We start from the raw sequence: 72,089 nt of genomic DNA on the forward strand, positions 1-72,089 counted from the left end.
TCTTCCCATGCATATCTAGAGATGAGAGGTTCGAAAAGCCCAAAAGGAGAGAAACAGGGTCCACCCTAATTTCCGTTCCTAAAATTTCTGTCAGGGTATTTGCCACTTTAGTCCAGTATCTGCGGATTTTCTGACAAGTCCACAGACAATGTACAAGAGTACCCACCTCTATTTTGCATTTAGGACACATTGGAGATGCTCCTGCCTTAAATTTTGCCAGTCGAGCCAGAGCTATATGGGCCCTATGAAGTATCTTTAGTTGGGTAGCCTGAGTTCTATTACAGATAGCAATTCTTCTAGCATTTTCCCAAATGTCATTCCACATATCCTCAGAGATTTCTAGCCCCAAGTCCTGTTCCCATGTTTTAAGCAGGTTATCCATGTCTCCTGAGACTCCATCATGTAGCAAATGGTATATAGTACTAACGGAGGATGCCCCCGCTGGTCGTAAGACATTACGTTCTCTGTCTGATTTATAAAGACTATCTATTAATGTAGTCTTCCTCTGTATATAATCTCGAACTTGGAAGTATCGAAAGAGATCCCCATTAGGTATTCCGAATTTCAGACGCAGCTGCTCAAAGGACATCAGGATCCCATCTTTAAATAGGTCCCCTAAGCATGAGATGCCCCTGGATCTCCAGAGTTTAAAGGTGGCATCTGTAATCCCCGGTTGGAATCCCCATGCGCCTACTATTGGTGCATGGGGGGATGTTTTATGCGAGTTACCCTCATTTTGCCGCATTATATTCCAGGCCTTAATTGTGTTTAATATTATGGGATTTTTACAGTGGTCTGTAATGATTTTCCTCTTATCTGAAAATAAAAGGTTAATAAGTGGGTATTTTACTTGGGAGGCTTCGATATCCAGCCAAATTGATTGTGGATCAGATGAAACCCAATCAGCTATGTAACTTAGTAGGGAGCTTAACTGATATTTCCTAAAGTCTGGGAAGTCCAGTCCTCCCCTTGCCTGTGGAAGCTGTAGCTTCTTCAGCTTAATAAGGGGCCGTCTATGGTTCCAAATAAAGGAGCCCAACCAGCCATATAATTTACGTAGGGCTAGCCTTGGCAGCATCAGCGGGAGCATTCTCATAGGATATAAGAGACGGGGCAGAACATTCATTTTAATTAATGCTATTCTCGCTAGCCAGGAAATCGGAAGGTCTCTCCATCGCTGGAGGTCCTGCCTTATCCTTTCCACTAATTGTACAAAATTAGCCCTATACAGCTGATCAAATACTGGCGTGATAAAAATACCTAAATATAAGAAGCCCTCCAGGGACCAACGGAAGGGGAAAGGGGATCCGTCCATTAAGTGGGGTATCATAGCCAGACCACCCATTGGCATGGCTTCTGATTTTGAAAAATTAATTTTATAGCCTGAGAATGCACTAAATGTATTAATAACTTGAATTAGACGAGGCACTGACATTAAAGGATTACTGAGGAATAAGAGAACGTCATCTGCATAGAGGGTAATTTTGTGTTTACCCGTACCAATCCTCGGGGCCGTTATATTAGGATCAGTCCGGATGGCTTCTGCTAATGGTTCGATTATCAGTGTAAACAACAATGGTGAGAGAGGACATCCTTGACGGCAGCCCCTACCCACACTGAAGCCATCCGATCTTAACCCATTAGTAATAACAGCTGCTTTGGGGTCATTATACAATGTTGAAACCCATTTGGTAAACACCTGTCCAACGCCAAACCTTTCCAATGTGTAAAATAAATATGACCATTCAACCCTATCAAATGCCTTTTCCGCATCCAATGAAATTACTACTCCTGGTATCTTTCCCTGATGACAGGCTTGGATCATATTCAAGACCCTGCTGATATTATTGGATGATCTGCGGCCCTTAATAAATCCCGTCTGGTCCTCCTTTATAATATATGGCAGTACTCTTTCTAGTCTTAGTGCTAACATTTTTGAGAGAATTTTAAAGTCTACATTTAGTAAGGATATTGGTCTGTAAGATGCACAATCTTCTGGGTCTTTTCCTTTTTTGAGGATAAGAGAAATATTTGCTTCTTTCAGCGTGGGCGGGAGACAGACCTGACTATGCACAAAATTATACATATCCATAAGTGGGTCAACCAATATTCCTGTAAATTCTTTATAGAATTCAGCTTGAAAACCATCCGGGCCCGGTGCTTTTCCGCTCTGAAGTTGCCTAATTGCCTCAAGTATTTCTTGGACTGTTAAAGGGGTATTTAGGGCCGACACCTGTTCCGGAGTCAGGCCCGGGAAGGTCAAATTTTTAAAAAATGACTGCATCCTCCTAATCCTATCTTCACAATCCTGCGATCTATATAGTTCAGAATAAAATTCTTTAAAGGTCGCATTGATCTTTTTATGATCATGAGTCAGAGTACCTGTACTTTCCTTGATGGTCGGAATAGTTTGAGGGGCTTTCTTTTTCTTTGCAAGAAATGCTAAGTATCTACCCGGTTTGTCGCCATATTCATATAATCTTTGTTTCGCAAATAATATTTCCCTTTTAGCCGTTTGAGTAAGCGCGGTGTTTAAAGCTGTCCTAAGAGCTGTACTCCTCTGCAATTTTGTGATAGAAGGTCTATCAGCGTATGCTGTTTCGGCTGCTTTTAGGCGAGCTTCGAGCAGACGCTGTTGCTCTCCCTTCATTTTCCTCTGGGTCGCTGAATAGGAGATGATCAAACCTCGTGCATAAGCTTTGATGGTCTCCCACATCATTGACGGATTGCTAGCCGTACCAGTATTAATTTCTAAAAAAGTTTTAAGTTCTTGGGAGAAGTAAAAATTTGCTATCTTTTATCAGGAAGGGGTCCATACGCCAATGCCGAGCAGATGTCCCATTGTTCTTTACCTTAGTTTCCATGTATACAGCGGCATGGTCAGAGATTGCTATAGTACCTATTTTACAGGTTGCTATAGAGTTTAGAAAAATCGATGGGGCAAAAAACATATCAATTCTTGTGTGACATTTATGTGGATTAGAGTAGAAAGAAAAATCTCTACCCTGTGGATGGAGACATCTCCATACATCTACCAATCCTAATTCTTTATTCAGGTCCGCCAGTTGTCTAGATCTGGGAGATACTCCAGCGGCACTCTTGGGAATCCTGTCTATTTCCGGATCCATAATACAATTAAAGTCTCCCCCTATAATTGTATGACGGGCACCAAAGGCCATCAGTTTTGAAAAAGCTTCCGTTATGAATTTAAAGGGGTGTGCCGGGGGGCAGTATACATTTAAGATCCCATATTCCTCTCCACTTATGAGGGCTTTAATCAAAATATATCGTCCAGATTCGTCTTTTATCTGATTTAGAATTTTCAAAGGGAAGTTCTTCCGGACAAGGATAACGACTCCCCTGCTTTTTGAATTAAAAGAGGAAAAAAAGGCCTGATCAAATCCGCCCTGTCGTAATTTTAAGTGTTCTTTATCCGACAGGTGTGTCTCCTGTAGGAGAGCTATATCAACTCTCTCCTTCTTAAGATTTGATAATATTTTCTTCCTTTTAACTGGCGAATTACTCCCCCTGACATTCCAGGTGCACCACTTAACCGACTGTTCAGCCATAATCATCTGGACAGATCCGAGACCCCTCGGGAGGGGAAACCCTATCTAGAACATCCCGAGCATGGAGCATACAAGATTTACAAAAGTAAAGATTCTCTGATACACTCAAAACAATATAACAAAAAACTCTTTCTAAGTATAAAAAATATAAAACATTCCGAATTGGAGATTTTCTCCCTTGTTCCCAGGGAGCGTCACTTCCTCTCCCACAGTCCATCTTACCCTCTTCCAACCAGTGCCCCACCCTTGACCCAGGTGTTCCTCAATAAAATGAGGAGAATTCAAATATAATATAAAGCTAGAGTTAACAGTGAACACCCCACCCCCACCCACACCCACATCTAAATATATTTGGGAATATTAATACCATATATAACTATAAGATTACAATCTCAACATGTAATACTTAAATATAATACCACAAAATAACAGGGGAAAGAAAAACAACCCCGCTCCTAAAAACAGAAGTAAAATAGAATAAGGTAACCACCTCTCCCCATCAACATTAACCAAACGCCCCAACATATATATATATATACATACACACATAGGGGGAAAGATAAGAAAAGATGAAGGGATGTAAACCAAAATAATGGGAAAGGCAGACCAGCGTCCACAATCTCTTACAGTTTATTTAAGAGAGTCCAAGAATTCCTTAGCCTTCTCCGGTGATCCGAAGTTATATATAGATCCTTCGTGGCTAAGGCGTAGCGTCGCTGGATATCGTAAGGAGTACTGGATATTTAAGTCCCTTAAACGCTTCTTCGCCTCATCGAATGCCTTCCTCTTTCGGACCAAAGCTGGGGAGAAGTCCTGGAACAGCATGATCCTGGATCCTTTGTGGGTCATAGCTTGGGGATCTTTTCCCAGATTTCTTGAGGCTTCCAGGAGCATCTGCCTCTCCCTATAGCTCTGCAGCTGGAACAGGACCGGGCGTGGGCGCTGGGTTGAGCCGGGCCCATGTACTGTGACCCGGTAGGCCCATTCTACCTTTACCTGGCCTGATCCATTATGCAGATTTAAAAGTTGTGGCAGCCAATGCTCTAAGAATGCTGTCAGCTGACCTCCCTCTTCCTGCTCGGGCAGGCCCAACAACCGAATATTTTTTCTACGACATCGATTTTCGAGGTCATCAATGTGGTTTTCTAGGTTCTGGACTCGATTCTCGAGAAAACGGATGTGGTCGGCTGTTGATTTTATCCCAGTCTCTGAGGCTGCGGCCTTCGACTCCACCTCTCTGACTCGGCACTCCAATTCCTGAATGTCTCTGCCCTGCTTCTGCAGCTCGGCTGATAGTGATTCTCTGCTCTGCCGAGACTCATCGATAAAAGCATCAATCTTCGCCTCCCACCTGGCAAACATCTCCTCAAAGCTCATCTTCATTGGTAAATCTCCTGAAGTAGCTGAAGACACCTTTGTTGCAGCTGAAGAGGGAGAGGGTGGGGGAGGGGTCCCTGCTTTCTTAGAGCCGCCTGTTCCCTTCCCTTTACTCATTTTCCAGCTAGTATTAGACTATTTAAATGTACTAATAGGTAACTGTTTAAGGTTAACAACTATTACAAATGGTTTAGTGAGTGTGGTGGGGGTGGATAGCCCACTTTTCCCAAGTTTTGGGTAGAGCACTGTGGACCCAGTCTTGCTGGGTCGCCGCCATCTTGGATCCCCCCAGAAGAGCCCCTTTAATGTTTGTGTAAATCTTTCTATTGATGTTTCTGCCCAGTTTCAGGCTGGGGATCCTGCACATGTGAGGTGAATGTGTTCACAACTTGCACCTCAAGATCCCTCTGCCATGAGGGATAAATAGACAAATACCAATGTTTCTGTAATAGTTACAAGAATTACTACCAGCTGATCCCCATTTGCATTACTCAGGTAAAACATGGTGTTTAGGTTTGTGCCTGTGTGTCATTGGGAGGGAGCACATGGTGTCCACTAATGCTCCTGATGCCTTTAGAGAGAGCTGGACACCACATAGGACACAGTGCTTTATTTCCCTGTCCAACTCCATTTTGATTTCGCCCCTTCCCTCTCTCCCTACCCCTCCCTCATTCTGAGGGTTTGCATTACCCAAAGTGAGCTTTGCATTTAAATGTCTAATTGGCTACACTACTGCTGCTGACGGTGAATACTGTAGTTAAAAATAAAAATGAAGGGATGATGATTTGTTGGTGGGAAAGCCATTCAGTCGTGTGTAAGAACAGTTCTGGATATAAAAAGTGAACTATTATGTTGGAAGGGTGGTATAGTGCTAATGTTATTAGACCAGTAATCTCGACCCACAAAGTGACTGTGCTGGGGAACGTGGGTTCAAATCCTACCATGGCAGATGCTTCCCTTCCTTTAGGATACTCCCTTAAAACCTTTCTCTTTGGTCAAGCTTTTGACTGCCTGACTTAATGTGTCATATTTTGAATTATAATTCTCCATTGAACCGCCTGAGCACATTTTACATTATGGCTGCTACACAAATTTAATTTGTCGATGTCAAAAGGAAAATTAACATTGTCTGCTTCACAAAGGGTAATCAAACGTCCCACATTCGAGGCAGTTGTCCTGTGTCCAAGTTTGATTGCTATCAATTTGGATTCAAATCAGCGGATGAGACATGAAACCCAAAATAGTGGGTGGCACGGTGGCACAGTGGTTAGCACTGCTGCCTTGCCAGAGACCTGGGTTCAATACCCACCTGAGGCGACTGTGTGGAGTTTGCACGTTCTCCCCATGTCTGCGTGGGTTTCCTCCGGGTGCTCCGGTTTCCTCCCACAGTCCAAAGATGTGCGGGTCAAGTGAATTGGTCATGCTAAATTGCCCGTAGTGTTAGGTAGGAGGTAAATGTAAGGGTATGGGAGGGTTGCGCTTCGGCTGGTCAGTGTGGACTTGTTGGGCTGAAGGGCCTGTTTCCACACTGTAAGTAATCTAATCTAATCTATAACTTTTATTTTTGTTTCATCAGCCTGTTTAGATGGGTTATGGCACACTTCCTGAGGTAGAATGTGAGCCCAAACATTCTAACCAAAAGGTTACCACTGTGGTACAATACCACTATGCCATGAGAGGTATGTGGTCTTCTTATTGCTCCCCTTTTAAACAAAAACCGATAGTACTGGAAAAACTCAACAGGTCTGGCACCTGTGGACAGACAATTAGAGTTGGAGTTTCAATTCTAATATGGCTCTTCAGTAGAACTCTGCAGGCCTTCTTTTAAATGTTGGCAGGACCCAGCCTCTGCCCCGTCTTACAGGATTGCCTTGCCAGAATGCATACTCCATAAGTAATCACATGGGTGTTTGGAATCCATGACTCTTTACTTCCAGCTACTCTGTATGAGTAACATCAAGAGCCTGAAAGGAAGATTCATTTGGATAGTGAAAGAAGACAAGACTTTTGATTCATTTAGCATCAAAGATGTGCAGGTTAGGTGAATTGGCCATGCTAAATTTCCCATAGTGTTAGGTGGATTAGTCACGGGTAAGTGTAGGGGAATGGGTCTGGGTGGGTTGCTCTTTGTAGGGTCGGTGTGCACTCGATGGGCCAAAGGGCCTGTTTCCACATTGTAGGGAAAAATCTAATCAAAATAGAAAAAATTAGTAGTATGACATTCATGCAGGCTTTCTTTTATTTGAAAATAAAGTAGCGTAGTTCTGAAAATGCACCACTAAACCTGAAAACTTTACTTTCTCTCCAGATGCCACAAGACCTACTGAGTTTCTCTAGCAATATTTGCAAACAGATGGTAGATGGTGTGCAAATTTGATTTGCTGCATTTGGACTGCTATGAAAAAATAGTCACAATTAAACATTTATGGTAGCTCATTAATTGTATGGTTATTTTAATACACTTCACTCTGACAGAGCTTTTCAGCTTGTAGCTAAAAATTTCCTGCTCTCAGTAAGTGAACCAAAGATAATAACTATACTTTTCCACTGTAAAGTCACGCAAAACAAATAAAAAACATCAGTTTCTGAAACTGTCCATAGTTTTATCCTTCCTTCACTGCTTGTTCCTTTACCTTAAACCCCGCCCCCAACAGGCAGGGAGGGCTTTTCCCTCACTGCGAATACAGCGCCCCCAGCTGGTAGGAGGAATTCATTCCCCTCAATGGTGCAGAAACAGCGCCCCCGGCAGGCGGGGAGGAGCCCATTCCCCTCAATGGTGCAGAAACAGCGCCCCCGGCAGGAGGGGAGGAGCTCATTCCCCTCAATGGTGCAGAAACAGCGCCCCTGGCAGGCGGGGAGGAGCCCATTCCCCTAGATGCTGCAGAAACAGCGCCCCCAGCAGGCGGGGAGGAGCCCATTCCCCTCAATGGTGCAGAAACTGCGCCCCCGGCAGGCGGGGAGGAGCCCATTCCCCTCAATGGTGCAGAAACAGCGCCCCCGGCAGGCGGGGAGGAGCCCATTCCCCTGGATGCTGCAGAAACAGCGCCCCCGGCAGGCGGGGAGGAGCCCATTCCCCTGGATGCTGCAGAAACAGCGCCCCCGGCAGGCGGGGAGGAGCTCATTCCCCTCAATGGTGCAGAAACAGCGCCCCCGGCAGGCGGGGAGGAGCCCATTCCCCTCAATGGTGCAGAAACAGCGCCCCCGGCAGGCGGGGAGGAGCCCATTCCCCTGGATGCTGCAGAAACAGCGCCCCCGGCAGGCGGGGAGGAGCCCATTCCCCTGGATGCTGCAGAAACAGCGCCCCCGGCAGGCGGGGAGGAGCTCATTCCCCTCAATGGTGCAGAAACAGCGCCCCCGGCAGGCGGGGAGGAGTCCATTCCCCTCAATGGTGCAGAAACAGCGCCCCCGGCAAGCGGGGAGGAGCCCATTCCCCTCAATGGTGCAGAAACAGCGCCCCCGGCAGGCGGGGAGGAGCCCATTCCCCTCAATGGTGCAGAAACTGCGCCCCCGGCAGGCGGGGAGGAGCCCATTCCCCTCAATGGTGCAGAAACTGCGCCCCCGGCAGGCGGGGAGGAGCCCATTCCCCTGGATGCTGCAGAAACAGCGCCCCCGGCAGGCGGGGAGGAGCCCATTCCCCTGGATGCTGCAGAAACAGCGCCCCCGGCAGGCGGGGAGGAGCCCATTCCCCTCAATGGTGCAGAAACAGCGCCCCCGGCAGGCGGGGAGGAGCCCATTCCCCTGGATGCTGCAGAAACAGCGCTCCCGGCAGGCGGGGAGGAGCCCATTCCCCTGGATGCTGCAGAAACAGCGCCCCCGGCAGGCGGGGAGGAGCCCATTCCCCTGGATGCTGCAGAAACAGCGCCCCCGGCAGGCGGGGAGGAGCTCATTCCCCTCAATGGTGCAGAAACAGCGCCCCCGGCAGGCGGGGAGGAGCCCATTCCCCTGGATGCTGCAGAAACAGCGCCCCCGGCAGGCGGGGAGGAGCCCATTCCCCTGGATGCTGCAGAAACAGCGCCCCCGGCAGGCGGGGAGGAGCCCATTCCCCTGGATGCTGCAGAAACAGCGCCCCCGGCAGGCGGGGAGGAGCCCATTCCCCTGGATGCTGCAGAAACAGCGCCCCCGGCAGGCGGGGAGGTATCGTTTTTCCTTCCCTTCCGGCGCAGTGGGAAGAGTTTCCCGGTCACTGTCCGATTGCTGGAGCCGGGAAAGTTGCCATGTCCACCGATTCGGCGAAGAAGAGGAAAACCAAAGTGATTCGGAGTGACGGCGGAGCGGTGGAGAAGGAGAGCAGGAAGACTCGGGGTGATGGTGACCAGGTGGGGCTGAGGGTGAGGCTGGGGGCGCCGAGGCCTAGCCCGGCCCAGACCAGGCCCAGACCAACACGTTGAGCTGTTTGTTAACATTACAATGACCAGAGGGAGGGGGAGCCTAATTCCTCCTCACAGGCACCTTGTGGGAATGCCTGAGTGTGAAGGGGATTAGAGAGCGCCAACAATTTTTTTTATTTATTGGACCTTTATTCGACATTTCTGTTGAAACTGGTTATGTTTGGGATAAAGATCATCTTGGTATCCTGCTGCCCTTTGAAAGTTAAAGATAAATCTCCGCATCTGGTGTTTTATTTTTAATTTTCGGAGATATTACAATCTCGATAGTCAGGTAAATTGGTTTAAAGTAAAAAATGAGGTCTGCAGATGCTGGAGATCACAGCTGCAAATGTGTTGCTGGTCAAAGCACAGCAGGTTAGGCAGCATCTCAGGAATAGAGAATTCGACGTTTCGAGCATAAGCCCTTCATGCCCGAAACGTCGAATTCTCTATTCCTGAGATGCTGCCTGACCTGCTGTAAATTGGTTTAAAGTTGATTCAATGTTTGATCAGAAACCACAGGTTTAGGAATCCTTCCTGACCTGTGTCCAGCTTTTTCACATTTAGTGATTCCCATGTGGCAGTGTCAGTTTGCTTAACCACCTCTATGTACACCTCAGTAATCATCAATTACTGTTAGTTGTTTTTAATTTCTACCAAAGAGTAAAATACTTGTGTCTGTTTTCTTTAGGAGAGTAAAGTTTATAGTGAAGAAGCGGAAGTGGAGACACGAGATCCCGCTAAAGACTATGATATGTTCAAGAAAACCTGTGAGGATCTCCAAAGGCTGATGGCTGAGATTCATGAACTGAAGAGTAAAGGAGGAAAAGATGCTGTAAGTAATGCTGAATTTACTTAAATGGAAAAGTAAAATGCTGTCTGATTGTTTAAAATCTGAATTGAAAGCAGAAAATGCTGGAAGTACTCAAAGTCTGGAGTAATCATGGATAGAGGAAGAGAGTTAATGTTTCAGGCTGATAATTTTTCAATAGAGTTAATAGATCATTGAGTTAACTCTTACCCTAATTCAAGGATGCTGCCTGACTAGCTGTGCTTTTCCAGCACCACATTTTTTTGACTCTGCCAGACTGCTGAGTATAGAGACAAAAAACTGCATATACTGGATTCCAAAGTAGACAAGCAGGAAGCTGGAAGAACACAGCAAGCCAAGCAGCACCAGGAGGTGAAGAAGTCAACGTTTTGGGTGTAACCCTTCTTCCAGCATTTTCTGTGTTTTTAGGAGTCATAGAAAAGACCCTTCGGTCCAACTTGTCCATGCCAACCAGATATCCTAACCTAATCTAGTTCTATCTGCCAGCACTTGGCCCACATTCCTCCTTCCTATCCATTACCATCCAGATATCTTTTAAATGTTGCAATTTTGCCAATCTCCACAAGTTCCAGTGGCAGCTCATTCCATACATGCACCACCCTCTGCATGAAACATTTGTCCCTTGGGTCCTTTTAAAATTTTTCTCCTCTCACCCTAAACCTATGCCATCTACTTCTGGGCTCACCCACTCTGAGGAAAAGATCTTGTCAAATCACCCTATCCATGCCCCTCATGATTTTATAACATCTATAAGGTCATCTCTCAGACTCCGACGCTCCAGGGAAAACAGCCCCAACCTACTTAGCCTCTCCCTATAGCTCAAATCCTCCAACCCGGCAATATCCTTGTAAATCTTTACTGAACCCTTTCAAGTTTCACAACATCCTTCCAATAGGAAGGAGACCAGAATTGCATGCAATATTCCAAAAGAGGCCTAAGCAATGACCTGTACAGCCACAATATGACCTCCTAACTCATGTCTTTATTTGCACCTTATGCTGTCTTTTCCCCAGGTGAATAACAAGAGCAGTGAATCTCGCATCCAACTCCATATTGTTTTTAAAACTTAATATGAATTCAATTTGGTAGTCTAATATAGTTTCTAACTGGCCTTGAGTGTTAAAAGAAGACTTAGCTGTCAAGGTATGAGAAAACAGATAAGTAAACGGATTGGATGTTTAACACCTGGCACTTTTTCTGTCTGCTGAACCGCTGCTGGAAAGAAAATTAAGAGTTGTGGCTACAATACATAATCGTATTGTATATATCGTTTGATAGTATTTTGCTTTCATGTATTCATATGAATAATAGTCGGAACAGAGTAATGTGGTCTGCTGTTCAATGCTGTAGAAAATTGAAGGATATTTTGTAGTGGTGAGTTGTTAGACCTGAGTTACAGTGACTCAAACTCAGTAGAAACTAAGTTTGTTTGATGTAAGGGAGGAGTATTGGCCATAACACGAGGAAAATATACCACTCTCAAATAATACCTTTGGCTGTTGAACCTGAGATACTGGCATGGGGAAAATAGGCCTTGCTTTGATATTTCATCTAAATAATGGTATTGTCAACAATGCAGAATGGTTTCAGTACTGCTCTGAAGGGCAACCTTGAGTATGTGCTTCAATCTGAGCGTAGTGTTTATTTTTCTTTCGTGGAATATAGCAATCAGTGGCACAGCTAGCATTTGTTGTTAATCCCTAAGAACCCTTAAGAGCGTGGTGGTAAGCTGACTCCTTGAAACACTCTTCTTCTGTTACAGATATAGTTGCAGTGCTGTTAGAGAGGCAGTTCCAGGATTTTGACCCTGCAACAGTAAAGGAGCCATAAGGTGTTGGAACAAGTACATGCCATATGACCCATTGAATCTGTTCTGCATCCATTATATGAACAAGGAACAAGAGTAGGCCATAGAGCCTGCTCTGGCATTTAATAACATTGTGTTTAAGGATTGGGTTTAAGTGGTTAGTTTTCAGGTTCAGCTTTGTTCATGTCATTAAGCAGTGTTGGTTTTTGGGTTTATTAGAACCTGCTGATTTTTTTGTACTACTTGAGTGATGATAAACATTAAATCTCATGAGAAAATTAAAATAGACAAAGTAAGTTGAACTTAGCATTATATTCTTCATTAATCGTAATGCCTTTAGAAGGTCTGCAATAAATAGCCCAGAAATATTGCTAAAGATCTTTCTGAGCGAGTAATTATCTCTGTTAAGATTATTATGATTTAAGTTTAGATTCAATTTATGATCATCTATGTGCAGCATTTGTATGAATAGGATAATTCTTTCCATGTTCAGTGGAAAGATTACTGTACAGATATTTTATGCAGAGATAGTTCAGTTACATTAGTGCTTTTCCTCCTTTAAGATCCTTCAACTGAAAGAATAAAACTAAGAATATGTGTTGAGAATACATTTTTTACAATCACAGGTCCTCCCAAAATGTTTGACTGTCAAGCAAGTGCTCATGAAATATTAGTCAGTATTGTAACTCATGCAATGCAGCAGCCAATCTGACTAAAACAAGTTCCTACAAATAGTAGTGACTGATGAGAAGATGCTGTCTTTCAGTGATGTTGGAAAGTAGATCTTGGCCACTTCTCTTGGGAGAGTTCCTGTGCTCCTCTTTGGATAATGTCATGGGATCTTTTATATCCACATGATCACAGTGCATTGGTTTCACCTCTGATCCAAAGAGAGAACCTTTGAAGTGTCAGCTGGGATTGTGCTCAATGCTCTGAACACAGACTTCTAACAGCATGACAGAAATGCTTTCCAAGAGTCAAGGCTGACAACTGTTCAACAGGAAAGCCCTAGATATAGAAGTTCCCCATTTTCAGATGCTTAGTGCTTTATGTTTGCACTGTATCTAATTCTCTATTCTCTTCTTATAGTCAGCAGAGATTGACGAACGGCGGATCCAGAGCTGTATTCATTTCATGACTCTAAAGAAGTTAAACCGTTTGGCTCATATCAGGTTAAAAAAGGGTCGCGATCAAACTCACGAGGTAAGTACTACATGCATCAAAATGGGGAGCTTTTGAAGTCTGTTTTAATTTTGGGATTTATTGGCTAGCAGACAAAAATTAAAGTTCACCAGTCTTGCTTCAGTCCCCATTTCCATTACCAGTGATTCATAACGAAGTAAAAAATCTATTTCTTTAACTTTCTAAACATGTTTTCTTGTTTACTTTTGTAAATGTATTTAAATTTGCTTGGCTGCCTAATGGAGGCTTTGCCCAATGTTTTATGGGATAACTGTGTAATTGTACAGAATAAGGTTTTTTTTTCCCTAGTATTAATTAGTTATGGGATATTAATTCAATGGATTAGTAGGAAATCTGTGACAACTTTAAACATTGTTCAAACAGAATTGACTTTTTTTGAAATAGTAATATAAACAAATTGACTAAACGTGAAAACTTTGGATACTAGAAGTTCTAGCTGTTGTTTCTCAGGCCAAACAGAAAGTGGATGCTCTTCATCTTCAACTTCAGAATCTTCTCTATGAGGTGATGCATCTTCAAAAGGAAATCACCAAATGCTTAGAGTTCAAGTAAGTTTCCCTCATTAACAGGATATTTTTTTCTAATAGTTTCCTGTTCTCATTTTTGGTTTTATTGTATCCAAATGCTCTGTTTCAGTGATGCTTGTCAAATCTCTTCAGTGTTCTAGTAATCCATTTGTTCCACATTGTTCATTCTCCAGAAATTTCTCATTTGCATAGTTGAAACTTATGTTTTGGATGGACAGTTTGTTATACAACTTGTTGTTATCCATTAACAATCACTCAGAAAGGCAGATCGCCACAATTTAATTTATTCCCTGTTTCACTGGCAAAGTCAGCATTTATTGCCAATCTTTACTTGCTCTTGAGAAGATTGAGATGAGCATTCATCTTGAACTACTGTAGTATTTATGAAGAAAGTAATCCCACAGTGCTGTTGGTGAGAATATTTCGACACAGCAACAGTAAAGAAACAATGAGATATTTCCAAGTTAGGAAGATCGTTGATTCGGAAGGAAATTTTCAGGAGATGGTGTTCCTGTGCACTTGCTGCAATTGTGGCTCAAGGCAGTAGAGATCATTGGTTTGGCAGGTGTTGATAAACAGCACTTACCAGGCAGCAGCAGTATTATGCTAATGTTGAAGGGAATAGATATAAAGGCATCTGAATGTGTAAATGAACTGTACAGGGCACATTACCATCTAGTCTACTGCATTCGCTGCTCTGCTGTACATTGGGAAAACAAAGCTTAAACTGGATGACTACTTCGCAGGACATCTGCGATCTGCCTACAATAAAAAGACGATGAGCTTCCAGTTGCCTGCTACCTTAATAGAGTCGAAAAGTGTGACACTAGAAAAGCATGGCAGGACAGGCAGCATTCGAGGAGCAGGAGAGTCGACATTTCAGGCATATGCCCTACATGCCTGATGAAGGGCTTATGCCCGAAACATCTACTCAAATCATTTTCCATTTTGGGACCCTGCAGCCTTCCAGACTCAATATCAAGTTCAATAATTTTAGGGCCTGCACTCCCCCATGTCCTAGCCCCTGAGCACATGCACACACTTGGCCTTGTTATCACATAGTCTGCACACTATCTATTGTTAGCCACTAGCAGTCTCCTTTAACTGCTATTCACCCTCTCAGCCAGATCATTATTGATTCATTTGTCTGTCCAATTATTTTTCTCTGTCTTTGGGCTTTATCTCTAACTATAACTTAACTCCTTGCCCCCTTCTCCCATCCTCTCTTCTGCAAATAAACCGACATTTTCCAAGCTACCATCAGTTCTGAGGAAGGGTCACCAGACCCGAAACGTTAACTTTGATTTCACTTCACAGGTGCTGCCAGACCTGCTGAGCTTTTCTAGCAATGTATGTTTTTGTTACCATCACCCTTGTGTGTCATGCCAGATGGGCCCTCCGTTGAAATATTGGACTGAACTTCGCTTTTCATATAACTGAATTTATAAGAATTTTCTTGAACTTTGGTGAAACAACAAATCTAAAATCTACTGTCTTAATATAAGTTAAAGTAGATATTTCCAATTTCTCTCTTTCTGTACTGTCATTTAGATCAAAACATGAAGAGATTGACTTGGTGGATGTAGAGGAATTCTATAAAGAGGCCCCCTCAGACATTAGCAAGCCTATGCTCACCATGAATGATCCACATCAGCAGACTCTGTCACGCTTGGACTGGGAACTTGAACAGCGTAAAAGGTATGGAGATGTTGATAGAATGATGCAACACAGAAGAAAGCCATTCAGCTTATTTTGCTCGGTTCCTTTAAAGACTGATGCCATTAATTCTACTTCTCTACTCTTTACCTCCATATCTGGGCAATTATGTATCTCTTTCAAGGATTTATTCCATTCCCTTTTTAAAAATTGTTGTTCAACCTGTTTCATGTAGTGCATTCTTGCTCATAACTTGGTGAGTTAAAATGTTTTATCTCCTGCCACTTTAGTTCTTCCGCTTTAAATGTATTTCCTCTGATTATTGGCCGCTGCCATTGGAAGCAGTTTCTCATACGTAGCCTACAAAAAGCATTCAAGACTTCAGGAATGTCTCCTTAAAATCTGATCAACCTCTCAGCTGTATGGAGAACAATGTCAGTCTCTCCATGCAACTCCCTGGAATCATGCTAGCAAATGCTTCTGCTCTGTCTCCCAATTCTTGACATGTTCCTGAAGTTTGGTGTCCGGTTTTCATCACACTGCTCTGGCTGGGACCTAGCCAGTATTTTGTGAGGATTTATTGTTTTGATCTCAGAAGGAGAAGTGCACTTTCTTTAATTCTGCTATTGGAGTTATTTATTTTTATCATATCCTTTTTCTTTATTTCCTCCTTTACTATGATATTGACAGTATCGTTAGTAAAACACTGATTTAGTACCTCAGATATGATATTGGCTTCTTCCTAATCAACCTTACCCTTTTACGGTTTATATATTTGTAAAATAGACCTCTAGGTTCCCTTTAAGTTGCCAATGACTATGTTCTCATACACTGCCTTTGCTCTTCCTATTTATTCAATATTGTATTTTTGACAGATTACTTTCTGTCTCTGTACAAAAAGCTCTCTCAATCTATTAATTTTCATTTGTAGGTTGGCTGAAAAGTATAAAGAATCACTAGCAAACAAAGAGAAAATTCGAAAAGACATTGAAATCAAAAAAGAATATTTAAATAGTCTTCAGCCAAGGCTCAACACTATTATGCAGGTATTTGGGAAAATGCATTTCAACTTTACTTGGAAATCTCAATTTTTTTGATTGTGTAGTAATGATTTAAAAACCATGTTTTGGATCACAAAGCAGGGAAGCATAGTTAACTCCATATAGCATCTTTACTACTTAAGCAAAGTGCCTGTATCCAGTTTGTTTAAGTTTTGAAACGCAACATAATTAGGAAAGGTCACTTGGTATGAGTCAAGGTATCTCCAGTGTTGTTGGTATGATTACTGCAAGCACATCCAGCCTCAAAACTAAATACACAAATAATATTCTGCAAGTTTATACTTTTTGGAACTTCAAACATTTCTTGAGAATTCCTGTGCTGATTGAAGTCAAGAATGTTGGGAAGAGAACAGAACTCTTCTTCGATTTTTATTACTTTGCTGAACGTTATTCAGGGTTATGGTACAAGATTGTCCAACCGTTTCGCATGGCAGGAGGCATGTTTTAATTTTGTTCTCATTAGGGGTGGGTTGGAGTGGTCTAGTGAAAAGATTTCAGATGGAGAAAATCTGGCATAACAATAAACATGAATAAAAGGGAGAAAACTTCCAAAGCACTAAAATAGTAACTTAAACGAATAATTACTAAAAATGAACATTAGAAAGCACCAAGCAGCAGAGTGGCTATGTATAAACAATGTGTGGTTTATTGACTATTTATTTTACTACTCCATTAGGCATCTTTACCAGTCCAAGAGTATCTTTCCATGCCCTTTGACCAAACTCATAAACAATACGAAATAGCTAGACACCTGCCTCCTCCGTTATATGTGCTGTACGTTCAGGCAAATTCATATGGGCAAGCTTGTGGTAAGTCGAATGTGTAGCAACTGAATATTTTGGCATGCATATAGTTTGAAATCATGATGCATTTGTTTTCATTTCCACTTTGTTTCTATAAACTGTTGAAGTTAGTGCATACAAAATTTATCCAAACCATTTGAATATTTAAAACGTTCTTTTTGGCTTTTTAAGCTACACACTAAAAATATTTTTTCTTTTGAAATGTTATGCATATTAATCTTGTCAGTTTCTTCATATTAGTTTTTGCTAGTGTAACATTTTCTATCCTTTTTATTTCGGTATTGCACTTTGTTGCCAGATTTTGAAAAGCTATTTCAAATAAGAAATAGTCTGGCAAATGTACCTTAATTGTTATGCTTTCTTACCAAGATTTGTGTATAATTTAAGTGTGTCCACTCTGGGTGGCATTTGTGAGGCAGTAAAGGAACATACACCTGAATGTCTCAGCTCTGATTGTTTTACTTCTGGTTTTGTCATTTGCCATTTGTCTTCTAGTTTACTTCAGTTTAGTTTTAAATTAGCATGCAAGATAAATTACTGGATTAAGCTCAGCTTTGTTGCTGATCTGTTTTCTTTTACTGACACCGTGTCTCTCTTTCGCAATCCTATTTTGTAATCCTCTTCTGGCTGTGGTGGTGGATGCCCCATTAGCTCAGATGAACAAGGCCTCCCAGCCCTATGGGCGGGGTGAGTATTGGGACTTGAATATTGTTTATTAAGCTTTGCATTCTTTTTGCATTTAGTATTGTGCTTTGTATATATTCTAACGATCATCGAACAATATAGCTTATAAAATAACGATATTTTAAACCCAGATTTAACTTTTTGAGAAATATAATTACAATTGTGAACTTGGCCAATTATTGCTATAGGTTGAATATAGTATAAGAGATTAACAGGACGCCTTCAGGGATCAGCCTTAATTATTGGAAATTTAACCAAGAATAATATCTTCTGGAATAGATGCAGTTTGTCATCTTTGATCAGTAGTTCGTGACTTGTGATACATATTAATTTTTCCTACATAGGCTATTGTAGAACATATCTTTAGGTTCATATCTTGACATATTGCATGAGAATTATCTTGCTGATGTAGATCTATTTCAATAGAAAAGTGTTTGCGCTGTTTCACTTTAACTGTGGTGATGTCTGAGTGTGTACACATCAATATATATATATTTATGTATGCTTTTCTGCTGCCTGTATTTTGACTGATACTCTTATGTTTTAAATTTATTCTGAATTATCAGCAGAGTGAAACACTTCAGTACTTCACCCAAGCAGATTTTGACCTAGTATAATGATTGTATTAACTTTTTTTTAAGTGTACTGATTCTGATTTTGAATCTTTTGGTTTTTTTCCACTAATATTTCAATGCATTAAATTCTTTTAGTGGTAGGATGAGCAACTAGCTAGCTTTTCCTATTACTGCTCTACATTATACTATCCCTATCAATTACCAGTTATTACCAATAATGAGCATGGCATGTTCATAATATAGGTTTTGAAAAAAAAATGCCGCAGAGAAGAAAACGTCTTACCATGTCTAAAGACTGGTCAAATCTTGCTGTAAATTTTACAGCCAGCAGCTTGCTGCTGAACTCGGGGAGAGTTCCCAGAAAAATCTAACAGTGTCTGTGGTTTGGACTTCCCCTTTCCGAACAGCAGATTAAATCTGATGCAAAGTAATGGGGATCTCCAGGTGTCCAGCAGCCATGATATTAGCGAGCAGGATAAGCATTCACTCATATTGAAGTCTCCTCGCATGCATGATTGCAAAAGGCTAACTGCACAGAAACTCTTCAATTTTATTTGAAACTTTCATATCGCAAAATCATTATGAATATTAAAGTCAAAGCTAAAATATAATAAATTTTAAAATGTGAAATGCAGAATACCATAGAAACTAATAGGATAAACTGGATGTTTTCATCGACTTTCTGGTTGTTTGGGGAATGTTGTCAATGCCACATCTTCTAGATTACTGGCAGCAGCTTCTGGATATCAGCATTATCATGCATATGTGCAGGCTCCTGGAAATGCCATCTGTTTCAATAGAGTAATTCTAGAGGGGAGCTGGCAGTTTCACTACCAGTATTATCACCAAATCCCAATCATTTAAATGGATGTATTTATGATGTCACAAAATAATTTAATTAAAGTTGCCTGTTTTGAGTATTGAGGAGATGGGGTGGCTGCAGAAAAATTTGCACAGGTTAGGAGAGTGGGCAAAGAAGTGGCAGATGAAATGCAACATGGGGAAGTGTGAGGACATGCACTTTGGTAAGAACAATAGAGGTATGGACTGTTTCTTAAACGGTGAAAAAATTCAGAATTCTAAAATGCAAAGAGACTTGGGAGTTCTAGTCCAGGTTTCTTTCAAGGTAAACTTGCAGTAGTCAGGAAGGCAAAAGCAATGTTGGCATTTATTTTGAGAGGACTTGAATGTAAAAGCAGAGAAGTCCTTCTGAGGCTCTGTGAGGCTCTGGTCAGACCACATTTGGAGTTTTGTGTGCAATTTTGGCCCCCATATCTCAGGAAGAATGTACTGGCCGTGAAGCATATTCAGAGGAGGTTCTCAAGAATGATCCCAGGAATGAACAGTTTAACGTATGAGGAATGTTTGAGGACTTTGGGCCTATACTCAGTGGGGTTTAGAAGGATGGAGGGGTGGGGTTCTAATTGAAATTTAGAGAATACTGAATGGCCTGGACAGAGTGGATGTTGGGAAGATATTTCCATTGGTAGGAGAGACTAGGACCAGAGGGCATGGCCTTGGAGTAAAGGGAAGACATTTTAGAATGGAGATAAGGAGAAACCTCTTCAGCCAGAGAGTGGTGAATCTATGGCATTCACTGCCACAGAAGGCTGTGGAGACCAGGTCATTGAGTATATTTAAGATGGAAACAGATAGGTTCTTGATTGTCAAGGGGATCAAGGGTTACAGGAAGAAAACAGGAGAATGGGGTTGTTGAACTTATCAGCCATGATTGAATGGTGGAGCAGACTCAATGGGCTGAATGGCCTAATTTCTCCTTCCATGTCTTGTGGTCATATGATTTTTTTTTATATAAGTGCGACAATCATATCTGGCCTACAATTATACCCTAAGTCCAAGCAACAGGTCCAAATACATTTTGTACTTGTATCGTTTTTAACATAGTTATTTTTTGCAATATATTTTCCCCACACTCTTGCTTATAGTTGTAACTATCTATGCACACATTAATCAATCTCATCATCTTTAGGAGCATAAAAGACTCCTGAAGTAAGAAGTGTGGTGCTGCAAAAGCATAGCAGGTCAGGCAGCATCCAAAGGGCAGGAGTATCAACATTTCAGGCATAAGCCCTTCATCCAGATGAAGGACAACCATAGTTCTATTAGTTTTAAAATAGTGATGGGAGAGGATAGACCAGATCTAAAAGGTGAAGTTCTAAATTGGAGGAACGCCAATTTTGATGGTATTAGGCACGAACTTTTAAAAGCTGATTGGGCGCAGATGTTTGCAGATAAAGGGACGGCTGGAAAATGGGAAACCTTCAGAAACGAGATAACGAGAGTCCAGAGAATGTATGTTCCTGTTAGGGTGAAAGGAAGGCCTGGTAGGCATACGGAGTGCCCCTCAAAGATAAGCTAGGCGGTCTTTGTGTGGAGCCACAGGAGATGGGGGGAGATGCTAAACGAGTATTTTGCATCAGTATTTACTGTCAAAAAGGACACGGAAGATATAGAATGTGGGAAAATAAATGGTGACATCTTTAAAAGTGTTCATGTTACAGAGGAGGAAGTGCTGGATGTCTTGAAACGCATAAAAGTGGATAAATCCTCAGGACCTGATTGGGTGTACCCTAGAACTCTGTGGGAAGCTAGAGAAGTGATTGCTGGGCCTCTTGCTGAGATATTTGTATAATCGATACAGGTGAGGTGCCGGAAGACTGAGGGATGGCTAACGTGGTGCCACTGTTTAAGAAAGGTGGTGAGGACAAGCCAGGGAACTATAGACCAGTGAGCCTAATGTCAGTGGTGGGCAAGTTTTGGAGGGAATCCTGAGGGACAGGACGTACATATATTTGGAAAGGCATGGACTGATTAGGGATAGTCAACAAGGCTTTGTGGATGGGAAATCATGTCTCTCAAACTTGGTTGAGTTTTTTGAAGAAGTAACAGAAAGGATTGATGAGGGCAGAATGGTGGAAGTGATCTATATGGACTTCAGTAAGGCATTCAACAATGTTCCCCATGGGAGACTAGTTAGCAAGGTTAGATCTCATGGAATACAGGGAGAACATTTGGAAACAGAACTGGCTCAAAGGTACAAGACAGAGGGTGGTGGAGGGTTGTTTTTCAGACTAGAGGCCTGTGACCAGTGGAGTGTCACAAGGATATGTGCTGGGTCCACTATTTTTCATAATTTTTATAAATGATTTAGATGTGAGCATAAGAGATATAGTTAGTAAGTTTGCAGATGACACCAAAATTAGAGGTGTAGTGGACAGCAAAGAATGTTATCTCAGATTACAACGGGATCTTGATCAGATGGGCCAATGGGCTGAGAAATGGCAGATGGAGTTTGATTTAGATAAATGTGAGGTGCTACGTTTTGGGAAAGCAAATCTTAGCAGGACTGATACACTTAATAGTAATGTCAAGGGGAGTATTGCTGAACAAAGAGACCTTGGAGTGCATGTTCATAGTTCCTTGAAAGCAGAGTCGCAGGTAGATAGGATAGTGGTATGCTTTCCTTTATTGGTCAGAGCGTTGAGTACAGGAGTTGGGAAGTCATGTTGGGGCTGTACAGGACATTGGTTAGGCCACTATTGGAATATTACGTGCAATTCTGGTCTCCTTCCAATTATGAAACTTGAGAGGATTCAAAAAAGATTTACAAGGATGTTGCCAGGATTGGAGGATTTGAGCTATAGGGAGAGGTTGAATTGGCTGAAGCGTCGGAGACTGAGGGGTGACCTTATAGAGGTTTACAAAATCATGAGGGGCATGGATAGGTTAAATAGACAAAATCCCTGGGGTGGGGGAATCCAGAACTAGAGGGCATGGGTTTAGGGTGAGAGGGGAAAGATATAAAAGAGACCCAAAAGACAACATTTTCACGCAGAGGGTGGTATGTGTATGGAATAAGTTGCCAGAGGAAGTGGTGGAGCCTGGTGTAATTACAACATTTAAAAGGCATCTGGATGGGTATATGAATAGGAAGGGTTTGGAGGGATATGAACCAGGTGCTAGCAGGTAGGACTAGATTGGGTTGGGATTTCTGGTCAGCATGGACGAGTTGAACCAAAGGGTCTGTTTCCATGCTGTACGTCTCTATGACTTATGCCTGAAACCTTGATTCTCCTGCCCCTCCGATGCTGCCTGACCTCTGCTGTGCTTTTCCAGTGTCACACTTCTCAACTCTGATCTCCAGTATCTGCTGTCCTTGCATGCTTCTGAAGTAAGGAGTAATACTGCACTCACTGTAAAATTTGCTATGAATTCTTCTAATGTTAAGTTTAGATTAGATTAGATTAGATTACTTACAGTGTGGAAACAGCCCTTCGGCCCAACAAGTCCACACCGACCCGCCGAAGCGCAACCCACCAATTCCCCTACATTTACCCCTTTACCTAACACTACGGGCAATTTAGCATGGCCAATTCACCTAACCTGCACATCTTTAGACCGTGGGAGGAAACCAGAGCACCCGGAGGAAACCCACGCAGACACAGGGAAAATGTGCAAACACCACACAGTAATTTGACACAAGTTATTTGACCTTTGTTTTATAATTTCTAATTCCAGATATTTCATCAAGCTAATTACTCTTTATCATCCATGCAGATTCTTATTTCTGATTTTTATGGACTTCAAGAATTTTTGGTATCTTGAGGCATTTGTGCATATGCAGTAATTAGTCAGCAGCATCTAAAATTCACAACTGGTTGATCTCTCCTTAATTGCACTGTACCGATTTTAAGTAGTGGGGGAACCAATAAAGTAGTTATATCCTGTAATGTATCTGGAAATATGAAGTTTCATATGTGTTATTTCAATGAATTTAAGCTGTAAATGCTATAGTAATCTTCTAGGAAATGAAATTTAAAGAGAGCTGCGAGATACACTATCTGGAGATATTGTCAAATACATTACCTGATCTAAATAAAAACAAAGTGCTGGAAAAACATAGCAACTCTGGTCACATCTCTGAAAGAAAGAAATATGATTTCTTTGGCATTGGAAAGAAGTAGCTGAAAATGTGTTGCTGCTCAAAGCACAGCAGGCCAGGCAGCATCTCAGGAATAGGGAATTCGACGCTTCAAGCATAAGCCCTTCATCAGGAATGAGAGAGAGTAGCCAAGCAGGCTAAGATAAAAGGTAGGGAGGAGGGACTTGGGGGAGGGGCGGTGGAGGTGGGATAGGTGGAAGGAGGTCAAGGTGAGGGTGATAGGCCGGAGTGGGGTGGGGGCGGAGAGGTCAGGAAGGAGATTGCAGGTTAGGAGGGCGGTGCTGAGTTGAGGGAACCGACTGAGACAAGGCAAGCAGGCTAAGATAAAAGGTAGGGAGGAGGGACTTGGGGGAGGGGCGATGGAGGTGGGGCTCAGTCGGTTCCCTCAACTCAGCACCGCCCTCCTAACCTGCAATCTCCTTCCTGACCTCTCCGCCCCCACCCCACTCCGGCTTATCACCCTCACCTTGACCTCCTTCCACCTATCCCACCTCCATCGCCCCTCCCCCAAGTCCCTCCTCCCTACCTTTTATCTTAGCCTGCTTGGCTACTCTCTCTCATTCCTGATGAAGGGCTTATGCTCGAAACGTCGAATTCCCTATTCCTGAGATGCTGCCTGGCCTGCTGTGCTTTGAGCAGCAACACATTTTCAGCTGTGATCTCCAGCATCTGCAGACCTCATTTTTGACATTGGAAAGAAGTAGAAATGTTTTGGGACTTGAGTTGTTCCTTTTTCAACAGCATGTGAACATTGTCATTCAGTATGATTTAATTTTTCTAGTAGTTGCTAATCTATATCTTCAAATTGTTACTTTCAGACAGAGATGTGCTTAATTCTGCCTCTAACACTCACTATGGACCAATTTTTTTTTCTTTACTGCAACAATTACCATTCCCTTACTCTTTATGCCCATGGCATTTTTTTGTCATTTCATCTCACACGATTTAATTTGTACCTGAGTTTTCCTTTTCTCACAGCGCAACACTCATCACATATTATACCCCTCAAGCTCCAAAGAAAACTATATCGGCAAAAACGTTCCTCTTTCTGCAGATAATGCCAGGCCTGCTGAGCTTTTCAACATTTTTCTCATTTTGCTTCAGATAACCAATACGCTTAAAAACCTGACCTAAGTTTGTCTAAGACTGTGTTTTTTGCCTATTGTTTCATCAGATTAATGGCAAAAGCATGCGACAGTATTCCCATATCACCATGAGTAAATTGCTATAGTGATGCTGGTTTTTTACCCTGGATCTACAATGACAGTTCTGACCAATGCCAATCAGGAGGTTGCAAAAGAAATACGTAGTAATTTTTATCTCAATATTAATGAGCAATTTATATATCGTTTCAAATGTTATATAGTTTGTTGAAGATTGTTTGTTTCTTTCAGACCACAAGTCAGATATTTGTGGAAATATATTTTGCTATGTAATAGAGCAATGAGGGGAATGAAAATTTAATATCATTATGACTTGTGGAAAATGATGCAGTTTCCTGATGCTCTGCAAGACTTTCAATTAAGTTTTGCATGGAATTCTGATACAGTAACTCCTTGTTGCATAAACTGCTCCTTATAAGATAGTATAATAAGGAAAATGAGTCACATTGCTTTGCAACCAATTTGAACTATTGTGCTACAAAATAACATCACCATTACAAGAGCACCTTGTTCTAACCATCTTTATTTTCTGACATTGATCCTATCCAATCACATAGATCAAATTAATATTTTTCTCTTGTCAGATAAGAATCTTACAGTAGCTATTGATGGGGATGTTGAAGAAGCCAAGGCACTTGCAAGACCGCCAGAGGACTCCCAAGGTAACTATGACTTGGGTGGAAATTTGGGCTAATTGGGATTCTACTTTAAATTCACTTTTCCTTTAATATGCAACCAGTGCCCCTCCTCCCCCCACCCACACTGATTCAACAATGTTCTATGATAATTATCAAAGCTGTACAGATTAGGAAGACTCCTGATACAGTTACCAGTTTGATTTCAGTTGGTGCCTGTTGCATCGACACCTTGGTCCAGATTACAGCAGTGGGGGCAATCCAATCAGGCTTGGATCCATTGTGCCAAGAATTAAGATTGTGCAACATCAAGACACTATTCATTTTGCTTGTTTCTTTTTGTGCAGATGATGAAAGTGACTCCGATGCAGAGGAGGAGCAGACAACAACAGTAAGTAGCTATTATTTTAGCTGAAATCAGTCTGATCGGTAAATGTTTGGTGGCCGTACTTCATTCTTGAAACAAAGGCTGAAACCCTGCTCCACTTGCCAACAATCATCAAACTGAAATTGGTGGAAATGGAAAAGATGTTGATTAGTATCTCAAAGAAAAAAAGAGAAGACAGTGTTTCAAGTGGTAACCAAGGCTTAACATTTCACCTAAACTGTATCTCCAGCAGTGCAGTATACCCTCAGTAACATATGGAGTTTCAGCTTTGGGTTTTGTATGCAAATCCTGGAGGCAGATTTGAATCTGGAATTTTGCTACACAGATGTGAGCACTACCAGAGGAGCCACTGTTGTGACAATGACTCCTCAGTGTATATATAGTAATATTTATGTGTAGTATCTATAAAGAAATGTCATATGATGTACAATGGGCAACAATTAATTTCTGTGTAGACTCAGCAAACCCATACAGCAAACATTAACCAGCACTTTCGAGAGACTGGTGAAAATTATATCCCTGTAATACCGGAAGTTTACTGTATTATCATGGTCTCTGTGATGTTCCAGTAGTCAATTGAGGGTGCAACTGAGAAGGCCGTCCACCAAGTCAGTTTTATTTAAGTGATTTATGTTGTAAGTAAGGTATAACAGTGATGTGTATACCCCCCAAAATTACATTTCTATTACTTAGTGTGTGTTTTTACATTGGTTATGTGGACCTCTTGACCAATTGGAATATGTGATTAACCGCCACACTCCTGATCCCAACTCGGTTCATAAGAAGTTTGCTGAACTTATCAACTTAGTGTATAAAAATTGGAACACAGCTGAAAGAAGGAGGAAGGAGTTCTAGTGAGGAAGGAGTTCAGAATAAATGAAATGTGCAGCCAATTTGCTAGGCTTATGCTTGAGGGTTGTAGTGGATATTGGGATTGATAATAGGAGGATGTGATGTTACATAATTAACAATTTACCATTCGAATTGTTAGGAAATCATCTGATCTAGGTGACCATTGATTAAGAAGGATCGATTTTTGTAGCTGAGTGGGACTTGAATAAGATCAGCCATGATCTTGCTGAATGATGGAGTGGGCTTGAAGGGCCAGTTGGCTGCCTCTTGCTCCTAGTTCCTAAGTTCTAAGATAGGATGTAGGCAGCAGTGTTTTTGATAAACATCTACAGTGTTAGGAGGTCAGCCAGCAAAGCATTGGGATAATGAAATCTGAAAGTGTCAAATGACATGGGTAAGAGTTCCAGTTGCTGATAGGCTGAAGTAGATATGAAGGCAAACGGTTACAAACGTGCTCACATTGGGTATACATGATGAAAGAGTAAAATATTCAGAAGTTTAACAGTTGATGAAACAGGCTTTACCGTTTTCTTGTAATCATTTACTGTTAATCCAGAGGGGGGTAGATAAAACCTGTCTCCTCTTGAGTCATTGTGATGTACAGCACAGAAACAGACCCTTTGGTTCAACTCGTCCGTGTCAACCAGATATCCTAAATTAATCTAGTCCCATTTTCCAGCATTTGGCCTATATCCCTCTAAACCCTTTTAATTGTTAGGTTTTTTTTAAATTTCCACTGATTCTTCTTCAAAGTAAGTTCATGGAATCTGTAACATTGACCCACCAATATCTACCATTTAATGCCAAAAAGATAAATTGCTGGAAAAGCTCAGCAGGTCTGTCAGCAGCTGTGGAGAGAAATCAGAGTTAATAGAACATAGAACAATACAGCACAGAACAGGCCCTTCGGCCCACGATGTTATAAACCTCTATCAAGTCACCCCTCATCCTTCGCCGTTCCAACGAGAAAAGGCCGAGAACTCTCAACCTGTCCTCGTACGTCCTGTTCTCCATTCCAGGCAACATCCTGGTAAATCTTCTCTGCACCCTCTCCAAAGCTTCCACATCTTTCCTAAAGTGAGGCGACCAGAACTGCACACAGTACTCCAAATGTGGCCTAACCAAAGTCCTGTACAGGTGCAACATCACTTCACGACTCTTGAATGTTTCGGATCAGGTGACCCTTCTTCAACTGCCATATTCCATTTGTTCTGCGATGAAAATTCAGCATCCATCTTTGCGCTAATGTTTCTGGAGTGGGACTTGAATCCACCACCTGCTGACCTTGCAGCAAGAACATTACCAACTGATCCACAGCTGACCCCAAAGTGACCACTAAAAACAATACTCAGAGATTATTGGTGTGCTATATAATTAAAGTAGGAATATTTGGTGCAAAGCATCTTCATGCAAGAAGAATTAAAGATTTGTTTGATGTAACAAAAAATATGCTTATGGGGAAAATACTGAAATGTGGCTGGCCTTTTTTTATCACGTGTCTTGTTATAAGTTTCATTGTGGAGTTATGCCATTTTAATAACTGTTCAGTTGCTTCTGCAACAAGTATGCAATTCTTAATTTCAGGCAGTGTTTATAATTTCTTAAACAAAATTACTGAATCATTGGCTAACATATTGCTCTGATTTCTAGAAACGTCGCCGTCCGACTCTTGGCCTGCAACTGGACGACAAGCGTAGAGAAATGTTAAAACGGCACCCTCTGTCCGTTACTTTAGACCTAAAAAACAAAGGTTAGAATTAACTCCTCACCCTCCTCGTCAAACACAAATCACTGATAACAAGTATTACATTCCTTTCATGTTGTTTATAGTTACAGAATCCAGTTGTGCAGATATCAAAAGCAAAATAATTATGCAACATCAAAACTGCTGTTCTGTCTTTAAGTGCTATCTCTGTAGCTTTCTAATGCATTACTACTCATAGATGTTTGTGTGTGAGTGATTTTTTTTGAGGAGAGAACTACACGTTTATGTTCTGGACAAGCACTGGGAAAAATTTTACAGATAACTAGCATTAACTCACATCTCCTTCATACATTTGGATTTGCACTGCTATTGCATTGAAATTGATGCAATATATAGAAAAACAAATGAACAGTGTTATATAAAATATTTATAGGTTTTGCACTAATTGTAAAATTTGCCACACGGTGTTTCAGTGCCTTAATTTACAGCTAGTTATAATCTGTTACTGGAATTTAAATATCCATTGAAACGTCGTGCTGTTGAACAGCATGTAATATTGGATACTTTCAGATGCAATATTACAACCCTGCTGGTGCTCTTAATTTTTAGTCTAAACATTCCCCTTTGTCCGAGTGTATGCTAACGAAAACATTGATCAGAATTATTGCTTGTTTCTAATTTTATGCTGTCTTCCTCTTTTCTTAGATGGCAGTGTCCTTCACCTTTATTTCTACTATTTGATGAGCCTCAATATAATGACCGTCAAAACTAAAGTGACCACAGCTACTGAAATGTCCGTAGCTATCAGTGCAGGGTAAGTGCAGATGAGAGTGAAACCTAATTATTATGCCTGTGCTCCTCAAGTTCTCCATATTTTGGGCCAAGTGATAGAATTTCAGCTACCAGGAATTCATCTGTTCGTTCACAAATTAACCTATAAATACTTTGATGTAACTAACATGACGGCACAGTCCAAACTGCCTTAGACGTCAGGAAGCAGAATTTCTACTTTTGCTACCATCAGGAAATTGCACCCAATGGAGATTGTGCTGGTAACGTTACAGTTCACATTTTCCAAATGTTAATCAATTGCATAGTCAAATGTGAAATATCCGCTGAACAAGCACATTTGGGCAGCATAATACATTGGAACTTTGTTTTTTTTAACCATTAAGTGTATTATTTGATTTTTTTTAAGATTGTTAACCTGATCCAATTTATAATTAATAAATTAATAAAGAACAAAGAAAATTTACAGCCCAGGAGCAGGCTCTTTGGCCCTCCAAGCCTGTGGTGATCAAAATCCACTATCTAAACCTAACGTCCAATTACGAAGGATCTGTGTCCCTCTGCTCCCCACCTACTTATGTATCTGTCCAGAAGCTCCTTAAATGAATCTACCGTGCCTGCCTCTACTACTTCTGCTGGCAATGTGTTCCATGCACCTACCACCTTCTCTGTAAAGTACTTTCACTGTGTATCCCCCTAAAACTTTCCACCTCTCACTTTGAATGCATGACCTCTCGTTATTGAATCCCTCAACCTGAGAGAAAGCTTATCTCTATCCACCCTGTCTATACCCTTCATGATCAATCAGGTCCCCCCTCAATCTCTTTTGCAACCTCCTTTTTTCTAATGAAAACTATCCTAACTTACTCAACCTCTCTTCATAGCTAGCACCTTCCATACCAGGCAACATCCTTGTAAACCTTCTCTGCACCCTCTCCAAAGCATCCACATCCTTTTGGTAATGTGGCGAACAGAATTGTACACAGTATTCTAAATGCAGCCAAACCAAAGTCTTGTACAATTTTAACATGACCTGCCAACTCTTCTACTCAATAGCCCGTCCAATGAAGGCAAGCATATCATATGCTTTCTTGACCACTCTATCCACCTGTGCAGCCACCTTCAGCGTGCAATACACTTGAACTCCCAGATCTCTCTACTTATCAACTTTTCCAAGGCTCTTTCGTTGACAGTATAGTTTGCTCTAGAATTAAACTTCCCAAAATTTATCCCCTCATCTTTGCCTGGATTGAAGTCTATCTGCCACTTCTCTGCCCAATTCTCTAGTCTATCTATATTCTCCTGTGTTCTTTGACGATCCCCTATACTTTCTGCTACTCCACCAATCTTCATGTCATCTGCAAACTTACAGATCAGACCAACAATGCCCTCTTCCAGATCATTTATGTATATCACAAACAACAGTGGCCCAGCACTGATCCCTATGGAATGCAGCTGAAGAATAAACATTTTCTAGTGAGTGCCTAGTCCCCAATCTGTCATAATCCCAATTGAAGGTCATGGAAAGTTACTTTTTTAAAGAAACTGAAGTGCAATTATTGCATTCATTGGTGTAAATGTAAGAGTTTCTTGGTAATTTAAATAATTTTTGATCCAAACAATAATTCAAAGACAAGCCATTAGAACACCTAAGAAAATTTATGCAATTTGAAGGCCAGCAGTATTTCTCAATTTTGAACCTGATGTAGTATTGTAATTGGAGTTTGACGCAAGTGAGTTGAATTTGAAAACAGAATAAAAGTTCACAGATTTAAAACAAAACCCTAATTGGTTTTAGATATAACCCATAAATCTCTTTTTGCTGGATTGGCCCAGATTGCATTCATATTACTGTCATAAACTGTGCATCCAGATTACTCAGTCTGTCAAACTCTGCTCCAATCTTCTGTTGTCAGACATGTTATCTGACTAACTCAACTTAGAGTCATAGAGATGTACATCACGGAAACAGACCTTTCAGTCCAACTCGTCCATGCTGACCAGATATCCCAACCCAATCTAGACCCACCTGCCAGCAACAGGCCCATATCCCTCCAAACCCTTCCTATTCTTATACCCATCCAAATGCCTATTAAATGTTGCAATTGTACCAGCCTCCACCACTTCTTCTGGCAGCTCATTCCTTACATGTACCACCCTCTGCGTGAAAAGTTGCCCCTTAGGTTTCTCTTATACTTTTCCCCTCTCAACCTAAACCTATGCCCTCTAGTTCTGGGCTCCCCTAACCTAGGGCAAAGACTTTGTCTATTTATCCTATCCATGCCTCTCATAATTTTGTAAACCTCTTTAAGGTCACCCCTCAGCCTCTGATGCTCCAAGGAAAACAGCTCTAGCCTATTCAACTTCTCCCTATAGCTCAAATCCTCCAACCCTGGCAACATCCTTGTAAATCTTTTCTGAATCCTTTCAAATTTCATAACATCTTTCCAATAGGAAGGAGACCAGAATGGCATGCAGTAGTCCAACAGTGGCCTAACCAATGTCCTGTACAGCCACAACATGACCTCCCAACTCCTGTACCCAATACTGACCAAAAAAGGAAAGCATACCAAATGCCTTTTTCACTATCCTATCTACCTGCGACTCCCCTTTCAAGGAGCTATGAACCTGTACTCCAAGCTCTCTTTGTTCAGCAACATTCCTTAGGACCTTACCATTAAGTGTTTAAGTACTGCTAAGATTTGCTTTCCCAAAATGCAGCACCTTGCACTTATCTGAATTAAACTCCATATACTCTGATTATCATCTCCTTGAGGACAACAATCATTGGACAGTTATAGATTTGAGCATTTATGAGACAGGTAACATAATTCATAGAGTGCAAGGGAATAACTTGGAATTGTTTTTTGGAGGAATTTACAATAAATGGGAATATCTCCTTTGCTTTGGATCAAAAACCTAATTGCAAAAAAAATTATCATTTAGATAATTATAAGAAATATCATTTAATTTTGCTGATCAAATTTAGTGATAGCTTCATGTTCTCTTTTTATTTAATTTTTTTGCAAATAGAGATCTGTTGTCTCCAGCCTCATTGTTGAGTTGCTTGTATCCTGGAGACCATGGTAAGAAGACTCCAAATCCTGCAAATCATTATCAATTTGATAAAGTTGGGTAGGTGTTTTCTTTCATTGCATTTATTACCATAAGCTACATTATGTCAATTAAACAAAATCACAAAAGTTTTGGAGATGTGTAATATTTGTTGACGTTTTTCTTCTCTGTTGCTTTGTTTGGTGACTGTGTTTGTGTTGCTAATGCACAATCTATTCATAGTCTTTTTGAGGTGGATAAGAAAAGATCAGCTGAATGGCTTTTCTTCACCTGACTAGTTTGTGAACTGTTGAACTAGCACTCTGCACTGGATTTAAGTCAGATTCCATAGAATCCCCCCATTGTGGAAACAAGCCATTAGGCCCAACCAGTCCACACCAACCCTCCCAAGAGACTCCCACCCCAGAACCATTTCCGTACTGTATTACTCTCCAATTAACCCCTGACTAATGCACCTAACTTACAATCCCTGAACACTATGGGCAACTTAGCATGGGCAGTTCACCTAACCTGCACATCTTTGGATTGTCAGAGGAAACCCACACTGATGGGGGAGAATGTGCAAGCTCCACACAGTCGCCCAAGGCTGGAATTGTTCCCAGGTCCCTGACACTGCGAGGCAGCAGTGATTACCACTGAGCCACCATGCTGCCACCAATGATGAAATTTCAGTATTATGCTAAATCTTATCATTCTCAAAACTTTTATTTTTAGCAAACCAAAACTGACCAAAGCACAGAAATTAAAGCCTGGATAATCTAATAATACATCTTTATGTATTAATGGTAAAGTTTTGTTTCCTAGTATCTTAACATTCAGTGACTACATTGGAGAGCTGGGACATCCCTATGTTTGGGTTCAAAAACTTGGAGGACTGCATTTTCCAAAGGATCAGCCACAAGTGAGTCTTTGCAATTTAGAGATATGTTTACTAAAATGTCAGAAGCACTAAATGAGCAACATTTTAAGGTTTTATGTAAGTTAAGTTAAACCCCAATGAGAGATTTCTTTGGTCTGGGATGGAAAAGACAACAAGCATGATCTATCCAATGACAGAAATATTGTGAAGAGATGTATTTTTCTATGGATTTATATGGAAATAGTAAACAACCTGTGTTATGTCAAATGATTATAATTTGTCTATCTGCCACAGGGCAATTGTATGCTAAGATTAAGTTAGTCTTGTTCAATAAGGTGTTGTCCCAGTTTTATTAGATAAAAAAAGATGTACAAGGATGTTGCCAGGGTTGGAGGATTTGAGCCATAGGGAGAGGCTGAACAGTCTGGGGCTGTTTTCCCTGGAGCGTCGGAGGCTGAGGATGACCTTATGGAGGTTTACAAAATTATGAGGGGCATGAATAGGGTGAATAGGCACAGTCTTTTCCCTGGGGTCGGGGAGTCCAGAAATACAGGGCATAGGTTTAGGGTGAGAGGGAAAAGATATAAAAGAGACCTAAGGGGCAACTTTTGGTACGTGTATGGAATGAGCTGCCAGAGGAAGTGGTGGAGGCTGGTACAATTGTAACATTTAAGAGGCATTTGGATGGGTATATGAATAGGAAGGGTTTGGAGGGATATGGGCTGGGTGCTGGCAGGTGGGACTAGATTGGTATGGGATATCTGATCGGCATAGACGGGTTGGACCGAATGGTCTGTTTCCATGCTGTACATCTCTGTGACTCTAATAAACAAACATTGGGCTGCTGTCTTTGCTATCAGACATAGTGGACCTTGGCTTTTGATTTTTATTTTAGTGTTTGGCAAGAGACACTAGCATAGCAAATTCAGTACTGCAAAGAGCAAAATGCACAACTATTATGTTATAATTTTTAGCAGTTCAGGTTTATTTGTCAGCATAAATTACATATAAGTAGGCATTCTCAGGATGATTTTGTGATTGAAACTTTGTAGTAAAGAGTAACTGCACAAGGAAATTGTCTGGCATATAGTAAGAGTTTTATTTCATATCCAGTCAATGATTTTGTTGTACTCATTAATTTTTGTGAAGTGCTTTCCTTCATTACCTCCTCCTGTAAGGTCAGAAATTACAGTACAGGTGAAGGAAACATACCTTAGCTAGAGGGATGTCAAAGCTGGTGTCCGTCAGGAATTTGAACTGAAACCTGCGCTTTCTACCAAATAAATCAATGCTTTACAGGAAATAATGGAGAGTTATTTGTCTATGGTTGTCGATAGCATCATTCTGGATGAAGGGACTGGCGGCATTCTAGCGAAGTTTGCCGATGATACGAAGTTAGGTGGACAGGCAGGTAGTACTGAAGAAGTGGGGAGGCTGCAGAAGGATCTAGACAGTTTGGGAGAGTGGTCCAGGAAATGGCTGATGGAATTCAACATGAGCAAACGCGAGGTCTTGCACTTTGGAAAAAAGAATACGAGCATGGACTACTTTCTAAACGGTGAGAAAATTCGTAAAGCCAAAGTACAAAGGGATCTGGGAGTGCTAGTCAGGGAGTCTCTAAAGGTAACCATGCAGGTTGAGTCCGTGATTAAGAAAGCAAATACAATGTTATCACTTATCTCAAGAGGGTTGGAATATAAAAGCACCGTTGTAAAGCTCTGGTTAGGCCCCATTTGGAGTACTGCGTCCAGTTTTGGTCCCAACACCTGAGGAAGGACATACGGCACTGGAGCGTGTCCAGCGGAGATTCACGCAGGTGATCCCTGGAATGGTAGGTCTAACATACGAGGAACTGCTGAGGATCCTGGGATTGTATTCATTGGAGTTTAGAAGATTAGGGGGAGATTTAATAGAAACTTAAAAGGTAATATGTGGCTTGGAAAGGGTGGACGCTAGGAAATTGTTTCTGTTAGGCGAGGAGACTAGACCTGTGGGGACAGCCTTAGAATTAGAGGGGGTCAATTCAGAACAGAAATGCGGAGACATTTCTTCAGCCAGAGAGTGGTGGGCCTGTGGAATTCATTGCCGCAGAGTGCAGTGGAGGCCAGGACGCTAAATGTCTTCAAGGCAGAGATTGATAAATTCTTGATGTCACAAGGAATTAAGGGCTACGGGGATTGAATGGCGGAGTGGACTCGATGGGCCGAATGGCCTTACTTCCACTTCTATGTCTTATGGTCTTATTAGGAAATACAGTAACTTATGCAAATTGATGCAGCAAGTTGCAAGGGTATGTGGCCAGACCAAATAAGTGAAAAACTGTGAGAGTTTGGATCTGGGAAAGATGTCATCAACTTTTCCAACTGAGTGAGTCGAGGAGCTGTGAGGTATCAAAGAAATTTGCATGCCTACATACACAAAACATTCAAATCTAATAACCAGAGCACAGGCACAAAATAAATTAACTGAAAGGGACTGCAATACAAAAGGGAGGAAGTTATCTTTCAATTGTCCATCATTTTCGTCAGACAGTCTGTCTGGAATACTGCAATCAGTTTGAACATCACACCTTAGGAAGCGTATTTTGTCGATTCTTGAGTGCAAATTAGATTGATTCAAATGGGCGTATGAAGACAATAAAATCTTCTTTCGTGAAATGTGGGCATTGCTGAATGGCCAGCATTTACTGCCTGTTGAGATGTATTTGTGAAGGTGGTGAGTTGCCTTCTTGAACCGTTGCAGTCTGTGTGCTCTAGGTGTAACGTTAGAACCCGTTCACAGAAGGTGAAGAAGATATGCAAGAACCATCATTTAGATTTTATTCAATGAGCAATTCATCATGAACAAAATATACAAGTCTATGAATTATTAGCAAGGATCAATTATCAAGTTCATTTTAAAATACTAATTAATCTAAACAAGAATATGTGCTTAGTATATTTTCAATCAGTACTTCGATTAATACTTTTCCCAATAAATGCGTATTTGATTCTGTATACGCTGATGTTACACAATATACACTTTTGCTACACTTTTGCTTTGTTTCCTGCAATGGGCAAGTATGTCAACATTTTACATTTTAAAGTTAATCTTAAATGAACTTTTTTAAAGCGGCAACGAATTCTGCAATTTGTTTTCATGCTCAAGATCAGGAATCAGCAACCTTCTTATAGCCAATTACAGTGCGCACGTTTGAACATCCAACTCACTTTTGAGTCAATTAATAAACAAATAACAGTGCAGAATCTACTTCACTTATTTTGGCAATTTCTAGTTTTGACACGTTTGTATCCTCTGCAGCCACTGTTTCCAATCCAGCAAAGGAGACTTTTGCACCAAGCTCATGTTTCACTGTTCCCTGTCAATCTCTTTGGAGTTCCTGGTTCCAGTGCTTCCTTGGGCACTAATCCCTCAACCCAATACAGCCAGAACAATGCTGCAGAACCTTAGGTTCTTCTGCTCCTTTTCTGCCCACTGCACTCGCCACCCCAATCGTGGGCGTGTCGAACCCACATAGTCCCCAACATCTCATCTCTTCCTCTGCCCACCATCAAGTTATCTTCCCATGCAATTTCCAGAAGTATAACACTTGGCCTTTTACCTACTGAATGTCAGTGGCTTACAGCTCTTTATCCAGGTGATGCAACAATATACTTATACTTGCTTCAGTCTAGACTAATGCACTGCTCAGAATGTGGTCTCTACATCAGAGAGAACAAATGCTGACAAGAACATCTTCACTCTCAAGCATGAAGCTGATTACTTGCCAGTCTAAAGTAGCATATGCTGTCATACTAATATTTCTATCCTAGGCCTGCTGCAATGTAGATTCAAAGAAGCCATTTATACTGTTAGAGAATCCAGGTAAAAGATATTAGAACTATTGATCTTAGAACTAGGCCATTTATAAATGAAAGCAGGAGACACATGAGGGAGATTTAAACAATCCTTAGATAAGCACGTGGATGATTTGGGAATAGTGTAGGGGGACGAGCTGAGAATAGTTCACAGGTCGGCGCAACATCAAGGGCCGAAGAGTCTATTCTGCGCTGTATTGTTCTATGTGACAAGTCAATGGTGCTAAGGTACAACATGATCTGATTAAATGGCATATAGACTTGATAGGCTGAATGGCCTACTTCCTGTATTTGTCACTGGTAAGTTAGTGTTTATTGCCTTACTGTGTTTTAGTGCATTAACAAGAACTGATCGTGTGTAGGACAGATTCGGCAGTGATAGCACTCATCACTGAAAGACATTAGTAAGATTTACATTTTTATGAAAACTTGATATTTTACTGTGATTCTTAGCCATTGTAAATTTGGAGTATGTTTGACATTATTCTACAAAATTATGATTTTAAAAGAGATTTCAAGATTGTTTTATATTGAGTATTTTTTAATTTCTGATAGAAATTTGTAATGGCTGACAATTCTGTAAGCGCCAGTCACATGGAAACTACAATAAAATTGTTGCGTGTGAGGTTACAATCCCGACTGGCTCTGCAGAAACAGTTTGCTTCATTAGGTGAGTACCAGTTAGATGACTTCCTTTTCCATGCACTTAAGAATCAGAATCAGAATAAGAATCATACTAATCAGATTGGATGGTACCACTGCAAATCTGGGGAAAGAAAGGATCAATTGTACTTGTTCTTCTTGCCTCAAGACATCTTTGGAACCCTCTGTTTAAATTTAGTTTCCTAATATGACCTGCTGTGGATTTCACCTGCTTTTTGTAGACAATAACTATATTTTTGATGTCCTAATAAATTAGGAATTTAATCAACCAATCTGTATCGATATTTATTGCATGTATACATCCCTTGAGCACTGAGAACTTCAACATGAACTGTGTTAGGCAAAAATACTAATTGCAGGATGGCAAAAAGCATTTAAAACGGATATACAAATCAGTTACCACAGTTCCAAATTGGTTGATTCATTGCTCTAAACTTAGTGTATAAGATATAAAACTGATGTATTTTCTTCTACTTCATTTTATGTATTTTGAAAGTTAAGTTTGATAAATATAAAATACATCAATACTGTGTTCCTACTAAAATCCAAATATCCAAATGTCAGTTGTGTTAGTACTTACAATGTTAGGAAAAGCTGTAAACTTTATCAATATGCTTTCTTGGTTTGATTTTATTTCCATGAGAAGTGTATTGCCATTCGGAGGCTCAGCATTTCAGTTTTGACGAGTTATTGTTCTTTTGCAGAGCATAGTATTGTGCCGATATCCAGTGAATGTCAGCATCTTTTCCCAGTTAAGGTCATAGCTAGATTGATCAAATGGTGTGCCATTTCGTATGAGGATTATGTGGTATGTTTCCACCATGTCTTCACCTTGATGATCTTATTCTTTTTGTGTTTGCACTTGCTCATATTGCTGTAAGGGTTAAGTGTTCTTGGCTCTAAACTTACCTGATCAATATTACCACTGATTTCAGTACTTTGCCTTCGAAGTTCAATACTCACTCAGACTTCAATATTGATGGGATTTTGCCTCAGATATGATATTTTTCATAACATAAGAAATTGGTTATGGACATCATAGTATTAAAGAAGTCATTAAATCCAACATGTAACACAGGAAAAATTTCTTTACTCTGAATATATTTTTAAATCCGTTGCTAGCAAGGTTGAAATTCATTGCCCACTACCTGTTGCCCTTGAAAAAGTGGTGAGCCACCTTCTCAAATTATTGCAGTCCGAGAGAAAAACCGAGCTGTAGTGCTGTTAGGTAGGGAGGGCCATGATTTTGACCAGCGAAGATTAAAGTACAGTGTTATGTATCCAATTCAGGACAGTGTGACTTGGTGGCAGATGGTGGGGATATTATTTTAGAGATGGTACTGTACCCATGTGCTGGCTACCTTTATTCATGACGCAGATTCCTGAAGAAGGGCTTATGCCCGAAACGTCGAATCTCCTGTTCCTTGGATGCTGCCTGACCTGCTGTGTTTTCCAGCAACACATTTTCAGCTTTATTCATGACGCAGTCAAGGTCATCTTTTGGAACATTCCACTGAAGAAGCCTTGGTGTGAATGTGTTTGTAGATGGTACACGTTGCAGCCAAGATGCATTAGTACTAGAAAGAGTGAGTAATGAGGGTCATTGATCATGCCAGTGTAGCAGCTTAACCAACATGATGTCACACATCTTGACTATTAATTGAACTGCATTCATCCAGGTAAATACAGAGCATTTCATCATATTCCTGACTTGTGTCTTACAAATGGTAGTTAAGTCAGGAAGTGTGTCGTCAGTGCAGAATAGCAAACATATGACCTAATCTTTTATCTATAGTATTTGCTAGCTCTGTCATTTATGTTTCTGGTTCATGTTGATTCCCTGAATTTTGAAAATTTGGTACTTAGCAGTGATAATGTCATTGAATGTCATGGGGAGGTGATTACACTATTTTTGGAATTGGTCATTGCTTAGCATTTCTATGTCATGGATTTTACTTGCTATTTATCAGCATAAGTTTGGACATGGTCCAGAATTTGCTGCACGTGGACATGAACTGCTGCATTATCTGAAGATTTTTGAGTACAGTCCAATCTTCACCAATTGTAAAAGCATATGATGTGTCTTCTCTGGTTACCCTCAACTCTATTTTTATGTATTTCCCTTTAATCTTTGATTTTCTTGCTGATTAAAAATCTGTTTCTCAGCCAAGATTATTCTGAATGACCCATGGCCATCTCCCTGCAATATAAGAGTTCCACAGATTCACTACCCACTGAGAAGAAATTCCTCCTCATCTCTGTCTTAATTGGGCACATCCTTCTTTTTCTCTAGTTCCTATTTTGCTTAATAATTCAACAGCTGCAGTGCTTTTTCAAAAATTCTAGAACTGCATTTCATAATTTGACATTATATAAAGTACAGAACAGTTTAACATGTCTCAGTATGGTATGACTCTAAATTGCCTCACAGTTGCAATTTCAGGTTATAAGTTAACTTTACATTTATATTTCCTGTCAACCATCCCATTCCTGTGTTACATGTTGGATTTAATGACTTCTTTAATACTATGATGTCCATAACCAATTTCTTATGTTATGAAAAAAACATAAGCAGTGCTGCATCAAGCAAAATATCATATCTGAGGCAAAATCCCATCAATATTGATATTTTGATGATCAACAATTTCACTTCTACTGGTTAGTATGATGTGAGCTCCAGAGACAGTTCTGCTTCCCAGTTAGTCCTGTCCTCTATCATGTAGTTTTTAAAAGACAGTACACAGAAGGGACTAACTGTGGATAAACTGTCTAAGGCCCTGAAGTCCTTTGAGAAGAGTAAAACTCCCAGAAGCAATGCTTTACCAGCAAGTTATATTTGGCTGTGTGACTTGATCTGTCAATCCTCTGGAGGTGTACAAGAGTGTGCTTCTGAGCTGCTGTATATCTGAAACTATGAGAAAGAGGCCGTCATCATTGGCAACCGAAATTGGCAACCGATCAAGGGGCTGAATGTGGACTACCAAATTCTGTTGTAGGACTGTGGATCAGCTGAATGCTAGAGTTTGTGGTTCCTCCTGATCAGACTTGCACTGTACATGAAAAAAAGACCTTTGTCCGGGATGCACTTGACCAGGGCAATGGACATCTGTATCATCAGTTAAATGAGGAGAATCCATTTGACTGAATATTGTTAGATGGGAGGTAACTCATTAACATTGGTCCAAACAAGTTGTACTGAATGGTTGATGTTTGTACTGTAATTTCCAATTAGTGTTACTGTTCATTGTAAGAATTCATATTATGTAAGCTAAGGTACATTTAATATGTATTTTTAAGATTAGAATCTGAAGAGTTAAGCTGTTTATTTCCTCCTTAGGCTCTGCCTTTTACCAAGCATGTCGTTGAAGCAGGCATGGCCCAAGAGACTGACCTATTCTTTTCAGCTTTGATAGAACGAGGGACGGGTAGGTGAAAGGTCTCTTTAAAAATGTCTTGCAGTTGCAATTATGACAGCCTTCAAAATTTTTGATCAATTACTTTGTGAAAGTTTTTGCGGTATTGTTTCGATATTTTCTTATGGTCGCCATAGAGATCAACAAACCGAAGGCAAAAAGCTTACGGACAACTAGAAAACCAGTGGACAAACTTTCACTGTACTTTAATAGTCAAAATTAAAAGAATTAATCAAGAATTGACAGGCAAATTACAGCCAGTATAAGTTGTAAATTATCCACTAAATGTCAGATAAAACATAGACGGATGCCATGTATTTACTAAGCATATGCAAATTTAGCACGTATGACACCAACTTCAACTACAGAACTATGAAATTCTCTGAGCTAGAATTCCAGTACCTTTTGTACAAAGTTTTAGCCACCAATTCTCATCTAAGAGCAGTTCCCAAAAGTATTGAGTTCCAAAACACAGTTTTCACTCTGCACATGGTACTTGATGATATGGCACAGTCAAAACTTTAGTGTCCGAAATCAATGCAAAAATGTTGTGTTTGTCCACCAGTAGCTCCTGGATCCAGCTGTCATTTTCAGGATCTCTCCACCTGTAGAAATGGGTGATTTTCACTCGACTGACACCATGTCGTGAACTTGGTTTAAACCCCCCTGAGTTTCGCCAGAAACCTCAAATTTCCATTTTCCTGTAAACCTGAAGGTTCAGTATCTTTTTCAGTTAAGATCTGACCCAAAACGTACAAACTTTGAAACTACAGATTCCATCACAAAATGAAGACATTACAATTTGAATAATTTGGTATCGTCTTGCAATTTTCTCTAAAATAATCTGTTTACAGGGCACATCGTAGTGATCATGTCACTTTGCAATCACCCAATTGTTTCATCACTATAAGGGGAATTTGAGCCCTACACTTAACTACATCACTACACCTTTTAATTCAACAGAAAATTATCCTTTTTATTTCAGTCAGAAATTAATTGGAGGTTTAGATTTAATCAAACAGTTTTAAAGGGAATGGAATGTTTACCCATAAATTCTGTTACCTTTACAAAGTGTGATCCTAATAGGAACTGACATGCAACCTCAGTGATGATTCCTTACCCCAAAATTATTTGTATCTTAATGAATTATAATTTAATCTGTTTCACTTTTGCTTTGAAAGCAGGACTTTGAGTGAACCATCAAACTTATTTCTTTAGAAATTGTAAAGTAATTGATACAGTATTGTGTATGTTGAATTATTTTGTAGCATTGTAAAATGTTTCTACTTTCTATCCTTACTTAATTGTAAATATATGTCCTACTTCAGCCTAGGTAAATTACAACCTGCATTAAATATCTAAGCACACTTAAAATATTTGGTAGCGTTTACAACAATGCTGGTAATTGAAATTGATGCAGACTGAGAACTGAATTGATGCTTTGTTCATCTTTATTAAGACCACCTACTTCTGATATACAATCAGCTTCTTGTCATAAGTGGCATGAGCCAATACAGGAACCAATACTAAAATACTGAACGTGTGAAAATGGTACTATTAAGAACCACAAATTGCAACACTAACAGAAGTGTAAGAGTAACAGATTGTAATTAACAGTGGAAAATGAGCTTGCTTTTGATTTTATTTTAAAAATTGTGTTTACTTAAGTAAGTGTTGATTCTTTTCACTCAGCTAAGCTCCATGCAGCAATAGTGTTGAATCCTGGTTATTCTACCATCCCCCCTATCTTCAGTCTCTGTTTAAATTGGAAGGGAGAGAAATCAAGTCGTAATGATGATAATCTAAAGGTGAAGTTTTAAATTACTCTTACTTTGCAATATAGCAGACTGTCGTTAATCTTAATAGCATTATATGGCGTTCCTATTGACACCTGAATATTGTACTATACAAAAATATGACAAAAATCATTCCTGATGAAGGGCTTATGCCCAAAACATCAATTCTCCTGCTCTTCGGATGCTGCCTGACCTGCTGTGCTTTTCCAGCAACACACTCTTGACTCTGATCTCCAGCAACTGCAGTCCTCACTTTCTCCATAAATATGAATATACATTTTCTTTACTTTGCTCATTTTTGCCCTCGCCCAGCATTCATAGAATTACTTGGTATCTAATTGAAATGTTAAAGCTTTTATTTGTGATTAGGTGGTTTATATTTATGTCAATTTATGTGGTCCATGTTGGTACAATTCTTTAGTCTTTTGTGCATTATCCCTAACCACTCAACTTTGAAAATATGAACAGGTAATACTTAAAGCTGGAAAATATTATGAACATGTATATATAGTAAATCATGTTCAGAGAAAAAGCTATACTTGGAATCATGTATCAACATCACCTTGATTGTGACTTGTCTCTGAGCAAAAACTGATAGCCACGGTATTACCTTGTTGAGTAGCTGAAGTTTAGTTGATTGGATAATTGGTCATGTCCTGTCTACATCGGAGGTATGTCATAACATCACTGAACAGGTTGTTTTTTTTAAAAAAATATTAGTTTAGCAGGCAGGAAACCAAAATGTCAATCACCAAGACCTTAAAACTGAGGAATCCTATTTCTTAATTCTTTACCTTACTGGTTTTAAACAAAGAATTCTACAAAACTGGCAATCAGACATCTGAAAATATTTTGTTCTAACTTCTATTGAAAACGACGTGGTTTCTCAAACCACTGAATTATATAACATTTATCTCACAAATAGCTGTTTCTCTCTGCATCTAGAGTCCCCAGCAGCCATGGTGTTAGCTGAACTTTAATCAAAACAGGCTTTATTCTTTCAGTTAAAATACAAAAAAATGACATAAATCTAACTCTGTTGAATACTTAACAAGATAATATATTATTTAATCATCAATTGTTCCATTTTAGACACCATCCCATAAATACACACTTGGCATGACAATTTAGCAAAACAGTTAAGGTTCTCACGTGCTGCCTCTCTCCAGTTCAGCAAAATGAAATACTGAAAAAAAGGTCTGCCTCTTTTTATTTCTAAGAGGAAGTCTCTTGTCTAAGACTCTATCAGCAGAGAATTCAAGCTGTTAACTCAGCAACAGCAGAAACCTTCTCACTAACGGAAAGCAAAATTAAAAACCTTCCTGGGTCTCTATGAGCCCCGGCCCCACTCACTCATGCTCCTTTTGTCTAACTTTTTTAAAAAATAGCTGCATGTCTGAAACAGAAAACTAGGCATCACTGTGGCAACATCGTGGGGCAGCATGGTGACTCAGTGGTTAGCACTGCTGCCTCACAGTACTAGGGACCTGGGTTTGATTCCAGCCTCTGGCGACTGTCTGTGTGGAGTTTGCACATTCTCCCCATGTCTGCATGGGTTTGCTCCGGGTGTTCCACTTTCCTCCCATAGTCCAAGATGTGCAGGTTAGGTGAATTGGTTATAGTAAATTGACCATAGCATTCAGGGATGTGTAGGTTAGGTGCATTCGTTAAGGGAAATGTAGAGTATTAGGGTAGCAGAATGGTTCCGGGTCGAATACTGTTTGGAGGGTTGGTGTGGACTTGTTGGGCCTAATGGCCAGTTTCCATAGTTCTTCCTGTCCAAAAATGCACATTTTTGAATCATCAATAAATATTGGCAGATGTAATGAAGTAAGTAACTGCAAACTGTGTAGTTAAATTTTGATACAGAAAGGTAACTGCAGCTTTGTTTGGATTCTGCAGATAGGACAGTTTCCTGAAACTAAGCATCAGCATTATCGCTAAAATATGTGACAGCTGCACTTTGCTGAAACTGTGCTCTGCTGTTAAAGAATAATGATATCAAAAATTTACAAAATTTTTGGTTGTCACTGTATTCTGTAGAAATGAGGGAGAGAGAAGGACTGCCTACTTTTTTTTATTGAACCATTAATACGATATAAGAAGCACTGTTGGCAGCACGTATATGGCCAGCCTCAGTTGATACAAATAGCAAGTAATGCAAATCTAGATTAGACTTACAGTGTGGAAACAGGCCCTTCGGCCCAACAAGTCCACACCGACCCGCCGAAGTGCAACCCACCCATACCCCTACATTTACCCCTTACCTAACACTATGGACAATTTAGCATGGCCAATTCACCTGAGCCGCACATCTTTGGACTGTGGGAGGAAACCGGAGCACCCGGAGGAAACCCACGCAGACACGGGGAGAACGTGCAAACTCCACACAGTCAGTCGCCTGAGTCGGGAATTGAACCCGGGTCTCAGGCGCTGTGAGGCAGCAGTGCTAACCACTGTGCCACCGTGCCGCCCACCTGTGGAATTTCTGTCAGCATCCAAGAGAGAAAAAAATTCTGATTTTAGATTTTCATCAGATTTAGCTACAGACCCTTGTAGAATAACCATATTTGAGAAGACTTATTGAATGTGATAAATCAGTGTGGATTGTGTAGTCTGGATTTTCTTTTGTATTTGTGGTTGCTAGGTAAAAGCTGTGAAGGCTGACTGATGTATATACTTAGTTTCCATATGGCTTGTTTGTTTCAGGCGATAGAGGGCGAGGTTAATGTATGCTTCAAGGAATTGCTGGGTCCCAAACCAGGACATCAACTCCTGACAAATCAGATCCAGCGTTTATGTATGTGTCTGGATGTTTACTTGGAAACGGAGACCCATGATAACAGTGTGGAAGGGCCAAAAGAATTCCCACGAGAGAAGATGTGCCTGCGCCTTGTCCGGTATTTTTTGTTAAATATCCTACAAGAAAGAATATCCTTTGCTAGATACCCAACTAGCACATCAGTTGTGAACATTGTTTAAAAATAAACGTGCTGTAAACTTGTCCTTCCAGTTGTAAAGGCATCGACTCCCACTATATAGCATAGAATCAAGTGCCAGTCACTGTTACTGCACCCAAGTGTGTGAAAGCAAATCATGACTGTTGATAGTCTGTTGGACCCCTGGGTTCATGACTGCAGAGTTTGTGTTCTAGCCTGCGTCCATACATCCATATGTCAAACATGTCACTGGATACTGTCAGGAGCAGGAAACGTAACTGATTCTTGTCTCCTTAAGCTCAAAAATCACGCAACACCAAGCTATAGTCAAACAGGTTTATTTGAAAATACTAGCTTTGACTTGAAAGATATTCTGGAATTTGCACATTAATCAATCGAAGTGTGCACCTCCATTCTAACTGATTAAAGATTTAAGAACCGTCTTACAGGTGTTCAATTCATTCACATGAGTTGTATGACCCGTGATCTTATAAATTCCGTGTCTAGGTCTTCCTCTCTCACTAACACCTGATGAAGGATCAGCGCACCAAAGGCTAGTGATTTCAAATAAACCCATTGGACTATAACCTGGTGTCATGTTATTTTTGACCTTGTCGAACCCAATCCAACACCAACACCTCCACATCTAGTCTCCTTAACACAGAGATGCTGAGGGCACTGACTGTGGTCACTTCTCGTTTCTGACTGTGGTCACCATTACAGATGTTAACTTTCTCATTCTAGATTTATTTCTAATTTAATAGAATTTAAAATCTTCATATGGTACATTGAGATTTGCACTCATGTCTTTAGATCATTAATTTGGGAATGTAATCACTGTATTACCATACCCCTTGAGAAGAACTAAATTTGATTTTCAATCAAATTCCATTAATCTCAGCTGGTGAAGCAGTTAGACCTCAGTCTGCTGAGATCAGAAGGGAAACATAGGGTTCCATTTCTCATCATTAATCATTAACCTGTGTTACAAAGTACATGAAACAGACTTTGTTTGCTGTAGTGTTCTCTGTCTGCTAACACATGGTCTGAGACCGCATGAGAGTAAATGTGGCCACTGGATGAGTAGCAGATGACTGTATGATGTTGACCTTCCGAAAAGGTGAAGACTGTAGAGATGGCTAAGTGGTGGAGTGAAAGAAAAGCTTTTAGAGGGAAATTGTATAATGTGAAAGTGTTCAATTAAATGTAATTTATCCATTTTACTACAAACTGAGTCTAGTTTGTCAGTTCCAGAACTCCATGTATTCTCAAATCTTTATCTTTTGACTTATTTCCCCTTTAGAGGTCCTAATCGAATCAAGCCTTTCAAATACAATCATCCACAGGGATTCTTCACACACCGGTGAAGCAGCAGTAATTGAATGGAGTTTCTACATGCAGCTGTGCCTGTTAACTATCTGATGGATCCTCCACAACAATTTAAATTTAAATGTGGATGAGGAAAACTACGAGCATCAGTATTACAGCTCTGGAGTTTGTAAATTGGGTGAATAAACTTAAAGGCACCATAATTTGTTGCAGAAGCTGTCTTTTGTCTCCCAAGATTGAATATATTTGCAACTTAATTTTAGTATGAACTATTTTTGAGGATATTTGGCATTTGTTGTACAAATCTTTTTCATTTGTCATTGAAACTGAATTCTACATGAACTTATGTCTACTTGTTACAGTCTAAATTAAAAGTGACAGTTTTGATTGGTATTTTTAATATGGACTTTTATCATTGGAGAGTAAAAATCTGTACAATACAGCATTGATTTTCACATTGTCATATGACTAGCAGAGAAATTAGTTTTTGTTTAATCTTGGAACATATAGCTGATGAGTTTTAGTAAAATGATGATATTCCCCACAACTGTTAAATCCTGTGAAAAAAATTCAACTGCGTACCTTGACTTTAAAAATTTTCATCTGTTTCAAAACGAAACAGTTAAATATCTGACAGAATTAACATTCATGCTGTGTAATTGTACAACTACAATTTTATGGACTAAAATCACACATTACATGGATTTGAAATCTGGATTTCAAGTCTTAAAACCTCATTAGTTAAGCAAAGGCATAAAATGTCTTTAGGGATCATTAAAATTAGTTTCACATCTGATGTAGATGCAGGTATATTTTTATTTATTCACATTGATTTTCCATCCTATTTGGCATTTTATAGGTCAAATCTCATGAAGCCTAATTTTAGATGGAGACATCAAATATTTCAAACCTTTCCACAATGTTCTCGGGTCGACTTTAGAGCTTTCACATCAATATAGGTCTGAACAAAGAAATTAAAATACAAATGAGAAAGAAATGCTGCTGAAATGAAAGCAGGAAATATTGTATTTGTGGCCATCAGATTTCTGGAGAGTAAAGTATTCTACTGCCGTGTCAGCTTAGGTTATGTTCTGAAGTCTCTAGATTTGGGCATGGAGCCAAAGCAGGCAATCACTTTATAGGAATGTAATAAATGGAAGATGCGAGGAAGAGGCAAGGGTCAAGACTGTAGGTGCCTTTCACACAGAGACAGCAAGTATGTATTTTTTTGTGCCAGTAATGAAATGTCCTAACATCCAATAATTTTGGGTATAAGAATAGTTTACTCATCCATCCTGGCCTCTCACATTCCTGTGATGCCTGCACATTGCAATATATAGAATATGTACACTCCCAAACAAAGGAGCACAAAATAGCCTCCTAAGATAGTGAAAGAATAGAGTGTAAAAGAAATTGACTCCAAAATGGAGATGAATGAAAGGAAAAAGGACAAAATGGAAGAGATAGCTAATTTCCAAAGTTGCAGAGGTCAAAAGTTAAACAGCTATAAGTGATCCCAATCACAACTGTTCCACACTCAATGCTAATTGTATCCGACATGACTGTAGATGTACATATTTTTGAACTTCTATATCATCCACTGTCTTTTATACATCCACATTGAATACTATCAAATTTGTATGAAGAATAGCCTTTAATTTACAAGTTTGCCTTTGCATAACTACGTTTAGTCTCCCTGGCATTTGCTTTACCATTTTATTCTGGCATGTTCTGAGGCAAGCGCCACAAATTTCTCATACTGTTTCTAAGACACCTCTTTAACTTTGTATACAGTGTGGTCTGCTATTGTTTTGTTGCATGGATAAGATAAATATTGATTTGTTTTAATTGTCAAAATCATGAATTCAGTTCAGAAAGCAAAGATGTAGAAGCAATGTGGGTTGAGATGGGGTATGATGAAGGCTATAAGTTACTTATGGTTGTGGTATACAGCTCCCTTAATATCAACCGCATATTAGAATGCAGTATAAATGAAATAAAGGGAGGCTGTCAGGTGCAGTGATGATCATGGGGGATTTCAATCTACAAATAGACCAGAAAAACCAGATGGGCAAAGGGAACGTCAGTGAGGATTTCATAGAATGTTTTTGGGATACTTACTTCAAATGTCATGTTCTGGAGTCAATCAGAGAGCAGGCTCCAGAAGCATAAGTTGTAGCAATTGTACTGATATTCTGTCCAATCTTCCAATTCACTTTGTGGGACAGAGCACGGTGTGTCAAAACCAGTATTTTAAATGTAAAGATGGGTAATGTGGGTGTGAAAGCAGAACTAGCTAAAGTGAACTGAGAAGTCCGGTTAAGTGATGTAGGGGATATTACAGAATATGCAGGATTGATGTGTCCCAAAAAGAAAAAAATGTTCCAAAGGGAGGACCTACTGTGGTTAACTAAAAATGTTAAAGATAACATCAAACTTAAAAGCAGTAATTCCACAAAGGTGGGGTGGCTGGTCAGAAAATTGGACAGAATATAAAAATCAGCAAAGATTGACTAAAAGGAGAGGGAGATTAGACTGAGAGAGAAAGCTATCCAGAAATATAAATCTGTAAAGTAAAAGTTCTTACATATACTTGAAAGGGAAAAGATGTGAGAAAGTTAACTCTTGTTGGTCCGATAGAAATTGAGTCAAGAGAGGTAATAGTGGAAGATAAGATGATAATAGGCAAACTGTCTTTTTGCATCAAACCTCAGTGTAGAGGATACAAGTAACATCCCAGAAATGTCTGTAAATCAAGAAATGGAGTGAGGGAGCAAATGAGGGAAATTACAATCATTAGAAAAATGCTACTGAACAAATTGTTGGAGCTGTGACTGACTGACTAGTGATGGACATCATCCAAGGGATTTTAGAAAAGTGGCTAGTGAAATAGTTGATGCATTTGTTTTAATTTTCCAAAATTCCTTAAATTTGAAGAAAGGTGCATTGGAATTTAAAAAGCAAATGTTAAAATCCTTTATTCAAAACAAAAGGAAGAAGGAAGCTTCAGACTAATTAGCTTAACATCAGTCATACAGAAGATTTTAAAAGGTTTTACTGAAAATGTTGTAGTGGGTCTCTTAAGTTCACAACGACCAGGCAAAATCAGCATCGGTTTGTGAAAAGAAAATCAAGCTTAACCATTTTACTGAACATCTTTGAGGAAGTAATATGCTATTAATGAAGGGTAACAGTACTTGGATTTCAAGAAGGCATTTAATAAGGTGCCACCTCAAAGATTATCATGGAAAGAAAAAGATTATGATATAGGGGCATGGAAATAAGGTTGCATAGCTAAATGAGTCATTAGGCATAAATGGGTCTTTGTTTGCTAAGATGCAATGAGATGTAAGGTAAGAATCAGTTTTGTGCAATTTATATAAATAATTTGGATGAAAGGACCAAAAGTAGAGTTGTTAAATTTGCAGATAAGACGAAGATAGAAAAAGAAGTTATGAAGAAGACTTAAGGAAACTATAAAAGGATCTGGCAAATGGAGTAAGGTGGGCAAATATGAAATTGTCTGTTTTGCGCATGAAGATTAAGGAGGATATGATCTCAACAATGAAACACTGATCAGCAGAAAGACTTGGGTGTGTGAGTGTATGAACCATCAAGTTTAGTTTGGGGACATAAAGTTATTGGGAAAGCAATTAGAATGTTATTGCAAGGAGAATTGAATACAGAAGTAGGAAGGTACAATTCAGTTATCCAACGTATCGGTAAGAATGGAGCTGGAGTATTGTATAAGCTTCAATAACTCTTGGTTCTCTAACATCTCTTAAGTTTAACATTGCATTTGTTTGGCCTCTAATTAAAAAAAAATTCTGTACATGCCAAGTTTTCTGAATCTGATTTTCCAACGGCAGATATAGACATGGAGTTTATCTTTCAAACCTTTTCCTGAATAATGCATTACTATTTACTGAGCAAACATATCACATATTTGTCTTATTTTATCATATCTTGAATGTTTGTCTACTGAAATCATCTACCATATTTCTCTCCAGTTGCACATTTATGTCCTGCTTCAATACTTTTATTGATCTTTCATGTTTAATATTATTTACAAGTTTGATCAACTTTAATTGTATTTCCAAATTCCAATTGTTTATTTTCTTTCAATTAGAAACTATTATTCCTCAAGCAACTCCACACTTAGTTCACCACTCAACACTTCTAGATTCTGATGCACTTTTGAGTAAAAAAAAATCACTGTCTTGCTGAATTTTCTTAAAGGCATTCTTGCTCTGTAGAAATTTACAGTATCCACTTGAGGTGTGACCTGGTTTTGGAGAGTTGGTTAAAGGTAGGTAAAGTTAAAGGTAGTGTCTTTAGTAGAGCTGAAAACTGCTTTTTACCAAGTTATTCTCATAGAAGTAAAATATTAGTTTGTTCCCAATCAGTTCCATTACTTGTTATTTCCTGATATTTGAGAATTGTTTTCCGTATTTTTAATGCAATTTGTCCGCTAAGATATTTCTTGTATTTATCAGTTATCCACCTGTCTTTGACATGCCAACAAGTATGTAAGATTCAATCCCCTCCTTACCAAATAAACTATACCAATCAAGGAGTACCATAGTAAGTTGGTTATGTCACTAGACTTATAATCAGGAAGCCTGGAGTAATGATCCATAGATGAGTTCAAGTCCCAACACAGTAGCTGGATAAAGTAAATTCAGTTTTATTTTAAATCTGGAATATTAAAAATTGTCACAGAAGCTTATAATATTATTATGTGAATTTGGATTTTAAATTAAGGTAATTTATTTTGGTTTCTATTCAGTAAAGACGACTTTTTTTTTAAAAAAAAGAGGCCTGAAGGTCACTTTTGAACAGTGAGTTCAAACATCATTTCAAAGAAAGCAGGTGACTTAAGCTAAGTGACTAGGTAAACTACCTGGATACTTAATTGATTAAATGTTCACAAACATTTATGACCCACAAAAGTACAGACCAGGAGCCACCATCAGGCTTCAGTTGTGAAGAACAATTTCATCCTGGCAGAACGTTATGTTTAACTTGTGACAGTCCAAACTTTCAGAGCTGGAAAGAAGTCTTCAAACTGATCTGGTTTTTGTTAAAGTTCAGTTCGGAAAAATCAAGGGAGTGATCAAACTGTCTGTACCTTGGAAACAGGAAGAGAGAATACATTTTATGTATAGGAAGTCATCAGAAGAAAATGATTGTAACCTTGTGAGTAAGTAAAAAAATTGAAGAGTTGGGACTTATTCTTTAATGGGTTTTAGAGTCTGTGTAGGATATTGCTGAGAAAAGAGATTTTTGTTTCTTTCTACTCTTTGTTAAACCTTTTGAAGTTTTGTTTTCTTCTATGTGATAATCTTATTTTGTTAAGCAAATAATGAAAATAAAATGTAAAACCTACCAAGCCAGGTTTTCATTGAGAGCTGACTTGCCTAGTGTTAACATCAGCTGAGATCAGAAAAATATTAGCAATGATTGTATAACCACTGGGATATTACAATCACTGAAATTCCCCCATCAACATCATGGGGATTTACCATTAAACTGGAACTTTATTGAACCAGCTATTTAAATACTGCAACTATAGGCAATTCAATTTACACCCAAAGCTTATCCATTATTTAAAAGATATAAATAGAAGAGTGATGGCATGTTGTCCATTTGTTCATGTCTGTCTTCTCAAAAGCAATTAATTATGGTGATAATTGTTGGCTTTACCAAAAATGCTCTCAGCCCGTAAATGAATAATAAAATGTGGTAACTAGGTCAGTAAAGCCCCTGAGTGCAGTCTGATTTAGTGGATTCTCATTGATTTTCTGGGTCGTTTCAGATTCTATCACTATTACATTCAGCAGTATTAATGTAAGTCTGCTTCTATTTGTAGCCTAGATCTGAAATTGGTTAAGACAATCCATCAAATACATAATAATTGTCACAGTTGTCTTTTGCATTGTACATAATGCTTTACAGTACTCTCCCCTTCTGGAATTGATTATTAACTCTAGAGGTATTGGAACCTTTCTGTTACACTTAACTACTTATGATCCATATAATAATATAAACTTATGTGAAGAAACAATGGGCTGAGTCTTTTATGAAAGTACAGAGTCTCAGAGCCTCTCTCAATGTATTTTTCTTAATTTTCTGTTCACTATTCTCTCTGATGCCCTAAAGTCATTGAGTGGTTCTGATCTGTTAAAGGTGGAGTAGCTATTAGGTGCAGGCAAGAATTAGGGTGTCAGGGGTCAGTTTGATTCCAATGATTGAGTGAGGATGTCAAGTCTGAGGGGACTTAGGGAGGTTTGGTCATGAGAGGGTCAGGTCTAGGGAAGAATTGAGTTGTTTATTTGGGTGCAAGGTGGGGAAGGTATTGTCGGGTTCAAGCAGTGGTCAGGTCTGCTGCTAGTCCTGTTGGAGGATGTCAAATGTCCATGGAAACATAAGTGGTGAGCCATGTGTTCAGTTTATTTGTTATTCAAGGGTCTTTCATTGTTATAATACTTCCTGTTAATTATTGTCAAGTCATTGGCGCCCTCCAAAAGTTATGAATCTAATTCAGACTTGTGGACTTCTTTGGAGGTCTCCAAACACTGAATATTTGCCCCTTAGAAATTTCAATTCCTGAAACTCTACATGGTCCTAATGCACAACCCCTATCTCTGTGGCTGCAACAAGGATCTTCCTTTCAAAAGACCGAGTACAATTGATTCTCAGTGAATCTCCAACATCTAAATACACTTCATACCTTACCAACTTGTGGTGTGGTGGTAGTATTCCAATCTCTAGACCAGAAGTTTTGGGTTCAAGTCCCATCTGCTTCATAGATGTGTACTTACATCTTCGAACAAGTGGATTACAAAATATCTCCCATCATAATACAATAGTACTAAGTAATATTTAGCTGGGCTAAGCAGCTCTGAGAAGTCTTAGCAAAATACTGCAGATGCTGGAAATTTGAAATAAACGTAGAAAGTGTTGGAAAACTTGAGTTCCCATGCAAGATCATCACCCTGAAAATGTATAATAAAATCAGAAAATGCTGGAGGTCTGGCAGCAACTATGGAGAGAAAAATAGATTTAATGTGTCAAATCTATTACAACTCTTCAGAGATTCATATTCACAATCAGTGTTAATTTTGTTTCTATTCACTGCAATATTCAAACATGCCCATCCATTCTTAGAAAGATAGATATGACAGGACAAAATTAGCTACCAAAAAGTCTACAGAAATCCTTGTGATGATCTTTAAAAAGTGCTGAGACATGTTTAGTGGCATATTTGCATGAGTAATTCAAGCCTCACAACGTATTGCAATTGGAATAATTAATCATTTTAAGGCCCTTGAGGGTAGGTTCAGTTGTGCTGTAATTGCACAATTGCAAAATTTATTTTTGAATATTGTACAATTTGTTGGAATGTGTGCTGGTGATTAGAAACACTGGGTTGAAAATTATTTGTCTGACCAAGGATGCATCTCAGAATCAAAGAGGATAAGTTTATTTAGTTCTGAGTGCCTTCCAATTCATTTATCATTGTTGTATTTTGCTGCACTCTCTTTATTTCTCTTCACCAGGGACCTATCCTTGAGCAAAAATAACCATCAGTGATACCTGCACTGCAGCAAAAAAAACCTCATTTCCATACTTTGGCACTATGCCAACTGACAAAGCAGAAACTGATGTATTACAAATGAATATTAAAATCCAAGTCCTGATGCTGATTATTTCTCAGTGTATGGTACAGTCAGCAACATTGTGTAGGTTGTAAAAGATATAAAGGTCGTTATTACTCAGCATGGTTCTATTTAGAAAGCTTTAATTTTGGAATTTCTCAAACTTTCCACTGACTAAAATAAACTGAAGGGTCATATCTTAATTCTAGGAAGGGAGGGATGTGCTAACTACCTCTGGAAACAGTGAAGTGACAGCCACATCGGGGTTGCTTAATGATGAAGTAGGCTGTTTAACAAGTCCACTTTGGTACTCTGTGACTTCGTCCCAGTTTTAATAAAATGAGTAAGACTTTCTAGCCCAGAAGCCCCATTAAAAAAAATGGACAGCATTAATTTTGGGTTGAAACATGTCAAGTGATATTGATGCCATACAGGTCAGGCAATAACCATATTCAGAGAGAGATTCTAACCAACTCCTCATTGTATTTCATGACATTACTATCAGTAATTCCACACTATCAATATTGTGATCTGAAACTTGGATCATCCACACAAACATTGTGACTGCAAAACTATGCCAGATGCTGCTTTGTACGTGGCAAGTGATTGACATCCCAATTCCCAAAGTCTTCCCGCCATTGGAAAAGCCCAAATTCGGAATATGATGGAGTAGTCTTCATTTGCCTGATGAGTGCAGTTCCAACAACACTCAAGTTCAAAACCATCCAGAATAAAGCGGCCTCTTTGATTGACACCCCATCTACCACTTTTAATCTTACGCCCTGAACCACCAGTACAATATGACTGTAGGGTGTACCATGTACAAGACACACAGCAACAACTCCCTAAGACTTCAATGGCAACTCTCAAATCTGTGATCATTAACATCCAGTAGGATAACGGTAGCAGACAATTAGGAACACTACTGATTCTTATGCAAATTGCACAACATCCTTGCACAAGTATATTGCCATTACAGTCAGTTCTGATATAAATCGATAGCCCCGTTCTCATGCAATCTTGCATTATAAGAAAGTCACACAATAGCCTTGCCATTTTAACTAATGGGGTCGAAACCTTGTTATAGTCAATATGGGTAAGGAAAGGTTACATTCTAAAAATAACATTCTAAATTCTTCAATTACGTTAAAGCCAATTCACGTTGAAGAAACGTGTTTTGGCAGAACTGACTCTACTTCATTGTCAATGAATCAAAATTTTCTATTTAAGTGCACCATAGGAGAACCTTACACAAGACTGCAACAGTTCAAGAAGGCAGTTTGGAACCGTTGTCTCAAGTACAATTGAGACGAAACAATAAGTGCTGATATCAGAATGCCACAACTCAAGAATTAATTTTTGAAAAAAACTGTGCACAAGTTGTTGTTTCAGTTTGCATACTGTCTGTTTAAAAGATATCTTCTGACAATGAAACCATATACAAAAGTATGAAAGTTGATTTGGTTAAATTTATGCAATAGTGACAAATCAATGGTGTTCAAGTACATACTTTTCATTGCTAAATTTAAATGAATGCTTTTGTATAAGAAAAGTATTATTTTACCATGCAGTTCACACAATATTGTTCTACTTCGTGGTCTATGTCTTATGACAAAATGTTAGTTACTATATTTGAAATCAATTATTGTATGGACTCACTGAATTCTGAATATTTACCTGGCATGTTTGTACATTGAATGGAAATTGATTTTTCATTTTCTTTTATAACTCTAATGTGTCTCCTAAAATTAATTAGGCATTTTCTGTTACTAGGGATCTTTGTTTATACATTGAAATGACTAACTTGCCTTCTGTTAGATTTTAATATTGTTTTGCACCAAGACTAGACGCTAACGGATGATAACTTATATGTAGGATACAGATCTCCAATGGGAGTGTTTTTGGTGGGTCTAACACTGAACCTGCATCAATGTCCATCCATGTAAAATATATGGAGTCACCCTATATCCTTACCACATGGGTTATCATGCAACAGAAAATTACAACAAGTTAAAAATATTTTTGTGAGTATTTGTTCTTTATGATCACAGAAACCTAAGGAATAATTGATAGTTAGATATCATATGCAAGTTAACAAAATTATCAAATAAAAGTTATCTGTTATTAATGCTAGCTGCAGTTCCATTCATTTGCATTTTCAGACACATTAAGTTGATTATTTTCATGACAAAGTAAATTAATTTCATGAAAACGTTTGACTAAAATCCTTGGAATTCCAAGATATTAACATATCTTGTCCTCTCAAATGGCTAATACAACTACATTATGGCCAGTGGTAAATACACATTCCATTTGCAGTAACAAAGAAACCTCAGCACAATGGATGTCTCCAAGGCTTTTGTATACAAGAAAATATTCTGTGACATTCATAATTTCTGATTTGTCAGTCACACAGGAAAAGAATTCATGCTTTACCTTGCAGTTCTGGCTTTTACAAAAACCTTTATTGCACGAAGGCTCCAGCAAATCACATAATGCATTGCTTTGGATAGTCAAATGTTTAACACCGTTTAATGAAAAATATGTTCTGTTTTAATCACTGTTTAGAAAACACTGAATGTATTCATTCAAATATATTCATTTTGATGTACTCAACTGCTATTCAGGCTATAGATCACAATCCTAGTGTTGCCTTCAAAAACAAATTTGTGTAGGATGGACTCACCCTCAGGAAATTCTTATTTTTGGAGAGTTCTTTTGTACAGAAAAGCAACCCAGATGTATGTTATATAAGTGTGCATTGTTTGCAAATTCTGCCTTTGACTTGGAAAGGACAAGTTGTCAAGAACAGGGGAAAAATTTCAAACTTTTGAATCTGGCTTTTGATCTCTGAAATATAATACATATACGAATATTTGTTTATCATGTATTAATATATATTTGCCTGGCAGTCTTTTGAAACCGTTTGAATGCTTTGTGACAAACGATGCAACTGAGAAGAAACATTCTGGCTCCACATACCTACAATTATGATTTTTGATGTATAGTACATACAAAGTATATGACTCCAACAAGAAACAATCCATTCATCACCAGCTGATCTACAGTGACATCATCAGTGAGACAGCCTGAATATTAACATTTGCCATAAACCTAGCTGATGTGATGTACCAATAGTGTGATTTCAAGAACAACGGCTGAATATTCTTTGACAAGTGATTCAACTCTTGTTCCACTGACTCGCCTCCACTATGTGCAAGGTTCGCATCAGTTGTACAATGATATACAGACAATACATCTAGATAGTATATTTTGTACTATGCAACAACACTCAAGTATGGCACCATATAACTATATTTTATGAATAAACATCAAAACTATATCTAACTTGATAGAGATTCTTTGAGCTGCTCGCGACATGCATGTGAATAATCCACTTATATCTTCTGACTGCTAAGTGTTGACTCTTGTTATTTAACATTGCCCACTTAGTCTTTCAGCACCATCCAGCACAAAGCACTCTACATGGTTGGTGTTCCTGCCAATGAGCTCACTATATACCTCCTTCGTCACTAGCACATTGTGGTTACAGTTTGTACAAGGCACTGGATGAACTGCAGCAACTCACCAAGCTTGTTTTGACAGCATTTCCTGGCCTATAATATCTAAAACCAAGAAGGACAAGGGCAACAATGTAAAAGGAACACATAATTTGCAAATTTTGCTCAAAATCACATCAGCCTGACTGAGGAGGGAATTGATTAACCTTGAAGAGTGTGTTGAATGTTTAATCTTATGGGAGTAGTTTGATTGATAAAATTGATGCACTAAATTTAAAAGCAAAGTCAAATAGATTTGTTGCACTCAAACGAAGAAATATATCCCAGTATCTGTAGAGGAACTGATGTTTAGATTGCTATTTTGGAGTTGGATTAGATCAATCTTCTCATCACTATCATGTCTTAAATTGTGCCTGATATATAAAAGTCTGATATAGCAGAATCATTGCATCTAAGTAGTTTCTGAAAGTAATTCATTTTCGTTTTACTTTTATGAAAGTATAGAAAACAACAAAAGTTACCTCAGATTACAATGGGATCTTGATCAGATGGGACATTGGGCTGAGGAGTGGCAAATGGAGTTTAGATAAATGTGGGGTGTTGCATTTTGTGAAAGCAAGTCTTAGCAGAACTTATACACTTAATGGTAAGGCCCTAGGGAGTGTTGCTAAACAAAGAGACTTGAGTGCAGGTTCATAGCTCCTTGAAAGTAGAATCACAGGTAGATAGGATAGTGAAAAAGGCATTTTGTACACTCCTTTATTGGTCAGAGCACTGAGTACAGGAGTTGGGGAGGTCATGTTGCAACTGTACAGGATGTTGTTAGGCCACTTTTGGAATATTGCATGCAATTCTGGTCTCCTTCCTATCAGAAGGATGTTCTGAAACTTGAAAGGGTTCAGAAAAGATTTACAAGGATGTTGCGAGGGTTGGAGGATTTGAACTATAGGGAGAGGCTGAACAGGCCAAGGCTGTTTTCCCTGGAGCATCAAAGGCTGAGGGGGCGACCTTATAAAATCCTGAGGGGGCATGGATAGGATAAATAAACAAAATCTTTTCCCTGGGCTGGGTGAGTCCAGAACTAGAGGGCATAGGTTTAGGGTGAGAGGGGAAAGATATAAAAGGGTCCTAAGGGGCAACTTTTTCATGCAGAGGATGATGTGTTTATGGAATGAGCTGCCAGAGAGGAAGTGGTGGAGGCTGGTACAATTTCATTATTTAAAAAGCATCTGCATGGGTATATGAATAGGAAAGGTTAAGATAGATATGGGCCAAGTGCTGGCAGGAGGGTCTAGATTGGGTTGGGATATCTGGTTGGCATGGACGAGTTAGACCAGGGAGGCTGTTTCCGTGCTGTACATCTCCATGACTTTATGACTGATTACATATTCTGGAATAGTTCTTAAATAGACCTGCACAAGAATGTGTTATAATTTTTGATATCAAAATGATGCAATTTGATCATCTGTGTTCCCAGTTAAAAACACCAGGGGACATACAAGATCAAAGTCAAGCTTCCCAAAAATGTCCTTATCTAAAGCACCCAGAGCAGGTCGAGAACGGAGTTAGATACAGAATGAAGCTCCCTCGAGGTACAGTGTCCACATCAAACACTTCCAGGACAGGGACAGCACAGGGACCTATCTCAGTGATGTTGCAGTCAAATATTTGAAGGATAGGCATAATCCAAGCAGAGATGAAGAATTAAAGTCTGTCTAAACTGTCTCCTCAACACAGACATACAAAGACAAAGTCCTGAACTTTTGACTGATACAACAGAGGCATAGAGAACTAGTTAAAAATGTCAAAACTGGACAACAAAAGGCCTGTTTTCATACTGTAGATCACTATGACTCTATAGCAATGGATCATTCATCATCCTATAATTATTCATAAATGGTTTCTAAATGTATTATTTTCTAAGTTCAATGTAATTTTTAATTATTGTGTTTGTGTCCTTTCCTTTTACATACCATTCTTTCAGAAGTTTGAAGTGGAGGCGATGGCCTAGCAGTATTGTTGTTTGATTGTTAATCCACAGGCCCAGGTCATGTTCTGGGGACCATGGTTCAAATCCTGCCATGGCAGATAGATGGAATTTGAATTGAATGAAAGAAGAAAAAATCTGGAATTATGATGAACATGAATTGATTGTTGGAAAAACCCATCTTGTTCACTAATGTCCTTTATGGAAAGAAACTGCCACCCTCCCCTGATCTGGACTACATGTCACTCCAGACCCACAGCAGTGTGGTTGACACTTAACTGTTTTCTCGGCAATAAATGCTGGTCCAGCCAGTGACACCCTCATCCCGTGAATAAATACGAGGAAGAGTGGATTGCCATCCAATGGATAGGAAACAGCAATGACTTCTGACATTTTTTTTATACTTCTTAAATATTTTGTTGCATTATGAGATGGAATTTCGTCTTTTTCACTTATACAGAGTTATGAACAAAAATTAGGTTGCTATTTACTTTGAGTGCATTTTCTCAGACTGAGAAAGTGAGATTTTAGGAAAAAAATTTTATCTGTTATTTTCTGAACACTTCCATATGGTCAGCGTTTCCATTAACAGTTGAAAACCTTTTTCTTAAAAATAGTTTAAGACTGCAAAATATTGCATTCTGATCGTAATTGAGTTTGGATTGCTGGCAAAAAAATTATCGATACATTTCTACTACTTTGTTTTATGTTTCTACTCATATCCTAAGAAAAAAAACTGATCTGAAAATCTGAAATTTTAATAAAAGCTAGTAAACTATTTTGTTGTCAACAATTTCTTGTGTAATTATTAATCAATATACCAACCTTGCTATTGATATTTAACTAGGAAAAAATGAGGACTGCAGATGCTGGAGATCAGAGACGAGAGTGTGGTGCTGGAAAAGCACAGCCGGTCAGGCAGCATCCAAGGAGCAGGATCATTCCTGATGAAGGGCTTATGCCTGAAATGTCAATACTCCTGCTCTTCAGATGCTGCCTTACTGCTTTTCCAGCACCATACTCTCAGCTATTGATATTTAGGCCATTTGACTCAAACCTTGAGTTGTACACTGCTTCTGAGTTTACTTCTTCAAAGGATTCATCCAGCTGGTGAATAAAATTTTGTTAAGAACTAGGAGCACGATTAAGCAATTCAGCCCTTCAAGCTTGCTCCATCATTGGATATGATCTTGGCTGGTCTCATCTCAGCCTCAACTCTACTTTCCTGCCCCCTCTCCATAACCCTTCAACTTATCACTAATTAAAAATCTATCTTCTCCTAAAATTTGTTCAATGCTCCAGTATTCATTATACTCTATGGTAGTGAATTCCACAGATCCTTTGAGAGAAGTAATTTCTCCTGATCTCTGTTTTAAATCTGCTACCTCTTATCCTAAAACTATGACCTCTCATTCTGGATTCCCCAACATGAGGAAGCATCTTTTCTACATTTACTATGTCAATCCCTTTTAGCATCTTATATACCTCAATTAGATCTCCTCTCATTATTCTAAACTCCAGAGGATATAGGCCAACACTGCCCAATCTCTCTTCATAAGCCAAGCCTTTCATCTCTGGAATCAATCTAATGGACCTTCTCCGATCTGTCTCCAATACAGGTACATCCTTTCCCAAGCAAGGTGACCAAGATTGTACTAAATACTCCAGGTGCAATCTCAGTAATGCCTTACACAATTGCAGGAACATTTCCCTACTTCTATACTTTATTTGTTAAGCAATACATGTCAATGTTCCATTTGCCTTACTATTACCTTCTGTACCAGTGAATTAGTTTTCTACAATTCATGGACACTCAGATCCTTCAGCACTGAAGTTTCTCTATTTAGATAAGAAGTGGCATTTCTATTTCTCTGACCATAATGGATAAACTCACACTTATTAAATGTCATCTGCCAAATTTTAGACCATTCAGTTAACCTATCTATATATATTTTTAATTGCTTATTTCTTTATTGCAACTTACTTTCCCACTTATTTTGGTGTCATCTGCATATTTGGCTACGGTACTTTCCATCTCCACGTGCAAGTCAATACTACAAATTGTAAATAGTTGGGACCTGAAGACCAAACACTGTGGCACTCCATTAGTGACTTCTTGCCAACTAGAAAGAGACCCATTTATCCCGATTCTCCGTTTTCTAAAGGTAGCTAATCCTCTATTCAAGCTAATAAATTACCTCCAAGCTCATGTGATCTAACCTTGTGTATTAACCTTTTGTGAGGCACCTTATCATGTGCTTCTGTATCCACGTTGCTTGTCACATTTTCAAAGAACTCTAACACATTAGTTAAACATGAATTACAGTTCATAAAACCATGCTGACTCTGATGGATTGTATTTTGATTTTCCAAATGTCCTGTTATTGCTTCCTAAATGGTGGATTCTAACAACTTCTTGACAACACATGTTAATCCAACTGGTCTGTGTTTCCTACTTTCTGCCTCCCTCACTTTTTGAATAATAGTGTTATCTTAGGATTTTTCTAATCCACTGGAACCTTTCCCACATCCAAGGAATTTTCGAACATTCTAACCAATGGATCCAATATCTCTATTGACACTTCCTTTGAGGCCTTAGGATATAGGCCATCAGGACCAGGGGACTGCTCTGTCCTTCAGTAGTTTGGTCAATACTCTTTCCCTATTGATAACAGTTCTGAGTTCCTCCCTTTCTATAACCTCTATATCTACTGTTATGAGGGATGGCACTAGGGTCCTCCATCATGAAAACTAAAGCCAAACATTGATTTAGTAACTGCACTATTTCTGTGTCCCCCACAATTAACTCGGTCTCATCTTCCTAGAACCAAACTTTACTTCAGCTACTCTCTTCCCTTTATATATTTACAAAGGCTTCTGCTATCTCTTCTTTGTATTTTGCATTAGTTTTCTTTCATAATTTATCTTTGCTCTTTTTATGACTTTTTGAATAATCCTTGTTGGTCTTCAAAAGTCTCCCAATCTTCCAGACTTGCACTCACCTTTGCAATATGGTATGCCTTAATTTTTATGTCTTTGTTTTATTTATTTCTATTAGCTTTAACTTCACTGTAGGCCATGGATAATTTTGCCTCTTCTTATAATCTTTCTTCCTTTCTAGAATATATTCTAGTTGGGGCCAATTGAGTATCTGTTTAAATATCTGCCACTACTCATCAACTGTCCAACATTTTAATCTTACTCACCCATCCACTCCCCTCACCACCAACATTCAGTAGTGCACTGTCGACAAGATGCACAGCAGAAATTCACCAAAGGTCCTTAAGCAGCACCTTCCAAACCACTTTTATTTAAAAGGACAAGAGCAGCAGATACATGGGAACAGCATCACCAACAAAGTTCCTCTCTAAGCCATTCACCATCTTGACTTAGAAATATATTGCCATTCCCTCACTGTGGCTGGATCAAAATCTTGAATTTCCTCCCTAATGGCATTGTCACACTGACTATAGCACATGGACTGCAGCAGTTCAAGAAGACTGCTCAACACCACTCTCAATTTGGAGGTAGAGAGGACTGCAGATGTTGGAGAATCAGAGTGGATAAAGAGTTGAGCTGGAAAAAGCATAGCAAGCCAAACAGCAGCAGAGGAGAAGGGGAGTCGACGTTTCCAGTTAGAACCAAAGGCGCTTTTTCCAGCTCTACTCTTTATCCACCCCCACAACCCTCTCAAGGACAACTAGGGATGGGCAATAACTGTTGGCCAGCCACTGCTACCCACCTGTCAAAAGTGAATAAAAATACTCCATTAGGGCCAAACCTGTCCTCATGCGAGTTTAATTCCAGAACATTAGTGTGGAACTCTAGTTTATGGAGCTTCAAATAAATGTGGAAGTCTCTCCTTCTAAGATTAGTCTTCCCTTGAGGGTCCTTTTCTATGAATTTAATTAATGCCACCTCATTACACAATACTAAATCCAGAACAGCCTTCTCCCTGGTTGATTCTGCAACATATTGCTCCAAGAAATAATCTCTAATATAGTTAATGAACTCTCCCTTGAAGTTATCCTTGCCAATTTGATTATAAGTTCATAAAATATAGGAGCAGATGTAAGTTTGCTCACTGAGCTGAAAGTTTCATTTCCAGACATTTCATCACCATACTAGGTAACAGCATCAGAGAGCCTCCGGTGAAGCACTGGTGTTAAGGCCCACTTTCTATTTATGTGTTTAGGTTTCCTTGACTGGTGATGTCATTTCCTGTGGTGATGTCATTTCCAGTTCTTTTTCTCAGAGGGGATCCAAATCGATATGTTTGTTGAATTCAACCCAGGCATTCCCGAATACCATCAACGACACCAAGATAGAAGATGATGAAATAATGGTCTCCTTTGACGTATCAGCTCTGTTCACATCCATCAACCTCAACCTGGCCAAAGAAACACTGACTACACTATTAGAAGAACCAAAGACACATACACCAGACACCACCAACTTCATCAGCAAAGACAACATCATCAAACTAGTGGAACTATGCCATATGACCCACTTCACTTTCAATAACAAAACCTATAGACAAACCAACGAAACACCCATGGGATCTCTGATAACAGGGCTCTTGGCAGAGGCAGTAATGCAAAGACTTGAACAAATACCTCTGCCAACCATCCAACCCAAACTTTGGGTCCGCTATGTGGATGACACCTTTGTCATCACTAAACGAACCAAATTAGAGGAAACCTTCAAGGCCATCAATAATATCCTTACAGGCATAAAATTCACAAAAGAGGAGGAAAACCTCAACAAACTGCTATTCCTAGATGTCGCAGTAGAGTGAATAGTTAATGATGAACTTCAAACCAGCGTCTACAGGAAAACAACACAAATGGACCAAATACTGAACTACAGAAGACATCAACCCACCACCAAACGAGACTGCATTAGAACATTATTTCAACGAGCCACCACACACTGCAGCACAGAGGAGCTATGCAGAGCAGAGGAAAATCACCTATACAGTGTATTCAAAAAGAACAAGTACCCAATCAACACAGTCTGCCGATTTCTCAGCAACAAACACAAACAAGCAGGCAAAACATGCCCAGAAACCCTAGCCACTTTCCCCTACATCAAAGAAATCCTGGAAGTGACTGCCAGACTATTCAGACCTCAGTGTCATGGTAGCCCACAAACCCATCAAAACACTAGAACAGCAGCTAATGATCTTAAAAGAATCTACAAAACCAAAAAGCAAAATGAACATTATTTATAAAATACCTCACAAGAACTGTAAGAAACACTATATTGGACAAACAGGCAGAAAACTAGCCACCAGGATACACAAACATCAACTAGCCACAAAAAGACATGACCCACTATCACTAGTTTGCTTGCATACAGATGAGGAAGGACACCACTTTGATTGGGACAACATATTCATCCTAGGACAAGCCAAACAGAGACACACACGAGAATTCCTAGTAGCATGGCATTCCAACCCGAACGCTATAAACAAACACTCGATTTGGATCCCATCTATCACCCACTGAGACAAAGAACAGGAAATGACATCATCACTATAGGAAATTACACCAGCCCAAGGAAACCTAAACATTCAAATAGAAAGCAGGCCATAACACCAGTGCTTCACCGGAGGCCCACTGATGATGTTATCTAGTATGGTAACAAAACATCTGAAAATGAACCTTCCAGCTCAGCAAGCAAACTTACATCCAGAACTTCAATTTGAGCTACAAATCTTCTCCAAGCCTGCTATTATAAGAGCAGAATTAGGCCATTCAACCCATTGAGTCTGCTTCACCCTACAGGTACATTAAAATCACCCAAGCTTCCTTACAAACTCCAGTTTTTTTTTGGTTTGTTTGGGGACCTTAGATTAATCACCCCAGGGATTTCTGTTCTTTGCTATTTCTTATTTCTACCCAGAATGATTCTGTGACTTCACCTCCAGTGCTGATATAATTTCTCACTTGAGCACTGATCTTTTTCTTGGCTAACAAGGCTACACCGCCTGCTTTTCCTTCATGCCCATCCTTCCAAACTACTGAGTATCCTTGGATATTCAATTCTGCAACTTGGTCTCCCTGCAACCATACCTTATTAATCACCACCAAATCATTTGTCTTTATTGGCGCAGTTAACTTGATAATTTTCTTCCAAATGTTTTGTGCATTCAAATACAAAACCTTTAAGTTTATTCTATTATCAGATTTCCCAACTCTAGTACAATTTCTTGGTGCGATATGATGTTCACATATTCTGTCCCTTTTCTGGTAACTATCAGACTCATCACTAACCTGCACTCCTGCCTTTTCCAACTTTAATTTTCTAATTTTCCATGCAAGTGAACCTTACCCCACTCTACTATTTCACTTAAAGCTCTATTCTCAGTCCTGGCTATGCAATCCCCAGGACTGTGGTCTCACTATGATTAAGGTGTGGTTCATCCCATCAGAACAGTTTCCCTCCTTCTCCAGAATTGGTGACAAAGTTCCATGAATTTTAACCCATTTCTCATACACCAATCTTTGAGCCATATATTTATCTCTTTAATCTTGTTGACCCAGTGCCAATTAGCTTGTGGCTCATTAGGAATCTGGAGATAATTATTTTTGGTTCAGCTTTTTAATTTAGCCCCTAACTGCTCATATTCCCTCAGCAGAATCTCGTTCGTCTTTCTCCCTATTTCATTAGTACCTATGTGGACCATGACAACTGGAACTCCAACTCCAAGTTCCTCTGCAGCCCAACTGAAATATCTTGAACCCAGGCACCAGGCAGACAATACAGCCTTCAGGACTCTTGATCCTGACCACAAAGAACTATTCGTCAGACTATACTATCCCCAATTACAGCTATATCTCTCTTGAATGTCTTCCTGTACCATGGTGCTATGGTCAGTTTACTCATCCTCTCTGCAGTTCCCAGTTTTGTCCACACTAAGAGTAAGAACCTTGAAGGTGTTCAACAAGGGCTAGGGCTGAGGCTCCTACAGCACTAGCTCCTCCATCTCTCTACCTGTCTTGCTCAGTCACACTTTCCTGTCCCTGACCAGTGACTCAATTTGAGGTAGTTAATCAAAGAGGTGTGACTGCCTTCTGAAACAGAGTGTCCACATAACTTTTACACTCTCTGATGTGTCGTGGTTTTTCAAATTCAGATTCTAGTTTGTCAACTCTGAGCTGGAGTTCCTCAAGCACCACCAGAAAGCAACTCCCAATTCATACCTGGCCCTGCATTTCTACTTTATTTACTTAGTTCTTAATTAGCATTTTTTTTAAAAACCTACTAGTTTTTAATCTAAAATATTTCTCCCATTTACCTTTAATCTGAAAGTATCATCACAGTCAAATTAGCAACTATTACCAACCAATTAACTTACAGTTGCCACTCTTTGATTTTTATTGGGCATCCAATCTTGAGCTTTAGTTTAATCTGTTAAAAGATTTTACAAACTATGAACCAAAAAAAATCCAAAGACAGTTCTTCCCCACTGCACTGAATTCCTACTCTGCTCCAAAATCCCAGAAACACACTCAATCAGAATGTGCCTCAGTTTGGATGTAATATCTTTCAACTGCTCATGCAAAGCTTACTGTTGCTACTCTCATAGATATCAGAGCTGTCTGAATTTGTCAGGTCTTCAAGTGCTTTGAGGTAAAAGGGCAGACAGCTATCAACAGCAGAAAATTGAGTACGAGCTAGAAACCTCTCAGAAAAGCAAATAATGAACTTTGGATATGGAAAATGCTGTCTGTTGAGTTTGAAGTCAAAATGGACAAGACTAAATGAAAGTTAACAATACATTTCCCTTTATTAAGGTTGACTTGGAAGTAATTAATGCTGACATTTGTTGTCCAAAACGGAGAAATATTCCAAAATCTTTTACTAAAACTTCATCCAATGGATATCAATATATTTATAGATTGAATGAGTCACACAAAATCAAACCCTGGTGTGGACTGATTGTTATAATCTCACCAAGCTTACACTAAGTTATATTGTGCTGGTCTATGATATTCACCAACAATGTTCCTCCATGAACAATGGCCTCTGTGTACTGATACAAGTATATCAGTGCCTACTGTAATATTTCAGTAAGGCACAAAAGCTTCACAAGAAGAGGAGAAAAAAGGGCAAAAAATATTCAAATCTTTTTTGTTCAGTGATTAACTTTTCAAATGCACAAATGAATCACAATATACCCACAATGCTCCCAAGTTTACATAATTATTTCAGTGGTATTTTGGAGAATGTAGTTTTCTTTGGTGTTGACAATAATGGTATTAATCTAAACGTTATTGTTTATCTCTGTCCTTAGGAATTATTATTCTTGCATTGTAAATGATACTTGGTGTTTAGTTTCATCAAATACACATGCTATTTTAAATGCTACTTCTTGCACTTCCATTAATTTTTCATTAGTTTCATTCTAAATCCAACACTTTCCAGGTCATGGTTCAGCAAGAATAAAAGGCTCTTGTACTTTTCCTAAAATGATAATTCCTTAATACAAACTAAACAGTGACTATTGGTAATCAGTCAAATGTTGTCCGCTGGAACTCACTTCAGACTTAGTCTCACAGTATGGGAGATTGAAAATGCAGCTTTGTCCCTTTCTGATACTAATTATAACACAACACAATAAACTTAAGACAGAACAGGTTTCTAGTCAGGAAGCTATTTACATCTTGTATCACAATGTCACAATACATTTATCCACTGATGCTCTTGGTACACAAGCAGCATACTTTTAGTTCAGCCAGATCTGTAGCTGAAAGATTGTAAGTTGATAGCTGTCCTGATGTTCAAATTTGTCTTGACTGCTATAATATTTATATTTAATTTTAAGTACATATTCAAATGCCAATTAGGTAAAGTTACTTCATTGACGTTTAGCTAGATCATATCTTGGGGAAAGATTATTTCTTTTAGATCTGTGAAACTTATTTTTCTTATAAGATTTGCCTGAATTATTTAAAAACCTGGTGAATCTCCTAAGTCCTTATTCATGGTTTATCTCAGTGTAGTGTTTGCTCTACTGTGCTGAGATCTGCTGGCTCTGAAGTAGATTAGAGTTACAAACTATATGATCATTCGATTCTTCTTCCAGTTTGCAGCAATACAGGCAGTACCGTTACTGTGAGTGTTACCTATTAGCTTAAATAGACTGAAGTGTGACAACTGAAGCCTTTAATATATTGTAAATTCACACCAATCAAGCAAATTATTTTCCACAAGATTGTCTGACTTTCACACTTGTTTAAATATTACCATATTTTGTATATACTGTCAGCACATCACTTTCCCTTCTCCCTCCTTTTAATGGGGTACGTCATTTTCACATATGATGAATCTAATCGAGTTAATATTGTGATGCCTTGCCCAATACTTGTTACAAAGAAAAAGAATTGTTCCTGACAAAAACACAAATACTGTACATGCTCGATCTTAAGAAAATATGTTCCTAGAACAAAATTGCTGTTTTATTCAAAGAAAATGCAATTGTTTATTGTGTTATCATTATACATATTTTTAATTATGTCAATATGCATTGGTAGTCATACATACTTCAGAGGCACATTGTATCTGTTAAGCTCTTTATTTATATATTGCACATTGTGATAATTGACAGTTGTTTGGTGCACATTTTAGATGGAGGATGTGTTTTATCTTACTTAAATTCATGACTGTTGTGTTAATTGATTAACATAAATCAGCAAATAAACTTGATCTTTAGGTGATATACCTCATATGATCAGTCATGTTAAATGCACTTATTACTGAGGCAGGATAATGATTCACACTCTTCAAGTGCAAGTGCTTAGCATTCGGCATACATCACATTCTGCTCTATAAGTTACCATAATGCATTTGACTGCCTCTCTTGTGAATACCTATTGCTTACCTGACCCTTGTATCATAACAAGGTACAATATTATCATAACCACTTTTTCATATTATTCACTGCTTTCCTTGAGCTAGCATTTCTTTGGTGATTCTTTTGTCTCCACAATACAATCGTTCTGCCTTTTATTCCTCTGCTTTTTTAGTTTTGTCTGTTGTTTTGGTCTCTTCTTTAGTACTGGAAGACTTTTCTGACTTTCCCTCTTTGTCGTCTTTAACTTGTGTTTCTTCCTTAACTTCAGATACTTTTGCCTTTACAGATTCCTTACTAATTTGTTCTTTTACTGCTTCTTTGTCTTTTTGAATGTTAGTTGATTCTGGGGTAGATTTCTTCACTTCTGTTTTTTTTACTGTTTCTGTTACTTCATCCTTTGTTTCTTTTTTACTCTCTTTACTTTGATCGGTTACTTTGTCTTTAGCTTCTGTTTTCTCAGCTTCCTTTACTTTTATTGTGGGATCTGGTGTAGTGGGTTCTACTTTTGTACTTTTCTTTGATTCTTCTTTTGATGGTTCTGTTTTTTCAATCTTCGTTTGAGGCATAGGCTGAGGTACAGAAGTGCCTTTCTTTTCTTTAGCTTCATCTTTAGGCTCTGGTTTTGTTTCTTTCTTTTCCTCAGCTTTAGGCACTGGTTTCACCTCTTTCTTTTCCTCAGCTTTGGGCTCTGGTTTTGTCTCTTTCTTTCCCTCAGCTTTAGGCTCTGGTTTCGTCTCTTTCTTTTCCTCAGCTTTGGGCTCTGGTTTTGTCTCTTTCTTTTCCTCAGCTTTGGGCTCTGGTTTTGTCTCTTTCTTTTCCTCGGCTTTGGGCTCTGGTTTTGTCTCTTTCTTTTCCTCAGCTTTGGGCTCTGGTTTTGTCTCTTTCTTTTCCTCAGCTTTGGGCTCTGGTTTTGTCTCTTTCTTTTCCTGGGCTTTGGGCTCTGGTTTTGTCTCTTTCTTTTCCTCAGCTTTAGGCACTGGTTTCACCTCTTTCTTTTCCTCAGCTTTAGGCTCTGGTTTTGTCTCTTTCTTTTCCTCAGCTTTGGGCTCTGGTTTTGTCTCTTTCTTTTCCTCAGCTTTAGGCTCTGGTTTTGTCTCTTTCTTTTCTTGGGCTTTGGGCTCTGGTTTTGTCTCTTTCTTTTCCTCAGCTTTAGGCACTGGTTTCACCTCTTTCTTTTCCTCAGCTTTAGGCTCTGGTTTTGTCTCTTTCTTTTCCTCAGCTTTGGGCTCCGGTTTCACCTCTTTCTTTTCCTCAGCTTTGGGCTCTGGTTTTGTCTCTTTCTTTTCCTCAGCTTTGGGCTCTGGTTTAGTCTCTTTCTTTTCCTCAGCTTTGGGCTCTGGTTTAGTCTCTTTCTTTTCCTCAGCTTTAGGCACTGGTTTAGTCTCTTTCTTTTCCTCAGGTTTGGGCTCTGGTTTCACCTCTTTCTTTTCCTCAGGTTTGGGCTCTGGTTTTGTCTCTTTCTTTTCTTCATCCTTATGTTTTGGTTTTGCTTCTTTTTCTTTTTCAACGTCATCTAATTTAGAAGGTTTCTTGGCCTCTTTTTCCTTTTCTACTTTTGTTTCTTTAGGTTCTGCCTCCTCTTCTGTTTTGTCTTTCTCCTTATCTTCTTTAACTTTTGGAGTAGGTTCAACAGGTTTAATTTTGTCTGCTGGTTCCTTTTGGTCTTTGGTAGAATCTGCTTCTTGCTTTTTCTTTGGTTGCTCCTTTTCGTCTTCTTCCTCTATAATTTTTTCTCTCTCTTTGACAATTACAGTTGATTTTGCTTTACCCTCTTCAACTTCTTCAGTCGTTGTGTCTTTCTCTTTCACAGCTTCTTCATCAGATTTTGTTTCTTGGTCACTCTTCTCTGCTTTTTCAACCTCTTCCTCTGCTGCTTCTTCAGATTCTGCCTGTTCATCATCCTTTGAAGTTTTCTCCTCATCTTCCTTTCCTTCTTCAGCTATTTCTGTTTCTTTGGTTGTTTCTTCAGTCTTTTCATCCATTTGTTCTTCTACAAGATCTTTACCTTTGTCCTCTGGCTTGAGCTTTTCTACAGTCTTGGGTTTAATATGGTTTGGCAATGTAGGAACTTTATGATCTATGTAAGGGTAAGGGGGTGTCCCAATAAACCTTGACTCTTCACCTTCCAGGAGTTTCCTTTCCAAAAGAAAGTAACAATGATTATTATTGAT

At 39.3% G+C, this 72,089-nt stretch overlaps 2 protein-coding genes across 3 annotated transcripts in view; one reads left to right on the forward strand and one right to left on the reverse strand.

Moving 5' to 3' along the window:
* Positions 1-9,108: 9,108 nt before the first annotated feature.
* On the forward strand, positions 9,109-47,287 carry thoc5 (THO complex 5). Of its 2 annotated transcripts, XM_060843955.1 has the most exons (20): positions 9,109-9,262; positions 10,005-10,148; positions 13,042-13,155; positions 13,606-13,703; positions 15,234-15,380; positions 16,270-16,384; positions 17,076-17,208; positions 17,854-17,889; positions 25,172-25,249; positions 25,570-25,613; positions 28,113-28,212; positions 28,873-28,981; positions 31,990-32,091; positions 32,836-32,932; positions 37,303-37,417; positions 38,115-38,218; positions 40,748-40,835; positions 42,516-42,631; positions 45,329-45,519; positions 46,862-47,287. In XM_060843955.1, exons 1-20 carry the CDS (start codon positions 9,161-9,163, stop codon positions 46,923-46,925), a joined length of 2,097 nt encoding a protein of 698 aa, XP_060699938.1. In that variant the 5' UTR covers positions 9,109-9,160; the 3' UTR covers positions 46,926-47,287. The 2 variants fall into 2 exon arrangements, with proteins under 2 accessions (XP_060699938.1, XP_060699939.1); XM_060843956.1 differs by lacking the exon at positions 17,854-17,889.
* A 22,417-nt stretch (positions 47,288-69,704) lies between these two features.
* LOC132827101 (neurofilament heavy polypeptide-like) overlaps positions 69,705-72,089 on the reverse strand; it is a 5,027-nt gene continuing 2,642 nt past the window's right edge. Inside the window, exon 3 of the mRNA XM_060843582.1 lies at positions 69,705-72,054. Coding sequence (XP_060699565.1) covers positions 70,071-72,054 — 1,984 coding nt within the window. The 3' untranslated portion in view covers positions 69,705-70,070. The remainder of the gene's footprint in view (positions 72,055-72,089) is intronic.

Source organism: Hemiscyllium ocellatum, chromosome 24 (genome assembly GCF_020745735.1).
Source record: "Hemiscyllium ocellatum isolate sHemOce1 chromosome 24, sHemOce1.pat.X.cur, whole genome shotgun sequence".
Classification (NCBI taxonomy): domain Eukaryota; kingdom Metazoa; phylum Chordata; class Chondrichthyes; order Orectolobiformes; family Hemiscylliidae; genus Hemiscyllium; species Hemiscyllium ocellatum.

Coding starts and splice junctions, on each gene's coding strand:
- thoc5 (XM_060843955.1), top strand. CDS start 9,161: ATGTCCACCGATTCGGCGAAGAAGAGGAAAACCAAAGTGATTCGGAGT. Junction 9,263..10,004: donor CTCGGGGTGATGGTGACCAG/GTGGGGCTGAGG, acceptor TGTTTTCTTTAG/GAGAGTAAAGTTTATAGTGA. Junction 38,219..40,747: donor TTTCGTATGAGGATTATGTG/GTATGTTTCCAC, acceptor TTTCCTCCTTAG/GCTCTGCCTTTTACCAAGCA.